This window comes from Patella vulgata, chromosome 4, assembly GCF_932274485.2.
Source record: "Patella vulgata chromosome 4, xgPatVulg1.2, whole genome shotgun sequence".
NCBI lineage: Eukaryota > Metazoa > Mollusca > Gastropoda > Patellidae > Patella > Patella vulgata.
The window spans coordinates 15,922,288-15,984,307 of record NC_065882.2 but is presented as its reverse complement, the minus strand read 5'-3'; the positions used below and the strand labels follow the sequence as shown (position 1 = coordinate 15,984,307).

General features: G+C 39.1%; 1 protein-coding gene across 2 annotated transcripts; it reads left to right on the top strand.

Annotated features, from left to right (window-relative positions):
* The first annotated feature begins 11,205 nt into the window (after positions 1-11,205).
* LOC126818667 (hemicentin-2) lies at positions 11,206-33,261 on the top strand. Of its 2 annotated transcripts, XR_007679300.2 has the most exons (8): positions 11,206-11,408; positions 17,319-18,243; positions 26,632-26,753; positions 27,543-27,759; positions 29,405-29,695; positions 30,244-30,267; positions 31,044-31,415; positions 31,456-33,261. XR_007679300.2 is itself a non-coding variant. In XM_050546203.2 (7 exons), exons 2-7 carry the CDS (start codon positions 18,165-18,167, stop codon positions 31,160-31,162), a joined length of 852 nt encoding a protein of 283 aa, XP_050402160.1. In that variant the 5' UTR covers positions 11,206-11,408; positions 17,319-18,164; the 3' UTR covers positions 31,163-33,261. The 2 variants fall into 2 exon arrangements, 1 of the variants encoding a protein (XP_050402160.1); XM_050546203.2 differs by having other exon boundaries at positions 31,044-33,261.
* Positions 33,262-62,020: the final 28,759 nt, after the last annotated feature.

Genomic DNA, 62,020 nt, shown 5'->3' with positions numbered 1-62,020 from the left:
ATATTTATGGTAAATTGGTTCTCCCTCAATCAAGTCACGTGACAAACATGGCTGCTTAAAATAGATTCTTGCGGCATGGGATAGTTTAAATGCGATTAAAATTTTCTGAGAGGGATTCGAAGCAAGTTTTTGATAGATAAATTTTTAGTTCAAATATTTCATCAAATTGTAAGAAGGCATCTTTAAGAATCGTTTCAGAAATTTATTCCCTACCGGAATTCCTCATAAAGTAATACTGCGTTGAGGCTCTTACGTAATGAAACCCCCAAATCCCATTATAGACTCTAATGCTTTTGTTGAAATTCATTTTAATTTGATCAATTTTCCCAAAAAAGAAACTCTAACTTTATCAGAAAAAACGTCCCTAATTGCATACGCCTTGCATATTGTTGAATTCGCAAATAGCCGACCCCTTCTTGAAGTATACACAATGTTGCCAATGGATCATTTGTAGCAAAATGAACAGGAAGCGACCGAGTAGCCCGATCCAATCTTTTTGATGTTGTCTATTTAGACGAGAAAATTGTCAGTAACATGATTAAGGGTGGAGAGTTTGAGCGAAAAGCTGAAGAAGTTACAGTTTAACACGTCTTAATGGTATTTATGACAACACCGAGCCTATTTGAAATTATTCTGGGGAAATGATAAATCTCTTGTCCGCGTCAAACAGTGAAAATATTTACAGTTTCTACGCTCGTGATCTAATAGGACAGAAATTTAATTAAGAACATTTTCTGTCCACCCCGACCTTCTCAAATCAATAAAAAGCGACAAAAAACTGTTTGGTGTAGTTTTTGATGTCAGTGTTTTATCGCTAGAAAACTCAACTTATCCACTCCCCAAGAAAAAATTATAAATATAAAAGATAGTCTTTTATTACCAGGCGTTCTATGTTTATAGCCTCGATCAATTTTACACCAATAATTTGTCAGTTTGAGTTTTTTGGAAGCTGTCGATTTGGTGAAATTTTCTCTAGATTAGAAAAAAAAGATTATTTTATTTTTGTCGTCTGTGAATCAATGGAGAAATCACAATACCACAAGCGTGACTTACTACTGTTAAAACTTTATACAAATTCAATTTTATCTATTGCTTGTTGATTTTTTCAATGTATGTATCCTTTTTATTTCTAATGCAAATGAAATGAAATTGGACTTAACGTCCTACTTTATGCCACCAATGAACATACGCCATTTAAAGTGCTATGTAGGAAATGTTTCCCAGACAGCCTACTATTCGTCCTATACCAAATGCCAGTGGTTCTTTTATGTGTGTATGTGTGTGTGTGTGTGTGTGTGTGGGGGGGGGGGCGAATGATTAAAGTGCACGCGTTGTATCAGAAGGTTTGTCATTGAGTCAAGTGGCGTGGTTTTGATTCCCCGCTTGTACGTGACAAGGCGTATGATCTTATGTCCAACCTCGTGAGTTTTCTCCGGGTTCTCTGCCCCCCCCCCCCGCACTGCTAAAGACTCCAACCCCAAGCGACTTATTGAAATACAATTGAACCATGTTTGTCACGAAATGACCTAGTTTGTGTCGAGTGGACGTTAAACTCCATTTCTCCCTTTTTCTCTTTTACGTGACCTGGATAAAACGTTAAATCGTTGAATTGTTTTCCCAATGTGAAGCAATTTTAGTGTCACAAGAAAAAATATTCATTCGCAGCGAGTCGCCGAATGAAATTTTGTGGATACGAGTTTTTGACGAATCAGAATCTAAGTAATTTCTTTTTTTGGGCTGTTTATTGTCAGTAGACTGATTGTTGCACTCCACCCAATAGTTGATCGACAGTGCAGTGGAATGCATATATTCATTTCTTTGGTTTCGTGTGCAATTCGAGGACTGCTGCCAAGGATTCCATTACGAGCACCCAAACATTCCTTGTCAGCCGAGCAGGCGCCACGATTGGAAACAGTGATGCAAAGCTGGGACATTGTAATTTATAGGACAGTTTCCAACCGCTCAGCTATAGTATATCCTGCCAAAGTCCGTTATTATATAGTGGATGGACGCCATGGCAATGGTCACGAGCACGCTTAATAGTCAACTTTGGCTAAATTATCGTAAGGAGGATATACTTAGAAGTGAATTTAATATTGACCTTTTGCTTATTGGATGTTTGCGCCACTTGGTATCTATATTAGACACAGCTGGGGGGAGGGCCGAGTGGTTAGCCTGTCATTCGATTCCCCTGTTGTACGTGACAAGGAGTAGGGTCGCCTGTCCAACATCGTGCATTTTCTCCGTGTCCCTCGGTTTCCTCCCACTGCTAAAAACCCGTACGCGAGAGCGAATTATTGAAATAAAAAAAAAATTGAACTATACAATTGAACCATGATCTAGTTTTTGTCGAGTGGACGTTAAACCCCATTTCTCTCTCTCGACACAAAGTCTACTACTACTACTACGATTACGACGTTTGAAGAAAATTCAACACATGGTAATATCGAAGATAATAAATGCAGATGAATGCATTACCTCTTTAAACACCAATTGCCTCGCCCGGATCTCTAGAATACTCTGTAGGAATTTGTGTTTGTCATCGAGTCAATCAGATCTTGGCAGACTTCAGTCGTTTTTCTGCAGGTGACATTGTTTACCTATAAGACAATGTAGTATTGATTTACCTGACGGGAACATCAAAGGAATACCGACAACAGGTGCAAGCAGAGTTTAAATATTCTATCAGTCTGTTGTGTCATTGTAAGGATTAAATAAAATATATAAAATCTTGAGTTGTGTTTGACAAATAATAAAATTGCGTTTTAAATGCAGGTTTTTATAATTTAAACATGGGTTCATGACCAACTGATCATGCGCACAATGGCAGTTTTGTTTTCCGCGTCACCTTTACAGATACAATTTAAGAAAGTATATACAGACCCATTAATTTAGTTCACGACAAATAAAAATGACTGTCTACTGTTTTGCATGAGTATGTAACCATATTCTGTATTCTAATTTATCAAATGAATTTGAGAGCTGCAGCGGCTAAGTTAGTAAGGCAATGGCACACTAACCAGGGGTCTTGTCTACGATATCACCCTTGGTGGAAGTGGAACGCACGAACGTAACCAGGGATTCCCAGATTCGATCCCGATGTTGATCGAGAATCTTTCCCAGGATATTCCAGCCTAGTTTACCCTTGTCAGTGGTACAGGACGGAGGTCTGGCGAGGAAAAACATCCAGTCATTTGTGGAATTCAATGAAGAATATTCAGAAACGCTCCTGTCCTGGTAAAAATACACCCATATCACACTGTATGACATACGCCCTTCTTCCGGTTGACACAGAAAATTATGTCGTTAAAACCCATTTCATTAATTAAAGACTTGTGATTTTATCACTATAGGATTATTGTGAAAGTTGACGCTCGAATAAATAGAAATATCGGTCCAAAGTGGTTGATTTCTGTTCCTTCAATCTACAAAATGTATGCTGTTCCCTGTGTTACAAACCCACCGCCTATGTAAGAAACCAGCCGCCATCTTCATTTGCCGTGAACCAAATTAATGGGTCTGTTGTTAATCTGATTCAATCCAAACCAAGATATTATCTAACTAACGTTAGTATCTTGATTTTGTTTTCTTAATTAAATGTTAAATAATGAATCTGAGTATATATAGTAGCTTGGATTAAGCCGTGACTAGTTTGATATTTGCCGAAAAATGCAAAACACGCATCGAGCCTTTAAATGTATAAAATAGCGGCTAAAGAGAACAATGCCAAAATACATGTCTCCGAAACAAGGTTTGATTCTCAGCCAATTGAATGATTTAGGTTCGTTTTAAGTTAATTCTCGTCAATCTCCGCTAATTCCCGCCTTTGTTTACCGGAGATTTACGTCTGATAGAAAACAGAGTGACATGTGATTTTCTCAGCTCTTTTCTCCAACGACATGTAAAACAATTGTTGTTTTGTTGTTTGTTTTTAATCAAGTGACAAGAAATGAAAAAAATATCTGGGCACCATTTCAACAGAATACCTTTAATACAATGACTGCCATTGGAAATACAGCGAAACCTGGCTATAAAGCGGACAGGGGGGGGGGGGGGGTTGGATGGCTGAATGGTTAGCGTGTGCGCGCTGTATTATAAAGTCTGTCATTGAGTCAACTGGCGTGGTTTCGATTCCTCGGTTGTACGTGACAAGGAGTAGGGTCGCCTGTCCAACCTCGTGGGTTTTCTCCGGGTCCTCCGGTTTCCTCCCACTGCTAAAGACCCCTACGCGCAAGCGAATTATTGAAATAAAATTTAAAAAAAAAACAACCATATGTTAGTCCCGAAATCACCTAGTTTGTGTCGAGTGGACGTTAAACCCCATTTCCCTCTCTATCTCTATAAAGCAGACACTAATAGATTAAATGAAATTATATGGGTTTAACGTCCTACTTCTCTGCACTAACCTGGGTAACACTATATAGTGAAATAAGTGAACTTCGAATTCCAATCGGAACACCTTTTCCTTGTCCAGCCCCCTTGCTGCATCGCTGACAGGCAAAGGGATATTATGCTCTAAAATCCCGTGATAGGTTGTTTGAGATGGTGCCATATTGGCCGGGCCACCGTGGCTCCCATAAACTATACCAATGTAAGGATGACATTACTAGAGTAATAAGCACCAAATAATAGTACCGTCCGATAAAACCTAAAACGCCAAAACATCTTGACTTGACTTGACTTGGAATCAGGCTTAACGTCCTCTACCAACTAGGATGATATTGCAGACACTCCCAAGACATCGCCCACTGACCTACAAATAAACTCAATCGAGTGTGGTGCATAACCCGCTCAAACTTATGCGTCAATCTTATGTAGTTTAGAGAATCAGAACCCTAAACATAAAACGCGAGCTCGCTAACATGGAGGTTCCGTGTTCGATCCTTGTCTTGGCGGAGAAAGTTCATCGGGATTTTCCGGTGTGGTTCCCCCTTGTCTGTGGTGCAAGATAGAGTGCCTGACAAAAGACATCATAAAGTCATTCGGGTGGGACGAAAAAACAAGGTCACATTGGCGTGCTCGTTAAAGAACCATTGACAGTTGGAATTCGATATAAGAGTAGGCGGTAGCGCTGTTGTTCGGGCTAAGTTTACTTCATAGCAAACTGTATGCGTATGTTAGTCTTCATTAGCCCAGTCGGAGTAGGAATATTTGGTGAGCTGTGTCCAGTTATTGGACCTAAATCAAGGCGGTTCTTTCCCCTTTAAAGGGCGTATAACTCTTGTCTTTGGAACCTTAAAATAGACGAAAATAATTCTAAAAGTCTAATGTAATATGAATGTATATTCAATTTTAAAATTATTTATTGTATTTTAAATCAGTTAAGTTCGGTAATATACCTGAACAGTGCAAATTGAATGGCAGTCGTTTAAGCCTGCTTTAGTCCATTCTGCACGTCTTTTTAAACTATAATTTTGTCGTTTGTGAATCAACCATTATTAATTCCTTCTATATTGTCTTGTAGGATATATTTTTCTCTGTTCATTACAAATGGCGCCCGAAACCATAGAATACATGAATCGTGTACTAATTTTAAAATGTCCATTATGTCTTAAATATTGGATATTAGGATTCCATATTTTCAAGGAAAGATACAACATCAATAATGATTGAAATGAACCAATATTGAATTTTAGTTCGTTATTTTAATTTGGAATTACATGTATAAGGAAAATATTGAATTAGAGTTTTAAAGCCCCTTTAAGCTTATCCCATTAGCAAAATAAAAAAAATAACCTGGTAGTTTTATTGTGCCAATACCCACCCCTCTTGTGCATCTGAAACATGGCCTGTTAAAACAAACTACGAGAAATAAGGAAATGCGACTTTGCACTTCAACAAATATACAAACACGGCCTAAAAAGGTTGCCCTTACAATGAGACACCACTGTCTAATTCTTTAAAGATGCACTATGTAAGATTTAGAAAAATTGCTGGCTGTTCTTGTCATAATAGCTTTAAAACGGATAATGAAAAATGAATATATTGAAAATGTCATTCAAATTACTTTATTCGTAGCGAAGTTATGGGTGTTGGAAGATGTAGCGCAGATTGTTTGTTATCGTAGCAACGGTGCAGGACATTCGTGACTTTGTCTCGTTTGACCATTTTATCGTTCAATTTTTAAATGTCGCGAGTACCCTAAACCATTTAGGTCTCTTATATCCGATGGTCTAGAGAGTGGATTATAGGCTTGTTATGTTAATAAATGCCTAAATAATAGTTCTTATAACACTTGCAGCCGAAAGAAAAGCCCGTAATAGGCAGATTTAGCTCCTACATAAAGTATCTTTAAGCAAGTTGTTCTGAAATAGCTGGAGAGATATCTAAAATAGTTTGACTGGGAACCAGATCGATTGCTCTGTACCTCAATAATTCTAATAATTGTTAGAATTTAGGATGCTGTTAGAAACAATCTCCTCTAGTAAACCCCGCACCAACCGCCGGAAATATTGTCAAAGTATGCAGCGCTGTTAAGGCAATATATTGAACACTGTTGTTTGCATAGATTAAAATAAGGTAAGGTATTTCTATAAAGAAAGGTTTGGCAACGTTTCACAGGTCAGTTGTAAGTGATGTTTAATGTTGAAGACTAGAATGTAAAACTGAAAATAAATAGAATATGATACCATCATGTTGTAGAGAGGGAGATCGCCTTTGCGTAGGGGTCTTTAGCACTGGGAGGAAACCGGAGAATCCCCACGTGGTCAGACAGGTATCTCTACACCTTGTCTCCTTATTTGTATTTCAATAATTCACTTGATCTTATGTCTTATCCTTTGGGGGGGGGGGGGTCGACAACCGAATTCCTTGTCACGTACAAGCAGGGAATTGATCCACGTCCCTTCACTCAATGACAGACCGTATAATCTAAAGCCCGCGCCTTCGTCCAACCAGTCACCCAAACGTCCAATAGTGAACTAGGATCAGCTGTATGATTAAACAAGTGTTGAAATCAGTTTGTGTCGGCATACCTTTAATCTTTTTATGTTTACTGTGCAACAAATTAGTGCAGTATTACGGTTGTGTTAATACTTTTCACACTATCTTTTCTCTCACTTTAGAACATATGGTGGCGAGAGTTGCCGTAAAGACAACACGACGAAAAAGGCGACGATCGGTGACTTTTTCGTCGTACTGGCTTAACGGCACATCGGAACTTTCACAACAGGAGATTCGCCGTTAAGATAACACGACGAAGAGGTGGCCTAAAAAGGCGCGATTACGTTACGATATAGGCGCCTGTTTCGTCGCTCTGGCTTAACGGCGACTATCGTCTCGGAAGTTCAAAGATAGTTACATTCGTAATGACTACTTTCATATTAAAACTTCTTGTTATAAAATCAGAAAGCAGGAGATTATGGATGAATTAAAATGTATCGTATTACAGGCACTTGCACTTTCAAACCTTTCAAAACCTGAAAGCAGCCATTGCGCATGTAACTAACATTCAACTTCCAATACGAGTGTTTTGTGAAAGTCGCGGTTCGCCGTTAAGCCAGTACGACGACAAAGTCCCCGATCGTCGCCATTTCCGTCGTACTGGCTCCCCGATCGTCGCCATTTCCGTCGTACTGGCTTAACGGCGACTATCGCGTTGTATCTAAAAACACGACGATCTAAATGGACGCTTTCAGCCGTCATAAAAACACGAGATAATTATCCAAAATATAGGTCTTAGACTAAAACTATATATTTCATCTGTCATAGTCTAAAATCTATATTTTGGATAATTATCTCGTGGTTTGAAGTTAGAGGAAAGATAGGTTGGTTTAACGACAATTTAACGGCATTTTGTCATTTTGTCACATACACGTCACAATATTTGACGAGAGAATGAATGGCTCGAGGAAGCACTCCCAAAAAATCCCCCAAATTTAATAGGCTACCTTACTCCTTCTCTTGTTCAATTGTTGATTCAAAACGGAGCGTATTTTGTGAACTGGTTGGAAAAATTCATCCCTAGAAACCATTACCAATCGTCGATTTAAACTAGGCTTATTTTGAGGGTGGTAATTGGTCGACCAAAATCATCCCAAGAGAGAGAGAGAGAGAGAGAGAGAGGGGGGGTTAACGTCCACTCGACACAAACTAGTTCATTTCGGGACTAACATATTGGTTCAATTTTATGTCAATAATTCGCTTGCGCGTAAGGGTCTTTAGCAGTCGGAGAAAACCGGAGGAACCGGAGAAAACCCACGAGGTTGGACAGGCGATCCTACTCAGTGTCACGAACAACCGAGGAATCGAAACCACGCCAGTTGACTCCATGACAGACGTTATGATGCAGCGCGCACGCGCTAACCTTTCGACCATTCAACCCCTCAAATTCATCTCTAGAAACCATTACCAAATTTCGTAGATTCAAACAGAAGTATAATTAATTGGCACTAGTTGATGAAGGGCTGTATCCCGAAACGCGTCCTGGATTAAACCACTTTACTTTATACAGTCTTGCCAAGTTTGTTGCTAGGGGATTAATTTATTTGGATTAGAGGGCGGTAAGTTTGTTGGGCAAATTCGTCGCAAAATGATGATTGGTCAAGAAAATTCATTTCTACAAGCAGTTACCAATCGATGTCAATGAGAGAAACTCATATCCACCACTACTCAAAACTACAAACCCATAATCCGCGCATGATTTGGTCATTTACATAAAATTAATTGGCAATAAGCAAATGTATTTTTTTATGGTTTTATATCCTTCAAAACAAAGCCATTAATTTGTTCGCTACAGGAGAAATGCCTCATTATTTCAAGGTCTCCGGTAATTATAATATTAATGTATGATAATTTCATCAGGATTTTCCGGAGGGATTTTCTTGATAATTATTTTAATGTACAATATTTGTTATCAATACATCCCTTGGGGAATATAAAAAAACTAATATCCTAAACTCTGTCCATTACTTCAGCACATCTTTTTTGTGGGTAAGTTTTCTCTTTCCTTGTATAGGGGTTGGGTGGCCGAGTTGTTAATGCGTGCGCGTTTCATCATAAGGTGTGTCATTCAGTCAAGTGGCGTGGTTTCGATTCCCCACTTGTACGTGACAAGGAATAGGGTCGCCTGTCCAACCTCGTGGGTTTTTTCCGGGTCCTCCGGTTTCCTCCCACTGCTAAAGACCCCTGTGCTCGGTGAGTATGACGCTTGCTCGTTAACGAGAAGTTCCTCCCTGGTTTGACCCCTGTAATGTCTGAGATAGTTCTTTGGAAGTTTCCAGTCCGGTGTTCTCCCTTTCAGTCTTGCAGGACGGTGGGTCTGGCGCGGAACAGTAATTAGTTGTTCGAATAGGACGAAAAAGTGAGGTCCCGTGCACACGTCAGCAACTCTTGACAGCCAGAATTCACCGAAGAGTAGACGAAACGGCCGCTTCCAGGGGAACATATGCCTCAAAGCACACGTTAAATCACGTCACATTTCATTTTTATCAATTTCGCAAGACCGCTCTCGTGAAACAAATTTGTAAGTTAACAATTTCTTGTGCACATTTGTTTCAAATTTATTAGTGTTGTCCTATATAAACCACTGCTCGTCATTTGCATAAAATGTACTCATTTTGATCATATTTAACAGTAAGAAAACAAAATCAAAACATCAACGGTAGATAATCTTCCGGTTCAATCCGATAGGTGGCGTCGGCTTGTTTTGACCATATCAGGTTTATGTCGTCAGCAGAGAATGCCGAATGTCGACAAATGTTCAATTAATCATATCTGTGTAAATACTGAACGGCATTGAACCATACTTGGATTGACATTCCTTTTAGATATTCTACTTTCACAATATTGTAGTTTGTAAAGGATTCCAAATCCACCATTATGACGATCTGCGGCTTTAAAATGACCTTAACAAAATTCGACCAGAATTTGAAAGCATTTGTTTAAACTCTGAAGCATGCATATTTTTCATCAGTATCCTCTAATCGAGTCCGTTCATGTCGATATCTTGGCAGAATTTTTCTTATTTCTAGCTCTAGCCACAAAACATATTTTGGAGTTGTTTCGTTTAACACAAATCTTTACCCACTATGTATATTATCTGCAGCGATTGATTTCGTCCTTATTTCTGACAATTGTTTTTATATATCTTTATATTAAGCCAAATCTTTACCCACTATGCATATTAATTGCAACGATTGATATTGTTCTTATTTCTGACAAAAAAAACAACATTTTTATATCTTTATTTTAAGAGCAATATTTACCCACTATGCGTATTAACTGCAACAATTAATATCGTCCTTTTTAAATCTTTATATTAACCCAATTTTTTTTACCCACTATGCATATTAATTGCAACGATTGATATTGTTCTTATTTCTGACAAAAAAATAAATTATTATATCTTTATTTTAAGAGAAATCTTTACCCACTTTACCCACTAACTGCAACGATTAATATCGTTCTTATTTCTGACAAAAAAACATTTAAAATCTTTATATTAACCCACAATTTTACCCACTATGCATATTAATTGCAACGATTGATATCGTTCTTATTTCTTACAAAAAAAACCAAACAAACAAAACATTCTTATATCTTTATTTTAAGAGAAATCTTTGCCCGCTATACAGATTATCTGACCCGTTTCTTCTGTAGACAAATAGTTAAACTGAAGCATGCATACTTTTCTTTAATCATTATCCCCAATACGAACACGTTTATATCGATATCTATCTTTTTTCTCCGAAAAATATATTTTTTTTGTTATCTTTGTATTTTAAAAAAATTTATATCCATTATATAGATTATCTGCAACATGTGATATTTTAACAGCATTTTTCTTAATTCTGACAACAAAAAAACCCACCAATCTCTTTTTAAGAGAATACCACTGCAACAGTTAATGATACATTTCTTATTTCTGACAAAAAACACGTTTTTTTGTCTTTTTTGAAAGAGACATTTTTTTCCACTATGCACATTTACCGCAACAACTGACATCTTTACAGTTTTTTGCTTATTTCTGACAAAAAAAGAGAATTCTTCACCCTCTATGCAGATTAACTGCAACAATTGATATCGATGACTTCTCCAGGTAAATAGATAAACTATACCTCACCTGTGATACCTGTCTATAGGTTCGACGATTCAACTCGGCGGGAGGTATGTGGCCCAAAATAAACATACTGGATTAACTATTTACCTTAGAGAAACACACAGCCAATAGGATTAAACGACTTGAAAAAGACAAGAGTTTCAAGCCCGAGAGAAAGGGGGGGAGACAATGTTGACAACATTCTTATATCAAGTAGCTCACCTGTAAATCGGCTCACAATGAATAAATCATTTGTGTAAAAGTGTTTGTTAACCGTTGGTTGTGGACACGATTGTTTGTCCATCTGTCTGGTGACCAGTGTTTCATTTCAACTCAACAAAATAAAACCCATAACTCGTCAAATTCACCGGTAAGCTTATTCTCTTATTCATTTTTGATTGAATCCTACTTTTGTTTATTTGTTATCTACTTCGTTGCTTTTCGCACTTAACTTTTATAAAGTAGTACTCTCCATTTCAATGGAACACTTGATATCACTTCTCAATTTAAAGCCTAATTGTTCCTGTTTGTTCGCATTTATTGTGTGTTGGCTATTTCATATATCCCCATCTTCATTAGCCAAATTGGTTCAGAAAATAGGACGTTAAACCGCATTTCATTTATTTAATATATCGTTTTTAACGGGATATGGTCAAAACAAGCCAACGCCACCTATCTGATTAAGCCGGGAGATAATCTCCATTTGATGTCTTTGTTTTCTTAATTAAATGTTAAAAAATCAAAATGAGTACATTTTAGCGTGGATTAAGTCGTGACAAACTATAAAAATGATCACCAATTGCTGTAGATCATAAACCCGTAGTGCTCAAGGAGAAAGAGGGTCGCCTGTTCAACATCGTGGGTTTTCACCGGGTCCTCCAACTTTCTCAACTGCTTGCACGTAGGGGTCTTTAGCAGGTTAGTCCCGCAAAGACGTAGTTTGTGCCGAGTGGATGCTAACACCCACCCTCTCTCTCTCGATTTCCCGCTTGTACGCGACAAGGAGTGGGGTTGCCTTTCGGACTTCATGGGTGTTCTCCGTGTCCTTTGGTTTCTTCCTACTGCTAAAAATCCTTACGCGCATGCGAATTATTGAAATATAATTGAAATATACGTTATTCCGAAATGACCTAGTCTGCGTCGAGGGAACTTTACGCCCCCCCCCCTCTCTCTCTCTCTCTCGACCACGTTGTTCGCCGAGAAAGTTCCTCGGAGTTTTCAGTTATACAGGACGTAGGTAATGACAAGGGACTGTGTCTAGTTGCTCGGATAGTACAAAAACAGTAAGGACACCTTGTTTGCATAACACAAGTCATTTCCACACCTTTATTGAAGACTTATTTTAGGTGTGAATTTTCTTTTTAGTTTGCATCATGACTAAAATTAAAGGCTTATTCCGACAAACGTCAAGCCCGCACACTTTCAAATGTATTTGTGAGGTCGGTTAAAACAAATATGGAATTAGTCGATATGTACTGAACTGATTTGGTTCGGTGAATTCTTCATTCCGCTGAAACTGATCATTGACAATAATAAATTGAAATAGTCCAGGACAATCGTGATCTTGTAAGAACAAATGAAGAACATGTTTAGTGATATTTTTTAAATATAAAACTAGATGAATACAGACCAATTATTTCTTTATTTCAATAGGGCAAAACATTAAATTGGCCCCCTTTACAAGGGTGCAAAATGTTAAAGCTAATTTCATTTAATTTCTTTGAAAAGCGTAAAACATAAACCCTTTGATTCAGTTGCATTTGAAGAGCCCCGGGAAAGAACGATCTAAGTCACTTTTTCAACGAACCTCAGTTAATGGCGCCATCTGGTAGCAAATTGTATAAGCTTTCTGTGGAACAATCAATTATCAGGTGAAAACGATCGGAGTCACATAGAACCAGGGCCCTTCTGAAATGCCCACCGGACAAACACAAGTCCATCGTATTTATTTAACCTTAATTTGGCTGAAAAGTGGAAGTCTGTTGTTGTACTGGTTATTATGATTCGTATTAAACATCATTTTGAAGATGTAATTAAACCCATTCGTTGTTCTGTTCGCGTCAAGCATTCTCGTCCAAAATTCTGTTTTGCCTTTAATGCAAAATGACAAAAATGTGACTTAGATCGTTTTTCCCCTGGACTCTTCATTTTGTTTTGAGAGATGAAGGTCAATCTTCTTCTAAAATTTGATATCCGTAGATATAGTCAATTTTGAGATATAGCTACATACGTGGTCACCAATAGCACCTTTAAGCTAATAAATAAAAATAAAATTAGTAAACAAACCCTCGTCCCATTAATCTTCCGAAACGAATTTTCAATCGTACAGACTATAAAGAAATAATTAACACGTCTAAACAAGACAATTCAGCATTTTATCTGGATCAAAGAGATTGATTTACATTAAGTTATTAATGGAACCTTCTGGTTAAATGTTTAAATAAATAAAGTATTATGTCAGGGATATGTATTTCTATGGATGTCATGACGGTAAACCCAGACTGTTTAAAGCCCCATAAATACCCAATATAATATTCATTATTTTATCAAATTCTCTGATTTATATCGCGTATATGACCAGACCAGTTTATCAGCCTATATTTATATATTCTAAATATGATCACGGTGGCTCAGACCAATATAACAGCCTGTATACATTCTAATAATGGTCACGGTGGGTAGGGCGCTAATTCACACCAGTGCCGGATTTATCTGTAGGCTTGGCCTCCTGATCTAGGGGACCTCATTTCATCTAAATCTGGCTCTGCTAGTTAAAGATACATTATGGGAGATTTTTTATAGAGAGTTGGCCATTCTTGCTATAACAGTTCAAAAGTAGATGATAAAAGAAGAATATATTGAAAATTTCAGTCAAATTACTTTATTCTGAACATAGTTATTATCATCGTTGTAATATTTGACTAGAAATGGTACTGAAATGTGCCTTCACCTTGGCCGATCGTTTGATTGACAGGCGTTAACTCCACCTACATATCTCGATTATCAAGTAAAGTTTTCAATGGCATGCGGAAACGCTCTACAGCGGCCTCGCTAAGTACTCTCTATCATTTAGCCATCCGTGGGTCTACAGAGTTGATTTTGGGCTTGTTGTTTAAATAAAGATCTAATTTATAATTTCTTTGACATCTGAAGCCTAAATTAAGACTTGCAATAATCAGATTTTGCTCTTGCATAATGTATGTTTAAGTAACCAGGAGTTCATTGGTTCGATCTCCGTGTTGGTCGACAGACTTCCTCGGGATCTGTCAAGTAACGGCGTATTGTCGTCCGGATGAGAAAGTGTCTAGGCAAATTACCCCCCCCCCCCCGCATTGCACGCGTAACCACTGAAATGACAGTAAGTCGCAAAATGACCGATGTATTGCGTTGGAGAGACGCTAAACGCCATTCCATTCATATAATTACATAGAATATCAGCGGATCAAATTCGTATCACCTGTCAAGACACAACATATTACTCTCAACCTTGTCTATTCACGTATTATTACTCCCAACCTTAACTATTCACGACATATTACTCCCGACATAGGCATGTATCTAGTTTGTATATTCACGACATATTACTCTCGACCTATTATGTGTTTATCTAGTTTGTATATTCACGACATATTACTCTCGACCTATTATGTGTGTATGTAGTTTGTATATTCACGACATATTACTCTCGACCTTGTCATGTATCTAGTTTGTATTTTCACGACATATTACTCTCGACCCTGTCATGTATCTAGTTTGTATATTCACGACACATTACCCCCGACATAGGCATGTATCTAGTTTGTATATTCACTACATATTACTCTCGACCTAGGCATGTATCTAGTTTGTATATTCACGACATAGTACTCTCGGCCTAAGCATGTATCTAGTTTGTATATTCAAATATGTCGACCGCCTTCAATTTGATCATAGCGATACCGGTTTTCTTAAAGCGGTAAGAAAGTCTGATTTAAATCCGGAATAAGTCTGAACAAACAAGAATAATTTGAACATATTTTTAAGCTCTGGTATCTTCCATATTCTTGAATAATGCATATTGTTCATTTGTCTATAGAGGAATGCTCACTAGTCCGCGGGTTCATTAATCAACCGATATCTATTATTCGGGTTAGGGTTAGGGTTGAGTTAGGGTTCATTAGTCTACCAATATCTATTATTAGGGTTAGGTTTATTGATACCCATATTTATAGTATTTCTTATAGCGGAGGACTAGTGAACCCTATAACGTCACCTTTTCACTGTAAATAAACGCTGTTCTGGTAGACAACTACATTGGGTTTCTAAGATTCAATACCCCCCCCCCCTCTCCCACCCCCTCTCTCTCTCTCGTTTTGCGATAAGAGAACACATATCGAAATGTCGTGCCGTACGCCTAATACCTGACGGTGTGCCTTTAATGTCATGTTAAACCCGCTAATTAGACAGACACCTGAAGGATTTGAAACATGTCGACATAAATTGATAGTAAATGAAATGAAAACAAATCGGGCTTTAGACAAATAATATAAATTGATATCTATATCGATACAATCTGCACGTGAAGGGTAAATTGGTTCCGTTCATTGAATTTCATGCTGTCGATGATACGTTACACCGTGACCCCCGTGACCTTGTATAATGAACAAAATAACTAAAGAACGGGTCGCCTTTGTTTATGTTCGTGCTTAAATTTACTTTCACGTTTAAAAAAAATCAATTTTTAGAAAAACAGACTAGTCTCTAATAATGAGTCTTTTAAAATATGAAGAAGCGGTAACGCTTGGGAAATGAAATGAATTGGGGTTTAACGTCCTACTGTTCAATGGGATAATGAATTGAAATGGAGTTTAACGTCCTACTGCTCTGCCCCGATCTGGGCTAATGAAGACGGGCATACGCCATACACTGTGCTATGAGGGAAATTTTGCCCGGCCAGCGGCACTCCGGCTTACTCTTATATCGAATTCCAACTGTCAAGGGATCTTTTACGTGCACGCCAATGTGTACACGGGGCATCAGTTTTTCGTACCATCCGAATGACTAGACAATTGTCCTTGTCAGGCCCCCCGTCCTGTATCACCGACAAGGGGGGAACCACTCCGGAAAATCAGGATGCACTTTCCCGGCGAATGCAGGGATCGAACACCCGACCTCCAGGCTAGCGAGCCAGCGTCTTACCCACTTAGTCACTGGGCTAATAAAGACGGGATATCGCTTGTATGATATATTTTGTACGAAATTAAATTGAATGGGGTTTAACGTCCTACTTCTCTGCACCAACCGGGATATGAGAGAAAATTTTATCCTGACAACGATTTCCAGCTTAATTTAACTGTACGACAACGAGACCCCCCGCCCCCCTCTTCTCCCCCCCCCCCCAACAAAAACTGGGAATAAAACAGTGGAATTAGTCTTTTGTCGTTGAGGTAAGCATGTCCGAGAGCCATGGTTACCCGATCTGTATGGCTGTACCTTGCATTGGGCGAGAAAGTTCCTCGAGATTTTCCCGACTGCTTTCTCTTCCTCTGTCAGCGGTGCAGGGCGATTTGGTACCGGTTAATCGTTTAGTCTTTTAGGTGGTACGAGAAACCAGTGCTGTTCACGGTAAAGAAATAATACCGTGCAGTTGGAATTCGATCAAGTGTAGGCAGATAAGCTGCTGTCCGATGAAAAGTAACACACTGCCCGTCTTCATTAGCCCAGTTGGTTCAGAACAGTTAGCTTTTAAACCCCATTTCATTAGAATTTCATGACCATAATTGCATTCTTTTATGTACGTAAATCTGCGCCATTTACATAAAGTCAATGACGTCCACTCGACACAAACTAGGTCATTTCGGGACTAACATATGGTTTATTTTTATTTCAATAATTCGCTTGCGCATAGGGGGCTTTAGCAGTGGGAGGACCCGGAGAAAACCCACGAGGTTGGACAGGCAACCCTACTCCTTGTCACGTACAACCTGAGATTCGAAACCACGCCAGTCGACTCAATGACTTTATGATACAGCGCGCGCACGCTAACCATTCAGCCATCCAACCCCCCTACACTAGACGGGATATTCTAACTCTTTTGAAGTGACATCAGGTGTTCTAGAAAATTATTCTATCTTGAGGCACATAATACATTATAACTACTCAAAATCATAACCCCAAAGATTATTTTGTACCCATTTTCCACACCTTTTTGGCTACGTTAAACACAACAAATTAAAGAAGTCTATTTGATCAAGACTACTGTGACAACGTTTGGTCAGTTTATTTACTTTATGTCTCAAAGGAACAAATTGGAGATTTAACCGAGTCTACAAAGAAAAAGTCAAGTCTAAATAGCCGAGAAAGAGGTTTAAGGCCCATGACAGAGGGGGAAGATATCACCATAGGTGGAGGCGGACTTGAACCTTGGCTAAAAGAGGAGAGGAGAGAAGAAAGGATAAATGAAATGGGCAAATTAAAGGAGTAGAGGAAATACTAGGACAACAATATACCTGTTCAACACAAAGATAATGACGCTGCGTGAAGTTTAGAAATCAACGAGAAGTTGTATCAGATGTTCTAGGTGAAAAAGAATAGTCTGTCTCGTGCACTAGATACGTTCCTTTACTCCGTTACATTGTGAAATGTGTTTTACGACTAACATTGATACGATTGGCTGTTTATCGTACTAATCAAAGAGCAAATTATATTCTTTTTGCTATAATAAATGTGTCCTAGGTAACAAACTATTTCCTGCAGTGGTTTTTTTTTATCTCCCTTACCCTGTTGACTGCGATACGATTATTACAGTGTTTAAACTCCTGTCTTGCTGACCGTGATAGGATGATTACAGTGCCCTGTGTTCTATGTAACAAAAGTTACGATACAGTGTTTATAGTCCTGTCTTGCTGACCGTGAGATTGGTATAGTGTCCTGTGTGGCAAGGTGTTTATCACCTTGTCTTGTGGACTGTGATATGATTTAAGTTCAACAAGTACTGGACCATTCAGTTTTCGGTGGTTTGTGATTAACATGCGAATAATAAAATATGGATCACAGTATAATCAAAGTGTGAATTCTGAATAATAATAAACAAGCAATGTAAAGAAAATGTGACCTAATCTGGAAATCTGAATATTGTGTTCTCATCATGGATCCTGGTTTGACGATGGTGATGTGTGCTGTGTTGTTGACGAAGATGGTGACCATTGCAGAGTTCAATGAAACAGGTAATGCCAATGTCTTTAAACGCAACATCTCTAAAATATAATTATTTATTTCAAGCAACCCCCCCCCCCCTTCCCCATCCCACCCCTCCATTTCAACTAACGAACTACGCTTGAGGCTTGAGAACAGACACGTAGCTAGTTGATCGACATTTTAATTCCTACATTGATGATTTTAGTAATGTCTATTTAGTCTTTTCGGCTATGAAAGATGTAAAACGGATCAGAAACAGAACAGTATAATATATTTGAATATGGCGGCAATTCAGGACACAGATCACTTCTCAAAGTAGATAGTTCTCTGTTTGCCGATTGATCTCCATTCCTGTTAGTCTCGGACACCAAACACGTCCTAGTCTCCAACGTACGGAGTATCTGGACCATTGATCCTCATTTTAAGAAAGTTTACTGGATAATTAACCACATAAAAAAATCGTCTGGTTAAGCAGAGCAATGGAACTTTATAGCTAAAGTCAAGAAAGAGTAGCGCTCCTTCCCGAAATAAATCCCATAATTCATGCATTATTATAAACAAACAACAATCGTGATCCTGGATATTAAACAGGCAATGCAAATATATTTTTCTACAATGACAATAAAATAAAACCCAAGTACGAACAATCCATACCATTAGACAAAATTCAAAGTCCTAAAAAAACAGTATAGGCAAAATAGTGTAATCAGCATATGGACTGTTCACCGTGTACAATTCTTACATTATTTCATTGGCGTTGACCGCTCGTTTTAGGACTATTTACCTCCCTTATTACACTCTCTGACTGAAAAAAGTAGATTTTGTACATGATAACGTAAAAGACCGGATAATCTGGCCAATGAGCTATTTATTCTCAAATGTTGACAACCCAGTCAGTGCAGAAAAGTAGGACCTTAAACCCCATTTCATTTCTGATTAAACATTAATAATGTTAATATATTCTGTCGCAAAAACAAAATATTTATCTACAACAAGTAATTTAAATTTTTCAATTACTAGGAGTTTTAATCACCATATTTTAAGCCAATACCACGTGGCTAAATGATATTATAATTATCATTTATTGGTCTGCGTTCACAAAAATAATGACTCTGTACACGGAATTCTATTCTTTATGAAGGTTTTGTTTTTCATCTTCGAATTCTTTGAATCGGATTCCAATAACTAAGTTGACTGATAGTGGCACGTAATCAACCACTAGACCATCGGATGGTTGTGATTTTGAACGGATTGAAACAAGATCCACATTTAATAATTTAATTTAAAAATGGATAATCTAGACTTTGAGTATTATAGTAACAACGGTAGCAATGACAATGGAGACAATACAATATTCTTCACATATTCACAACTTGTTCTCCACATAAAAGAAATCAACCCATTCCCTATTCTTTCGTTTCCGACGTGGTTTCCCCTTGTCAGTGGTGCAGAACAGAGGGCCTGGCAAGGACAGCTGTCTAGTCCTTCGGATGAGACGAAAAACCGAGGTCCCGTGTATACATTGGAATGCACGTAAAAGATCCCTTGGCAGTTGGAATTCGATATAAGAGTAGGCGATGGTGCCGCTGCCCGGGCAAAATTTCCCTCATAGCACACTGTATGGCGTATGCCCGTCTTCATTAGCCCAGTATAGGAGCAGAACAGTAGGACGTTAAACCCCATTTCATTTCATTTCATTTCATTTCCAATTCTATCGTGCAATAAATGTGATCAATATTTATAAAGTTTGAACTACAATTTAACGAAACGAAATAAGATCTGTGTTTTAATCAGATTATTAGTTCCCTGTAATTATCAATTTTAAAACAAATGATGAAATAATTACTCGTTAAAAATCGATTATGAGTGTATTCTTCCTGTTTTAATACGGTTCCCGTCGGCTTATTTTAATGATATTATTAAATAAAATTATGTACGAGCTAAACCTGCCCATTGCATGTCATTTTTCTGGCTTCAAATGTATACATTATTATTTATTATAAACAACTTTCTGGGCTATCAGATGGCCGGGATATTAAATAAATTAGAACAATCACGCCATTTAATAATTTAACGTTAAAGTGGATAATCGAGAAAATATTGTTCATTATCGTAGCAAGTGTACTAGTCAATCGAGACTATATGCACTACATAATGTCAAAACGTCAAACATTCATAATGTCGCTCAGAATAAAGTAATTTGACTGAAATGTTGAATATATTCCTTTTTCATTATCTACTTTTAAACTCTTATAGAGAGAACTGCCAGCTCTTTATCTAAATCTTACATAAGGTATTTTTAATTAAATGTTAACTAATCAATCTGATTACATTATCGTTTATTAAGCCGTGAGAAATTTGATATTTTCCGAAAAATGCGCATCACGCACAGTCACTTTAAGTAGCTTGACTTCATCCATATCATCATATCATCAGTTCTCCGTCACTGATTTTTAATATCAAAATTCAATTCACCCGTCGTTTCGTTGCTGGTTTTATTGGTTACAGTTTTTAAGTTAATTTTCTTGTGTCCTCTATTATTACATAATGGCATAGTAGAAAACCAATATGGCGGTTAATAACCTGTAGGCGTGACGTCAAGCTGGTCCTTGATGATAACAATGTCATAACTTATTCAGTATTCGTTCGTGATAACCCGAGTACAAGGACACGGGACTGTATGTATATGTCACCACTGCACATCACTTGTCTTGAGGTTATAATTTATAGAAATAACAATTCATACACAAAATCTATTATAGTGAATCAAGGATTATTTTGAGTTTTATTTTGTGGGTGCTTCATGGCAGAAAAATAAGATTGTCTTTTTAATTTGTTTATTTATATAGTGATAAGGTAATGGTAATTAATTACTTTCAATGTAATGGATAATGGTAACTAATTACATTGCTAAAAATAAGAAAGTAATTGTAATGATTACATTTAAAAAGCAATGGTAATGTAATTATTTACATTGACAATGCAATGGGCCTAGTCCTGGTATGTAACTGATTCCCTGTAGATGTCGTTTATAATGGAATGAGGTTAAACGTCTCTTCAAGGCTTTATCAAGGTAATTTATTGGCTTGGTTCCAGGGACAAGGCTGCCCAGAGAGCGACTGTCAAAAGTTTTTTTTATTGTGTAAACCAGCGTGAATACGCGTGGACCTTAGTTCTTCATCGCATCTGGACAACTATGAATGAATGAATGAATGAATGAATTTTATGTCCAACAATTACGCACCAACCGGGCTATGTGGGAAATTTGGCCCCACAGAGGTGTTTCCGCCTACTCTTCATTGAATTCCAACTGTCAAGGCTTATTTTACGTACAAACACGGACCTCGGTTTTTCGTTTCGGACGATTACAATAAAACCAAAATAGCTATGTTAACCCCGGACATGGAAAATAGTATCAGACGGTCTTCGAATAGATGGACTTTAATTTTGTTTTGACAAATATATTACTTTAATCGAGTATCTTAAAGGAGCTAAATCGCTAATATTTTGGACCTAGAAATTGGCACAAATGAGTTGCAACACACATAATAATGTAATATGAATCTATATAAACTGTTTTACATTTAATCGTGTCCGTTTTACTGTGAATTGTCATCAGTTATGTTCGGCGAAATACGCCAGAAGTCTCAACCGCAAGTCAGTTTCTAGCGTCTGGTTATTCCAGTCAACACCTTTTTTGAGCACCTTGTTACAAATGGTGTTGAAACGCATTATGGTACACGATTCGTGTACCAATGGTGAAATGTTTATTTTGTCTTCATTATTGGATATCAGAAGCCCATCTTTTCCAGGTAAGATCACAACACCAATGGTGATTTAAATTGCAAAAAAAAATCGTGTTTTCAATGTCGAAGATTTTGGATGATATTGAGTTACGGACTTAGCTACTTTAAACCCTGTATCACTTAATTTAACGCTGAGTAGTATAATTCATCGGAAACCAGTTCTCCGTAAAAAAAAATCGATCAATTTGCGGTGGCTTAAACAGTTCCACAATAAAGCAAAAAAAAAAAAAAAAAAAAAAGAATGAAATAAAACATTTCATTGGAAATAAAAGTGTAACTTGTTGATCAGGTTGCTGGTGTGTGAAACTTGATGATCATCATACGTATCAGGAAGTAGTCTCGGTTAATTAATTTGCTGTTTATAAAGGACATACAAAGGTAATAATAATTACCCAGCCTGCTAATAACATTACAGTTAATTAAACACCAAATGTTAGGTTTAGATACAACTCAGTGAATCTTCTCGCAGCTTAAAATACTTTCATTGATTCGGGAAGACGAGGAGATGGTATTGAACGGACGACCCCAACAGTGGCCGATCCAGGTCAGGGCCCTAGGTTCCCGCCCTTCTAAATAACAGTAGGATATACTTATTCGATATGATGTTTCTCTGAACGTGTAAATTTGAGTTTTGTGTATAATATATATATATGATATATATATGTTGGGATGGTGTATCTAATGCAAACAGAATGTTATATTAGAACCCAGATATGCGCCACAAATCACCAGTGACACCCCTAGCCGCAAATCCAGCGTACGCCACGGAGTCCCAGATCTCACAGAACGCAGGATATTTTGTATTTTGATATGTACAGAAAAGTCACTCTAAAGTTTGGAGAATCCCACACAAATGACGTCATAAGTTAGGATTTCTCTTTACAGCACGGAGCGGGCCGTACTTCTGACTATTCTACAACTAATTCCAACTGCCCCGGTTCTTCTACATACTAGTATCCGCAAAATCTGATTAAAGATCGATTGTCTAATCCGTCCGCCATATTTGGTCACACGGCGTAGTAATTTTAACAGGCAGTAGGCTTTTATTCCGTTTCAATGAGTTTTTCAATCGCGAGGAAAATGTTCTCTTCATTCACGTGGAAAATTGAACGACTTTTGAGAACCGTCCTCGAACAAAGATCTAAGTGAAATTAATTTCAAGTCAGTCATCACCTACTACGATCGCTCAGTAATGAAAAGTCGTCATAAAGGTGACGAAAGTGTAGAGAAAACTGAATTAATAAATTGTATTTGTCGCGTGATTTGGGACGAAGGGGGTTAAAACGGGTCAGAATCTATCTCTTGGGATTCAAATAGCTACCACCGACAAAAATAATAGGATTTCGCCATCTTTGCTGGTTTTATGATGGCGGCTGATTATTGCCAGGGTGTCATTTCTAACGTTTTACTAATATCCCAGCAACACTAAAAAAAGAAAACTTCTCTCTTTTAACTAAATTGAAATGAGAATATTTGATTTGTCCCAAAGGAGAAATAACTAAATGGAAATCGTTGGTAATTCATAGATACTGATTACACGGAGTAAAGAAATGAAATGAGGTTGACCACCTCGCCAATACACCATTTCAGATGTTATTGTATATAAATGAGAATGAGTGGATTATTTTATGGGAGAGAGAGAGAGGAGAGAAATTGGGTTTAACGTCCATTCGACACAAACTAGGTCATTTCGGGACTAACATATGGTTTAATTTTATTTCAATAATTCGCTTGCGCGTAGGGGTCTTTAGCAGTGGGAGGAAACCCGAGGACCCGGAGAAAACCCACGAGGTTGGACAGGCAACCCTACTCCTTGTCACGTACAACCGGGGATTCGAAACCCCTCCAGTTGGCTCAATGACAGGCCTCATAATACAGCTCGCGCGTGCTAACCATGCGGCCATCCAACCCCCCATGGTAGAATGGATGAAAGAATGTGGTGTGTTAACATCCTACTGCTCTGCACCGAGCGTGCTATGAGGGCAATTTTGACGGGACAGCTATTGAATTCCAAATATCAAGAGTTCTGTTACGAGCACACAGGCGTGTACACGGGACCCCGGTTTTTCGTGCCATCCGAAGGACTATGTGTCGTTCCTTGCCACGCCCTCCGTCATACACTACTGACAATGGAAAAACACAGATGGAAAATCCCCTGGAACAATCTCGGCCAACACCGGGATCGGACCTGGACGTCTTAGTTAGTGTGCCACCGTGGCTTCCCTTTATGGAATCTATACTAATATTTGTGACGTTTGTCTGTCTGTTTGTCTGTCTGTTCGGGGTTGGCGGCTACACTAGGTCTGCCCCGAGTCTGAAATTTGGGGGTATAGGGGTAGCTCGGACCGGGGAGTAACATAGGCCAGGTGGCGTTAGTCTACCACTTCCGGTTTCGGGGTTATGACCCCGAGCGAAGCCGGCCATTCTTCTAGTAATATATAAAAGGAATCGGGGTTAAAGTGTAGTCAGTTGTCAGCGATATCACAATCTGTGGAAGCGGACATAAACACAAGTTTAGTAGTAGTGTCGTTAATGCTTCGGCCATTTGGAGAGTTAGGGATTTTCTTCCCACTATGGTGGAATCATATAAAATCAGAATGGAATCCGGTTTAAATCATTCGGCCATTTTGAGGTAAAGAGGTTTGCAACGTTGAAATGTAGGTCGGACTGTTGCATGTTTAACAGTATATGCTACTTACAGTTTGTGTGTCTCAAGATGTCCATGGTTAGCCTTATGGCCCATGCCTGCTTTTGTTGCTCCATCTGTAGCGAAAGCGATAAACCCCTCGAAAATGTTGGGAAAAGTTAGAACCGACCAAAGTGACGAGAATTACCTTAGACTTAGAGTCAATGGGGAAATTAATGGTGTACTGTGGCCAAATACTTCAAATAATTTGAGAATGGGATGATTCTTTTATCCCGCCTCCTTCCAACTATAATAAGAATCGACCTTGGAGCGCCACGATATGTACCTTTTCACCATGACACAATATTAAAGTCACTGAAATGAAAATGTCATGAGTAGGTTGATATAATATTCCGTCTTCTGTAGTGAAATAATGAATTTGTTTCTAGTGGAAGTTACCCCCCCCCCCTCTCTCTCTCTCTCCAATAATATGGTTGATGGTTCAATATCGTTCATTATTGACAAAGATATAATCGAATTATAAACTAAGCTACATTTTTCAGACGATATAAACAAGCCGGCGTCACATATGTTGGACACATGTTTTTGATGAATCTCTTTTAATCCAATTTGGTCTAAGGAATGAGTTCGTCTACCGCTGTGGCTAAGTGGGTAAGACGCTGGCTCGCTAGCCTGGAGGTCGGGTGTTCGATCCCTGCATTGGCCGAGAAAGTTCATCTAGATTTTCCGGCGTGGTTCCCCCTTGTCAGTGATGCAGGACGGAGGGCCTGACAAGGACAGCGGTTTAGTCCTTCGGATGAGACGAAAAACCTAGGTCCCGTGTATACACTGGAATGCACGTAAAAGATCCCTTGGCAGTTGGAATTCGATATAAGAGTAGGCGATAGTGCCGCTGCCCGGGCCAAAATTTCCCTCATCATACACTGTATGGCGTATGCCCGTCTTCATTAGCCCAGTATAGGAGCAGAACAGTAGGACGTTAAACCACATTTCATTTAATTTCATTTCGTCTACCGTTGATATTAAATAATCAATTAAGATACATTTTAGCATGGATTTAACTGTGTGAAATTATTGTCCGAAAACCACTACTAACGATATACGTTTTTTTAAATAAAAGGTTACGTCTGATGATTCAATTCAAATATAATCCTTTTGATATGCTGATTTATTTTCTAATGGCACCATTTTTCATTTTGTCTGATAGTTTTAATACTAGGACGTGTGATTGTTTTAATTTAATGAGATTTTTTTCTGTTGACCAAAAGTCTAAATACATATAAAAGCAGACATAGACGTGTTGATTGGAGTGTAATTCTCTTACAATCGTGTTTCTAAAGATAATAATTTTCTCTGTTCTCCTGGGTATTATGTAACATAGTTTTATTGTGGTTGTGGAAATGTTGTTAATGGAAACACACTTGTAAATCAGCCAATAAATTGTTTTTCTAGATATAGCAGCATGACCCGGTCATCAAAAGCCAGAGAGAGAGAGAGAGAGAGAGAGAGAGAGAGAGAGAGTGTAGGGGGGGGGGGGGTAACGTCCACTCAACACAAACTATATCAATTCGGGACTAACACAGGGTTCAATTTTATTTCAATAATTGGCTTGCGCGTAGGGTTCTTTAGCTGTGGGGCAAACCGGTGGACCCGGAGAAAACTTACGAGGTCGGACAGGTGACCCTAAACCTTGTCACGTCCGAGTGGGGAATCGAAAGCACATTGACTCAATGACATAGCTTATGATCTAACGCGCACGCGTTAAACCTTTAGGCCACCCAATCACTCCTGCTGGAAATGATATAATGGAATAAGTCTTATTTCTGGTAGGCCCCCACCAACGTAACCCAAACGCTTACAAAGCAGTGGACCTACTTTCACCATCAAAACTAAAAAACTGCGTACAAAAAGTTTCAAATTTTAAAATTAGTCAAACTAATTTTATTTATAATGTAATGTTTCAGATTATGAAGAAGAATTGGATAGTGTTGAACCAGTGTTTCTGAGTTCTGTAGACAATATAACAGTGAGAGAAGGTGGTTTGGCTATTTTACCATGTTCAGTTCAGAACCTCGGCACCAGACAGGTACATGATAGGATATTCTGTGATCTTAAGTATATTGGGTCACGGTGGTTCAGCGAGGTGTTGGTCGAGAAAGTTCCTCGATGCTGTCCAACCTAATAACCCCTTGTCCGTGATGCAGGACGGAGGGCCTGACAGTGAAAGGTATAATAAACGAAATGGCTTCATAACACATTGTGCTGCGGACCCCTGTCTTTAGAATAACCCTATTTTTCTGCACAAATCGGACTATGGAGGAATTATTGCCCGTATAGCGGCGCTACGGCCTACTCTTATTTCGAATTCGAATTTCACGTTTTCTTTTAAGTGCATGCCAACGTCTACAATGTATCTCAGGCCCTACGTCCTGCACCACTGGCAAGGGGAACCACGCTGAAAAATCACGAGGTACGTTCTCCGCCATCACATCGATGGACATGATCCACCATAGCTCCATGTATATGTTAACGCGATCCAATAATTGATCAGGTTATCTCTGATCGTCCTTGATTCTAAACAGAAAGTTGACAGAGAGAGAAATAAGGTTTAAAGTCCACTCGAGACAAACTAAGTCATTTTGGGACTAACGTATGTTTCAGTTTTATTTATTTAATTAATTCGCTCGCATTCGTGTAGGGGTCTTTAGCAGTGGGAGGAAACCAGAGAACCAGGAGTAATCCCACGAGATTGGATAGGCGATCCTACTCTTTGTCACGTACAAGCGGGAAACGAAACCATTTCATTTGACTCAGTGACAGACCTTGTGATCCAACGCCCAAACTAATGCAATTTTTATTTCCATTTTTGAAACAGGTGGCTTGGAGAAGACTGGATAATGATCATTTCTTAACAATTGGAACATTAACATGGGTAAAAGACTTGAACATCCAAGTAGAGCACAGAATACTGGGCGATATATCTATTTGGGACTTGTTAATCAAGCATGTTAGAACCGATCATGAAGGTTTATATGAATGCCAAGTGACATCAGTGAATAGATATGTACGTCACATAGCACTGCACGTGCAAGGTAAGTACATTCAATATCCTTTATGCTATCCATGTCGTTTTACTGTCAGCCCGGACACAACATTATTATGTATAAACTCTCTCAAAATCGAAGCAAGAGTAGCAACGCGGGCAATCAACACCAGCGAGACTTCACCACACGGTCCTGATTAGGTTACTTTAGTTTAGTTGTCATTTGGTCTAGGTAGCATGGAGTGAGAATGGCCCTAATAGACATAGTACCTGTTCCTTTATCTGTGGGAATTTGGGTTGACGAATTTCTTTTCTCGTTTTCCCTTCCCTAAACTATGCTGGACTAGATTATCAAAAGACGACTGGCTATAACCTGTCAAGTTTCTTGAAAAAATCTGTCTGCGAAATGACCTAGTTTGTGTCAAGAGGACGATAACCCTCTCTCTCTCTTTCTCTCTCTCTCTCTCTCTCTCTCTCTGATCGTTTATCAAGCACGCTTTTTTTTCTCGATCGCTAAATGTCACTTAAGCATTATATATGTACATTCCTATACCCACTTTAATCCAGCTATTGTCCATTATCTGAGTAACAAGTTATATAATTTAAATCATAAAAAATTCCGTAATAAAAAATTACGAGTTAAACTGTTTCCGCATCCGGTCTTTTAACACAATACATATAATAAGTTATCTAGTTTTATACATCTATAACTATCATCATATTAAACTTGATATTACTCCCCGCTAATAGGTCAAAATATCTCCAACTTTTTTCTATGTACTTAAAGGTTCAGTTTGTGAAACATATTTCAAATTTCAAAAATTTTCTGCCAACTCTAGTTTAAACAGTTTAGATACCACTTGAACTCTTTGACCCCACGTAGAATTAGCTCCATTAAACATAAACTTTTGCCACGTGTTAGCCAGTTTTCTGACAAAAGTGACTAATTGACAACATAATCGTTTTAAATAATTAACAAAAAACATTTTCAATGTACTTAAAGGGACAGGAGTGTTATACGGTCTGTCATTAAGTCAAGTGCCGTGGTTTCGATTCTGCGCTTGTACGTGACAATGAGTGGGGTTGCCTGTCCAACCTCATGGGTTTTCTTCGCTCCTCCGCCCCCCCCCCCCCCAGGCCCAACTTCTAAGGACGCCTACGCGCAAGAGAATTATTGAAATTAAATGTAACCATGTGTTAGTCCCGAAATGACCTAGCGTGTGTCAAAGTGGACATATACCTTTCTCTCTCTCACTTTAAGCGACGGTACTGTTAGTTTTACTGTCAACTCTGATTAAACGGTTTACATATAAGCATCTGATACCACTTGTTATTTATTTGAAAATTCCTCACATATGTTGTAATTTGCGTCAACGTCTTACTTACTGAACCGAAACAATTTCCAAACTAACAAATTATATGAAAAGGGGTTGGTTATTGGGAGTTTTGCGAACTGGTTTCCGTTAACCTTACCATTGGTTCAGGATAGTTGTTCTGTTGGGACGAAAAGTCTGGGTACCGTGCACGCAGAAGAAGCCTTAGGGATTGGGTCTCGACGAAGAGTAGCGGTTTGTGGCTTGGTCAGTGTTCGCATTTGGAAACTAAATTATTATATTCATCAATCGTACTTACGTTCTAGTCACTTGTGTTTCCGTGTATCATTTTAATTTTCTAAATTAATTATTGTTTTACAGCGATAGTAGTGAAGGGGAGACAACTCGTTGAAAAAGGTGACGAACTGAAACTGGTTTGTAATACCACCGGGAAATTCCGAATGCCTGATGACGTTAACTGGTACAAAGATGGTCAACCAATTAATTCTTCTAGATTTAGTCACGTTGTTGTAACGAACTATCGGTCATTAGGGTCAAGGACGTTAGTGAGTGTTTTAAGTGTGAATAGGTCAAGGACATCTGATAGCGGCGAATACATATGTAGAAGTTCATTGGCTGAAATTGATAGTATAAATGTCACGGTACAAACAGGTACGAACAATCTATCTATTCTTGTCATAAATTATTGTTTTAATGTCTAGCCATGGGGTAGTACTTAGATAACAACATTTTAATAATTCAAAACTTAGAGGAAAAAAAACTGTTTCTTCCCATAATTATTTGTACGGTATAAACACATAGGCATAATGTCATAAATAATGTCACATTTAACAACCACGTTTCAGAAATAGAACGAAATAGGATGTAACGTCCTGTAATGTGTCAGGAGGGAGGTTTTGGCCGAACTGCCGTGTTTTCGTCTACTGTTCATTCATTTCAGTTGGATTTTCCAACCTGTTTATACCATTGGCAGCGCGTTAAAGATTCCCTACGTGTTTGGAATGGAAATAAGATTAGGACCTAGCGCCACTATCATAGCACACTGCATTGCATAGACCCGCCTTTATTAGTCTGATCAATCCAGAAAAGTAGGACGTCAAACCCCATTTGATTTTAGTAAATAGGCCTTTAGTAATAAATATTATCCGATATATCTACACAATAGTTCGAATAATTAAAGTTTTATTTTTATTTTACAGCGGACATGCCTAATGTTAAAAGAGGTAGGTTGTTTTTGTACATGTATTAGGGGGTTTGGATGGCCGAATGGTTAGCACGTGCGCGCTGTATCATAAGGTGTGTCATTGGTCAACTGGCGGGGTTTTGATTCCACGATTGTACGTGACAAGGAGTAGGGTTGCCTGTCCTACCTCGTGGGTTTTCCCCCGGGTCCTCCGGTTTCCTCCCACTGCTAAAGACCCCTACCCGCAAGCGAATTATTGAAATAAAATTGAACCATGTGTTAGTGCCGAAATGACCTAGTTTGTGTCGAGTGGACGTTAAACCCCATCTCTGTCTCTCGCTCTCTACATTCTACAAATCATTGCGGTGTATTTCTAAAACAAAAATACCATCATGATTTAACACGGAACATAACAATTTACATTCCCATTGTACTCAGAAACCATCAGGAAGGGTTAGTCAATAATCAGGCATATCTCCAAACCAAATGACTAATTAATTATTATTAAATCGATATTCATTTCAAAATAAATAAGACGATTGATATTTTGCGACTAGACCTGTCCCTCATGTAGTGATTGTTCATGTTAGGTTTATGGTTGTGGTGCAGCTATCCAACATCTTACATCCTGCACTTATCGGGATAATGAAATACGGAAGTCCTTTCCCTGACAGCCTCCGTCTATGTTTCATCGAATTCCAGCTGTCAAGATACGTACACGCCAACGTGGACTCTGTGTTCTGTATTTCTTACTATCAAAACGGCCAATCAGCAAACTCCTTACTCCACAATAACATCTTACTCTCATTCTTACAGGTATTCAAGGTGTACAGGGTGTATTCAGACCAATCAGCAAACTCTCTAACAGTGTACCCACATCATATTCTCTTCAATATAACATCTGTTTCGTCATAATCAGTTTTGTGGTCAGATGAATTATTCAATTATGAAACAAATTTAAATGTGATTGTGGAAAGTGAATCTTAAAATTACATTTGTGACGTACGAAACTATTCATTTCTTTGCTTTGTGTGGTTGCTACATTATTTTCTGAACTCGGGTGGAAATGGACCTAATCTTTTATAAATAAACCCAAGATCTCCATAGAGAGGAGTGTCAAACAATGATTGTCGTCATATTTGAAAGGATATTGTGTCGAATAATCAATGTTTTGATATTTAAAGGAGTGTCGACATAGTTAAAGGAGTGTCGTCATATTTAAAGGAAGCCATATTGAAAGGAATGTCACATAATCAATGACGTCATATTTAAAAGATTGTTGCGTCAATGGTGTGCTTTAAACTAAAGCAGTGTCGCACAAACGGCACATTGAAAGGTGTGTCACATAATCGATGGGGTCGTAATCAAAGACTTTGACCCATAATCCGTGACGTCACATTGAAAGAAATGTCACATCATCATTGACATCATATTAAAGGGATGTTACGTAATCATTGATATCATAGTTAATGGCGTTAAGTCACATTCGTTTGGCAATGGCTTGATATGTTACTTACTAGTCATTTCCGCGCTTTCCTGTAATCAGGAAATAACCTTTGATGTATTAGGCATTGATGTTTTAACCACCATAACAGCTCTCGTTTATAATGAGAAGTAACGAGACAACGTAATTAACTCGTATGATTGCTTCTTTTATGTTGACCGAAGGGATTTGCTCGAAGTCAAACATTTGACAAATTTAAATAAAAATGTATTTTTTCTGGTATTAGTATGAATTGTCGAGATTTTGGTGATGCAAATCTACAACACAAAAACAATGAAAAAGTTTCTTAAAGGAATGTGAAATGTGTGTGTGTGTGTGTTTGTGCATCGGTCCTCGCATTCATGTGTGTGGGTGAACCTGGTCTCACATTAATTTGTGGGTGTACGAGCTGTCTCGTATTTATATGTGTGTGTGTACCTGATATCGAATTAATGCGTGCGTGTACCTGTCTCGCATTAATGTGTGGCTGTACGTGCGGTCTCGCATTAATATGTGTGTGTACCTGGTCTCGCATTAATAATGAAGCATATTAGTCGGTTATGGTACAATCTTATTGCCTTGTCTAACAAAATATGAGAAGCCTATTTAAATTTCATTTTGTCTTTTATTTTAACGTGGACAGATAGGCTCTTTTAAGATTACTGAACGGAATAGAAATTTCCATTTCTTGTGTTTGGTTCTGTTTATATGTATACGTTCTGATCGTTAAACGTTTACTTTAGTTGGAAAGGTTAGTTCAATCACATGCTTAAAATGACGTCAGAAAGGAAGTGACGTAGGAGTGAATCTGAAATATTACCTTACTGTAAATGACGACAGGCTTTTTTCCTACGTCACTGCGCTATTCTGAATTCAGGAAAGGACTGACGTAGGAGCGATTCTGACGTATTAAATAATATCTTGCTTTAAATGACGTTGTCCCTACGCCGTGCCGCTATTTCGACTTCAGAAAAGGTGTGACGTAAGGCCGAATGTGACGTATTAGAGAATACTATCCAGTGTACGTTTTGAAAGGATGGTAGAGACGGGACAACGTGCTCTAAATGACGTCAAGCTGGTTCTAACGTCACGACGCTATTCTCACATGTATACGTTTTAGCATATTTGTGATTATCGATATTAATCGATGCAGATCCGACAATAATTTGCCAACAGTTATCTGTTAGATATCCATACATTTATTGTATTTTTTATTTTAGTACCTGAGTGATTTAATAAATAAATAAATGTAACACTTAAAACTTTCCTTTTTTTTGCTGTCTCTCAAGACAAAAAGTGAAAGAATTTATCCAGATGATTTACGACTTGCGGGAGTTATGAACTCTAATTTAGCCGTAATCACCGAGCATTGATTTATTCACTAAACTTTCTGTTACGATAAAATAGCCACGTCTGATATTTAGCAGTTTATGCAAAAACAACACGTAAACATCGTGCTTAACAGTTCACGGTTTATTATGTGATAATAGTGTTTATAATCTTGTTCACATTTATATGTAAATATTAATTATCTTGCACTAAAACATAGAAGGCAGCATGACTTTTGTATAAAACATTGATAAAGCTAAAATGGTCTTCTTTGTTTTTGTGTTAAATTTCATAAAAAGGAAATGCAAAGAAATGGGGTTTGGCGCACTAATTTTTTGCACCAACCGTTCTAATGAACACATGTATACATCATGCAGTGTCACTCGTATGTGAGAACTGCTGTCCAGGCAACAGTGCTAAGCCCCCGTCTTATTTCCATTTCCAACTGCCACGGCATCTTTAACGTGCTGCTAATGGTATACACTGAACCCCAGTGGTTCGCCCTCCATATGAACTATATGCCAGACTTCCCTTCCCTTCCTGCTCCATTGACAAGGACGAATTAGGCTAGGAGATATGGTGGAACATTCTCGGCCAAACCTTGACCTTCTCCTGAATTGTCCCCGTTACTATGTTAGCTAATCTTGACCTTTTCCTGTTACTATGTGAGCTACCCTTGGCCTTCTCTTGGATCTTATATGTTGCTCTGTTAGCTACCATTGGCAATCTTTTGATCTTGTTCCGTACTAGGTTACCGCCCTAAGCCTTCTCCTGGATCTCCCCCGTTACTATTGTTAGCTGGAGCCGCGGTGGCTAAGTGGGTAAGACACTGATTGGCATACACGTAAAATATCCTTTGACAGTTGGGATTCGATATTAGATAAATTTCCCCCATAGCGTACTGTATGGCGTATGCCCGTCTTCATTAGCCCAGTCGGAACAGAACAATAGGACGTTCAACCCCATTTCACTATTGTTAGCTACCCTTGACCTTCTCCTGGATCTTCCCTTCTTCTGGATCATCCCCGTTAGGTTGCTATTTACCCTTGGCCTTCTCCTGGATCTTTCCCGTTACTATGTTAGTTACTAACACTCTTCTCATCGATCTGCCCTGTGTTAGCTACCCTCGCTCTTCTCTTGGATGGTCCCCATTACTGTATCAGCTACCAACGACCTTCTCCTAGATCTGTTGGTATGTTAGCTACCGCTGGTCTACTCCTGGATCTATTGCTGTGTCAGCTACCTCTGACATTTTCTTGGATCTTGCTCGATACTATGTTACCGACCTCGACCTTCTCCTAGATGTTCCGCTCTCCTGGAAATGTTGCTATGTTAGTTACCCCAGGTATTCTCTTAGATCTTGCCCGTTACTGTGTTAACGACCTTGGCCTTCTCCTGGATCTTCAGTTACTATGTTAGCTACCCTCGACCTCCTTCTGGATCTTATCTGTTACTATGTTACCGACCGTTGGCTTTCTCTTGGATCTTTCCCGTTACTATTTTACCGACATTAGCTTTCTCATCCTGTCTGCTACTAAGGTAGTAACCCTTAGCTGACTCCTGTAACTTATCTGTTACTCGTTAACTACCCCTGGACTTCTCATGTATTTACTCATAACTGTGTTAGATACCCATGGTAAGAATGAGACTATTGCTGTATGAAGACGTGCCCGACATTAGATTGAAGTATTGAGTAAAATCTTTCTTTTAATCGACATCTTCTTAATCTGATATCCATGTCGGCAGATTATCTACCGTTGATATTGTGGTTTCCTGTACCTAATTAAATGTTAAATTATAATCAATTAAAGTACATTATAGCTTCGGTTAAGCTAGATCATCGCGACGAGCACATATCAAGTGTAACGGAGTTAGTTTAAAAGTCAAACCACAGTGTGGAATGTCGACCATATCACTTCGGTGGATGCAGACCTTAAATAAAGTTATTTAACACACACCTTTAATCTCAAGTGTTTTATGCCCAAATATAACACTTCAGCGCGCAGAGGTGACGTGGCCAATGTATATATAGTCTTAATTTATAACACATTGATGTAATCTGGTTTATGACCCAATGGCATGTAGTAAACCGTGATATTGTCTTTACGAAAGCGTCTACAGCTGTAATTATGTAATCGTACGAATTGTGCTCATGTTCTTTCTGAATCAAATTTAAAATTGTCATACAAGACGTCATCATTTCACTACTACGAACCTCCCACGTGACTATGAGAAAGCGCGTGTGTGTTTGTGTGAGAGAGAGAGAGGGAGAGGGCGTTCAATTCTATTACCCTCATTTCACTAATACGAACCTCCCAAGTGAGAGAGAGAGAGAGAGGAACGTCCACTCGACTTGCATTTCTATCTTTCGCTTGCTCGTAAGGCTCTCTAGCAGTGAGACGAAACCGGAGGTCACGGAGTAACACCACGAGGTTAGGCAGGGGACTCTAGATTCTGTCATGTACAATCTGGGAATCGACACCCTGCTACTTGACAGAACTTATGATCTAAATCGCACGGGTTAGACCATTCGGCCTTCCAATCTCCAATCCCGTTCAATGACAGCCATTATGATTTAAATCGCTCAGGTTAGGTCACGCGACCTCGACCCCGCCCACCCACCATGATGCTAAGAACCAATCTAATGGAGCATGATATTACGTCTAATCTAGTTACGTCTAATAGTGATAGTACAAGATGGAACCAGCGGTCAAGACAGAATACATAGACATGGCAAGAAATATTTTAATCAGCACCGGCATTCTAAAGCTCCAGAAGACCACACATTCTTATTATAGTCAGTGAACCCAGTGAAGTAATGGCCTATATCCGGTCTGGACTGTCTATCCTCTAGCGCTATGTCGACACAGCGCCGCTTACATCCGGGGCCTAGATCAATACCGGAAGGAAGTACGTCATCAGATACCAGACGATAATTAAAGGGAGGACGGGTAATAATTGACCGAGGGGTTAATTTGTAACAATTGGCCACCTACTGCAGACATGCACCCATCTTTCTTATTGACCTTGTTAAGGTAATATTTCTCATTAACTGTATTATATAAATGTCACTGATTTAATGTAAAGAATTATATTCTGCGGGACATTCCATGTTGAAGTATGAACAACGTCCTCAAGGCCTCACTTCCTTTAGATTGGGTTCATAAATGAAATGAAATGAAATGGAGGTATAACGTCCTACTTTTCTTCAGAGCCGGGCTAATTAAGTTAGCATCCGCCATGCAGGAAACTTGTGTCTAATTCCTACTGCCAAGAGTGAATGAAAATATATACACTGGACATTAGTTTTCGTCCCCTGAGACAGATCAGACACTGTACTTTAGCATCGATCCCACACCACTGAATCCCGAGGCAATCTGATTAAAATACAGATCTATATTTCGTTTCGTTTTTTTATACTTTCGACGGCCTACACTGCATGAAGATCTGACAAGTTGTACTCGAAGGTCGTGTCAGGGTCGTACGAGCGGCTTTTGACCCTATGACGTCAAACATTGATTATTCAATCAGCGCTGATGTTTCTAGTGGTTCACCCACAGTTCCGTGCATGTCACGCCAAGAAGTCGCCGTAACAGACCGTTTCATTAGCTTATGCCTCATTTCAACCAAAATGCCGGTAATATAACAACTCTTTCAGATATTAGAGGAGTAAAGACAAGTAAAAGGATATTTTGAACTATAAAAAACGAAACGAAATAGGATTTTTGTTTTAATCAGATTGATCCCGAGGTAGCTTCTCGAAGAATACCGGGATCTAGCCGGTGAACCCCTTACACACCGAGCTACCGTGGTTCCACAACAATATACTATTATAAATGTAGGTCATCATATGCCACGCAGGGCGTTATGGGGGAAAGCTTTATCAGGACAGCGTCATTTCTTTCTATTCTTCATAAAATACCAACTATCAACGGGAGGTTTTGCATGCACTCCAGCGAGCTCTCGATTGGACCTTATTGATGCCCCCCTCCGCCATCTTCCTCCCGTACTGTACCACTGTCAAGAGGAACACTCCCTGGAAAATCCCTAGAAACTTTTTCGGCCAACACTTCGGCTCCATATATAACCAAACATACGAGAAAGCCTCAGTAGTCAATTCTTTTTTTTTTCCAGACTGGACATGATAAACCCGAAAAGTTTACGAAGAGACAAACCGTCCACAATTTGATGCCTCATATTATACAGCCCCATATCTATAGTAATAACATAAAGCTTAGGGGAATTTTCTTTGATGTCGATTCATAAAAGATATTTTAAAGCGCAATTTGTCACCAACACCAATGATTTATGTCATTCTGGTTTCTGAAGAGATTTAGCAAACCATTTGAGTTAGTATTCATCTGTGCGATTGCCAATAATTTGGGATTTACCAACTTCATTTTGATACAACTAGACGTATTAAATAAATCGGCAAGTCTGATTAATTTGACAAAATGAAATATTCTATGAAGCCACAGGAGTCGTAATTCAACTGCTGAAAACGTTGGCGTTAAAATTTGCAGACAATAATTAACAATGATTCCACTTTTGTTTTATCTGATCTATCTCGCAACTGGTTAAAAATGGTGCCTCGTGAGAAACCAGATTAAGTAAGACCATTAATGCCCTCTCGCCATTGACTTCTATGTTAAATCCATGACATTTCATGACCTATAACATTCGAATGATATTGAATCTGTATAACAACATACAGCCCAACAAGTCACAATCGAGTGATAAAAGAAATATTGAAATGGGGTCGACTAGCTCGATTGTTTTGTCTACGACTAGTCAAAGGAATGGATAGGCTGTGATGTCATTTTCGTAGGTGATTTCCCTAATTCACGTCGGCGTACTTCGTGATCCTATCAATTACAAATTATGTATATTAAAACCCGCTTCTCGATTTTAGATACGGAAGTCAACAAAAGTGTCGTTTTCGCCTACGCTTCTCCGAATTTTATCTCCCAAAAGTTCTTTAACGTCTTCAGTGACTTTGCTTGGAGATGATAATTGTAATATTTAGGGTTTAGTGAAAACGGCGTCATTTGAAGATACCAATCTAATATATCTCTATTTATATTATATATATCCATGCAAGTTCACGTGCAGTATTTAATTAATGCGTCTTCTATCAGACATCTACTGTGATTTATTTGAATTTGAATGTTTAATGAATTTTGGGAAGACTGACGAACCAACAGCTTCCGGAATGTATGAACGTGCCTCGGGATTTTCCAGGGTGGGATCTCCTTTTCAGTGGTGCAGGATGGAGAGCAAGGCAATTAACATTATCTAGTCGATCGGATGAGAAAAAAACCGAAATCCATTGTATGCAATGGCATGCTCGGAAAAGAGCGCTTAATGAAAGTGTGAATTCGACAATTCCGCTATCCGGGCAAAATTTTATCTCACAGCACACTAATGGCATATGGTGAATACAAGTGAAATATGGGGATTGATGGCAAAACTATTATTTCGTTGAATAAGCATTCGAAAGTTTCAGATAGTTGCACGGGGCTTGGTTGAAGGTTTTCAAGAGTTTTGTATGCCCAATTAACCAGTTTTATTTAACTTGTACTGTATATCAAACTTTCTTTTCGGCCAACGCACGTCTTTGGCCAGTTCCTCCGGGGCAGTGCGCCAGAGCCGATGCAAAGTCAACCTTAGTAACCTCTAACCTTCGAATTTGTCGAATACACCAAACTTTCTCCAGGGCCCACACTTGCTGCGTAGTGTTCATCTCATCGAATACAACAAACTTTTTTCTCGGCCAGGGTAGTGCGGCAGCACCGTTCAAGATCACAGAGTCACCCCAAGTAACCCCTTAGCTTTGACCTTAACAAGTGCACCAAACTGCCTCTCCTCTTATTATCGAGACAAGGCGCAGTTACTTGTAAGTAAAAATCTTAAATTAAAAGGATCAGGCTAGTCTCCCGTTTTTAATATAATTTAAATAGATATGATCAGGCCAAACAGTAATAACAAGTCCTATTGTCGGGGTTCACGTGAACGTGTTTAATGCAGTCGATCACATCAAGTGCTACTTTATATCGAGTTTATTGATTGTACTGGAAGGAGATAGAGAACGATAAGGGGAATTTAATCACGATACTAATTTAAATATACATGTGGTTTATATTTATCAGCACGCGCACCTTGTAAAGGCTATGAAGCAATCGACAATAATCTTTCTTGCACGGCATTTTTTGTAATCAAAAGTACACAGACTTGGGTGAAATATAAAAATGTATCTTTTGGGACCAGGAACTGGAACCCAAAGCTATTCTCACCTTGTTCTTGGGGGCGACGTTCTTTCAAAAAGGCCCAAGACTCCGACAATTTCTCTGCGATCGTCTTAAAACTTGACATGCTTATTGTTTGGACTGGCAACTTTTACTTGGAACGATTAGATGCCCCTCTCTGCCAAACACTGAACAACTGAAAAGCGGAAACCACGCTGGAAAATTCTGAAAGAACTTTCTTGGCCAACACCCAGATCTATCCCATTACATGTTGGCCAGTGAGTCATCAGGGTCACCACGAATTTTCGTGAAGTAATAAAATAATTTGTATCACTTTGAGAATAATGAATGACAATTTTACAATGAGTAATTTAGTATAACGTTTAATTTTAAATCCATTTTGGAAGACAGTTTCCTTTAAGGAAGCATACTGTAAGTTTTAGATAAAGAGTTGGCCGTTCTTGCTTTAATAGTTTATAAAACATGAAGAGATTGAAAATTTCAGTCAAATTACTTAATCATGAGAGACATTATGAGTGATTGAAGTTTTGACAAGATGTAGCGTAGATAGTTTCGATTGTCAAGTACAGTTGCTACGATAATAAACAATGTCTGGATTATCCATTTTAACGTTAAAATTAATGATGCGATTGTTCTAATTTATTTAATAGCTCGATCATCTGATAGCCCAGAAAGTTGTTTATTACACTTGCTTGAATAAAAATGTATACATTTGAAGCCCAACCTGCTATTTTAATTTTAGCGAGAAATTATTTCATCATAATTTGTTTTAATATTGATAATTAAAGCGAACGAATAATCGTTTCGTTCAATTTTAGTTCAAAATTTATAAAAATTTGATCAGAAAAGGTGAACGAAATAATAGGGAATGGTTTGATATTAATAATATCTTATGGATCAGTAAATGAAATATATTTTTATGTGGGGAATAAATTTGGCTTAAAAATGCGTTGTCAAGCAATTAGGGTAGATTTTTCGAATAACAGTGTGGCAAATTTGGTATATGTGGAAAGTAGAGACACCCAATCTTACTGGGTTCCCTGAAAGACACTCATGCGGTGCACACTGAACAAAAATGCAAGGGTGCCACTATTTGTTTATCTAATATACTATTCAAAAAAAGTAGGGGATATTTGATTTTGAGGGCATAATACTAAAATATGCAAATGACTACGAAAAAAGCCACTATAGAACCTAACAGAAGAAACATTTCCAGTTACATGTGACGCCCAAACGCACCAATAGCTACCGCATGGAATGCAGGTGATGCTTGGGATCATCATGGGGGTCCAACCCAAGATTTGCACGACTCTGACTTTGAATGTTACAGTCATTGTGGCATTGAATTCCAGGGTGGAAACATCAGTTTAATTGTTTTAGTGACCAGAAAACAAATTTTGATATGCGTCGGCTTACCCAAAATGAAAGGTTACGTGCCCTTGGCATGCTACAGATCGGCACAACACAGGCGGTTGTGGCGCGGACGATGAATGTTTCTCAGTCTGTCATAAGCAGGCTATGGTCCAGATACCGTGATACACAATCTGTACAGGACAGACCACGCTCAGGGCGACAACTCAAGCCCAGGATCGATTTATCCGTACCTTGGCCTTGAGAAATCGTGTCATCACAGCAAATCAGATCAGCGCTCGTCTTCAAACAGACACTGGTGTGAGAGTGAGTGGCCAGACGATTCGGAATCGACTGCATAGGGGTCACCTTCGCGCCCGACGTCCTCGCGTGATGCCTTGTTTGAGAGATCATCACATTCAGGCAAGACGTCGTTGGTGTAGGGATCGTCAACACTGGGATAATCGACGCTGGAGCAATGTGATGTTTTCAGATGAGTCAAGGTTCACTGTTGATTTTTTGGACAGACGTAGGAGGGTGCGGCGTCGTCGAAACGAGCGCTTCCAAGACGTTAACGTCATCAGACATGATCGATTTGGGGGTGGTTCTGTTATGGTGTGGGGAGGCATCACTGTTGCTGGAAGAACGGCTTTACATGTTGTTGCAGGGCGTGTTACAGGCCAGTACTACCGGGACAACATCTTGGCAGTCCATGTTGTGCCGTTCGCACGACGTCATGGCCGCCGTTTCATCTTCCAGGATGACAACGCAAGATGTCACAGGGCCAGGATCGTTACAGGTTACCTCCAACAACAGAACATCACCACATTACCTTGGCCAGCACTGAGTCCCGACCTCTCCCCCATCGAGCATGTCTGGGACATGCTTGGACAGAGGTTACGTCAACGTCAACAACGTCCTGCCAATGTCCAAGAACTTGCTGCTGCGTTGCAACAGGAATGGGACAATCTGGACCAAAATGACCTTAGACGTCTCATTAGGAGTATGCCACGTCGGATCAATGCTTGTTTGGCAAACAGAGGAGGATTTACCCGTTACTGACTTGGTTGTGATGCTGTGGTAACTTTGCTGTTTGACCCCGGGTATCATTTTACCCTTATAATGGTCAGTCTGTGCCTTACTTAGTCTAACGATCATTTGGAATAAATCGATGAATGTGAACTTCATTTCATTTTGTCATTTGTTTCTTCGTCAGTTTCATTAGGTGACTTTAATAACACTTAAAAATCAAATATCCCCTACTTTTTTTGAATAGTATAGTTAACGGTTGTGTGAACATTGAGAGTCATAAATGTCCATTAGACCTTGTGATTAAGCAAAGGATTCTCCCTCAATCAAGTCACGTGACAAACATAGCGGCTTAAAATTGATTCTTGCGGCATGGGGTACTTTTCTCGTGATTAAACTGTTTTGAGAAGGATTTGTAGCAAACGTTTGGTAGACAAATTAGTATGAATTATGTTTTAATCCCAATATATCATCAAATCACAGAGTTTGTACCCGCGAAGGCATCTTTAACGTTCTAGCTTTTTACACAAACTGAAGAAGATATTTATATAGGATCTATGCCAGGTATTCTTCTCCGTCTTCATTTACCCAGTCGGGGCAGAGCAGTACGACGTTAAACCCCATTTCATTTATTTATTAAAAGTCCTCTCTGTTTCACTATCTCTCGTTTGCTTGGTGATTTTCTGGTCTGAAATCGAAGATTTTGTTGAACATTCATGATTCGGACGCTGAGAGATAAAATAGTTCCAATAATGTTCACGCTCATACAATATTATTTTAGCAAGACATTACAACGTGTTTCACCAGTTGCATCATCTGTAGTAGAAAGCGTTTAACCAATGCATTTAACTCGATTTATAACTGTAAGGGGAACTTTAACGTGATATCAATGGTACACACGGAACCATGGGCGTCCCATCCAACCAATCCGACTACGGCCAATGGGGTCAAAAGACAATTATCACCCTCTGCGGACTTGCGGCCGACCTCAATTCTTCAAACAACTTAACAAAACCCTCTTAAAGTTCGGTCACGGTCTAATTTTCCATAACATAAAATCTAAATATGGAACCTACACAAATTAGACATAAGCGGAAAAATTTCAATATTTAATTAAGGCGCGGATCAATTTATAGAAGGTCGTTTAAATGAAGTGGAAATTTTGTATCTATGAACTGTCAGTCAAGAAGAAGAAATTTTAAAGGCATTTTCTAGCTCAATGATTTATAAATTTATCATAGATTGGAAAACTGTCATCTTTGTAAGTTAAGAAGAAAATAATTAATACGTGGACACTAATTAATTACTTGTCCGTTAATGAGTTTTAGATATTAGGGGAAATGAATGGAAGCCATTTTCATGGTTATTTCATATACAGGAATTATTTATATCGGCTTTATTCTATGTAAAAGAAATAAAGTAAGGTGGGATTTAACGTCCTAATTTCTGCACAACCAACCGAGGAAATAAAGGTATTTCATATACGGGGGCGATTCCACCCCACCCCCCTTCATCTCGAATGCACCTGGAACATTTAGCAGTGGGGGGGGGGGGGTGCGGAGGACCCGGAGAAAACCCACCAGGTTGGACAGTGGACAGGCGACCCTACTCCCTGTCACGTACAGAGGGGAATCAAACGTGCACGCGCTAAACCATTTAGCCAACCAACGCCCACGCCTTGGCACATGTGAAGTTATTTAAATCTATACTTTTATTAAGTATTCGGAAATGAATTTAAATTGCTGCCCTTGCCATTTGAGCAGACATCGTGTTTAAAATTGATCATAGCAAACCCAATTAAATTGTCAATAAAACCAGGAAGTGACGTATACAGATGATTTAGAGAGCAAGTAGAGTTATCGATAATAGTGTCTGAAGTCACTTCCGGCTTCCATGTTATTAATTCAATAACCGATGAATCAGTTACTAAATATAGAGCTACAGTCTTATATTTTAATAACGCAGTCTTTCATAGGTTGGAGGCGGGAGATATACATTCCTAGAACAATTTAATGAAAAGGTCCCATTCGTAGAAAGAAATGTGACGACAATTACTTTGTGACTATTTTACATAAATGTTTTACATTGTGGTAGAATTTCTGCTGTATCTGACATCATATGTTTTGTAATGCGTTTAGCGCTTATTTGAAAGATAAACACATTGATAAACATTTATCCCACTGTTAATGTTGATTTGATTCAAGCACAAATCTAAATTTTCCTTGAAATTCATCATCTATTGGACAATAACACGCCTTTAATTTGACGGCGATTCATGGCGAACTGATATAATTCGTGAGCATCCATGTTAACATACAGCAAGTTCTTATCGACATAGTAGCACTAACTTATAATTTGACACTACTTAAAATTACGTGAGTCGCCTACTCGCGCTCTGGTAATAAATTCTCATATATATTTTCATATACTTCTAAATAAATTATACTTCCGTTAAGTTTATGGATATTGGGAATTCGTGTTCTTACTTAGTTTTTTTCGTTAGTAACGAAAATATTTGTGATAAATCTCAAAATAGAGAGAATTCCAGGAATTTTTTATATTATTTTTGTTGTATGTGTGTTTCAATATGTCGATAGTAGAAATTCGCCGTGGGGTTACATGCAAGCAACAGGTTGTTGTTTTCAAACTTATCGTCCGCTTCAACCTTGGGTGATATCGCAGGCTAACGACTAGCATCAGCCCCCCCCCCCCGCACTCTCCTGCTTTCTCACCTAGGATGATATCGCAGACAAGGTAACAATTCGTGCACACTCGGCAAACCTCGGCAGATTCCGGTACCCTACAACTAGCCTCGGCTGTATGATAGTAATTGATATGTACCTACGCCTAAAAATTTGCGATGCGGCACCGGTTTACTTATAAGTGAAACTTGCCCGCGTTTAGAAAGAAGTTCTCAAAATTGCGTCGTTCGAAGAGTGTGTAGAATTTTCAGTGCAAATTTGTCCTTGTCTAAAGAAAATCGGATAAACTTGAAAGAAAAACAGCTTTAAACTTTGAAAATTTTGTAAGATAAAACATTCTTCAAATACGTCGTCATCAATGACGTCATAGACAACGCCATTGTAATCCGGGAACTTGAAAGTAGTTCTAATGGCGGACTTTGTCATACAGCCGAGATTAGATGTAGGGTACTGGAATCTGTTGAGGTTTGCGGAGTGAATTCGTGCAGTGTAGCATTTTTATATTCAACCTGCATCACTTATTCAACCAATCAGAATTCAAGTAAATGTCTATTTAGGGCCGCAATATAAAATGGATTACCATGTTTATGTGTTCATAACTTCACCAATAAAATAACCCCACCCCACCGTACTATGGACCAGGAAATGAGTACGACGACATCGCAGCGACGGCATATCACAATCAGACGTCCGTCCATCCCTGCGCAGATGTCCAAGGAACAAGCATGCTAAGTTTAATGACGATCGTGCATTAATTCTTCAAGGAGAGTCGCCCCCAAGAACAACCACAATATGAGAAGTGCTGGGGAAGAAAAGAAGAAAAATTGACATTATATGATTTTATCATTGCAAAATTGTAAATTATGATGTCTTTGTCGTGTTTAGGAGACACACAATGATTAAACAATTTCTGCTTTTCATCATCAAAATTAAAATAGTTCGGAGATGGAAGTTTTAGTACTGCTGAAACAAAACTATAGAACAATTTACTCCGAAATATTCGCTACAGCCCAACTCTTACAAATTCAAACAATTTCATGAAGACTAAATTTAATAGACATGTATGTAGACTATTGGTTTTAAAAACAATTTAAATATTTAGCATGTTTGTGGATGTATTTGGTGCTCACGAAATTTACATTATTAGCATTATTTTTAAAGTTTACGTCATGCATCCACAATGACATCTAGTGTGGCTATAAATAGTAATTCTGGATTATTTTGTCTGCGATATCACTTCGGTGGAATCGGACTAAAATTTTCTTTTAACAAATATTTTGCACCGCGCATTACTATTTTTCACAGTGTATTTGATCCTTCATTATATTATTGTCAGGCTAATAAATCTATTACAGACTGGTGATATAAAGAGGTTAATAAACATTGACCCCACGTCTCTGCCTCTAATCAGTGAATATTGTCGTGATGCGTCGTATTGAATGGTTTATAACAGTGATGCACCGCGGGCCACCTACTAATTTTATAACCCACTGTTTCTATAAATAAAAGCTCGAGTTTAAAAGATTAACAAGTCGTGGGTTTGATGTTGGAAGTAAATTGTGTTTTTATCTACATGTAGCTACTCATCCCATTTTTATTATCACCCCCATCTTTTAATTAAACCACACCTGATCACGCAAACGTCTCATTTCTAATAAATAAATCTTTACATTTACATTATTGCATGCTGAAGAAACCATGTCGCTCTCATCTGACGTTCTATCCTAATGACATTAGATGCAGGTTAAAGGACCTAGACCACTATCTCAATATTTTCCATAATATTCGAAATTCAAAACACGATTTAGAATTCAATATTAGTTCATTTCAATCAATATTAATGCTGTTATCTCGCCCCGAAAATATAGGATCCTAATATCCAATAATTAATACACAATGAACAGTTTGAAATCAATAGCCTACAAGAGTCGTGTATTCTATGGTTTCTAGCGCCATTTGTAGCGAGTAAAGAAAAAAACATATTCTAGAAGACAATGCAGAAATAATTAGTAATGTATAATTCATAAACGACGAAATAATAATATAAAAATGTGTAGCGTGGACTAAACAGGCGTAAACAACTGCCGTTAAATTTGCAAAATTTACGTATTTTATCAAACATTATTGATTGGAAATTGCAACAACATTTGTTTTAAAAACTTTATATACTGATATTTCTACATTCATATATACTTTTAGAACCAGTTTCCTCTATTCTAAGGTTGCAAAGAATTCGCCCTTTAACGCTCTATTTGCCTGCACCAATTGGACTAAGGAAAATGGGTAAACGCCATGCAGTGTGCTAAAGGGAGGGGGAGGGGCAATTTGTCCTGTGGAGTTTACGCTTAGCATTCACCGAACTTCAACTTCTGCCAACTTGTACACCGCACCATTGATAAGAGGAAACCACAAATCCAGGCGAACATCGGTTACTGGACCAGCGCCTTACTCATTGGTCCATTTAATATCTATAAGACACGTACCATTCCCCCAGGCACCTGCATTCCTTGTCGTTGAATGAATGCACTAAGGTGTTCCATTATTATAGTCACACTATTACATGTAAGTGTACACACACATCCCGTACCGTGCATGTGCCTGTTTATGCCTATAAAACATTCTCGATTTATTGTTGATGTAAATGTACTTCAAGACAACAGTTCTGGAATGTACTTTGGTCCTTTAGTTCACGCACCCTCTTCTCTTATGTCAGTCAGTATGTCATATAAACACAATCTTTACTAAATCTAACTGATATTCTTCCTCCTAATGATGTATATTTATCACAGTTCACATGTCCCTGTTGTATTAATCTGTCATCTGGATTCTTGTATGACATAACTGTTTCTAAATCTAACCAGAGTCTTCGGTAATCTTGCCCTTATCTTAGTTCATGTATCCCTTCTGTATCAAACTTGTCTTAGTGTTAAGCGCATTCCATTTTTAGTTCATGTGCCCTTTTGTGTATCAATAATGGGGAAATAAATGGCTGGACAGTGTAGATCATCGGGTATGGTATTAAATATAACACTGTGTAGACACACGCCTATCCTCATGGGTTTTCACCGGGTCCTCCCCACTGCTAAAGACCCTTACGCGCAAGCGAATTATTGAAATAAAGATGACAATATGGTAGTCCTGAAATTACCTACTTATGTCGATTGCACTTTACCCACTAATAATTGAATGTGTGTCCTTTTAGGGTCATTTGTTTGTGGACAGTCTAGATGTCACAATTTTTATCAGATTTTGATAAAACGTAGGGAACTATATTGTTTAAAGACAATGCAAATCAACCAGTGGACATTGGGTACTTTTTGCTGATTTTCATCGATTATCCTTATAAAGCAGGTCATGTTTTTGATTTTCTTTTCATCGTCATAAATATATGTTTCTTAGAGAATAATAAATGAAATGAAATGAAATGGGGTTTAACGTCCTACTGTTCTGCTCCGAACTGGGCTAATGAAGACGGACATACGCCATACAGTGTGCTATGAGGGAAATTTTGCCCGGACAGCGGCACTATGGCCTACTCTTATATCGAATTCCAACTGTCAAGGGATCTTTTACGTACACGCCAATGTGTACCCGGGACCTCGGTTTTTCGTCCCATCCGAACGACTAGACAGCTGTCCTTGTCAGGCCCTCCGTCCTGCATCACTGACAAGGGGAAACCACGCCGGAAAATCTGGATGAACTTTCTCGGCCAATGCAGGGATCGAACACCCGACCTCCAGGCTAGAGAGCCAGCAGAGAATAATAAAATAAATAAAATAAATAAATCAATCAAAATACAGGGCAACTTCATAACACGGACAATACACAATGTAATGCAAAGTATCAACAAAATGTCAACACAATATAATGCAAAGTATCAACAAAATGTCAACACAAAATAATGCAAAGTATCAACAAAATGTCTACACAATATGATGTAAAGTATTAACAAAATGTCAACATCGAACCGAATAAGTTAGTTTCATCTATGTTATTTTTTTCCAATCAATATGGGCTATATACATAGCTTTTCGTGCACATATGAAGGGTCTAACGTTCAGCATAGTCTTCACGGACTGTTGGCCTAACTTTAACTAGGGTTGGGTGGGGCAATAACGACTCTTTTTTTCGAGATTTTTAAATGACAATGCACCAACGTAAAAAGTGACTTTTCGACAACAATTTCACCAGATTCTTTTGTTTCAGTCTATTTGGTCTTTGAAAACACCCTGTGTTCAAAATTTTCGAAAAAAGTCATTATTGCCCGAACCCTAATTTAACCATGAATATTTTGTTATTTTCTTTTTATATTATTTTCATTTTTGTAATGAGTATGCTGCTTATTAATAGGCGTATTGGTATAATACTGGACTATAGAATTATTCACCCACGTCGCAGAAAAGACCTTTTGCATCCTTCCTTTTAATTCAATTTTCTACTTGTTTCCAGCTCTCGATTGCCAGGCACGACTTCCAGCTTGTCAAGGCAAATACAGTAATTTAAAATCCGAGTAGGACTTGTTGACAAAAAATGGTCAAAAAGACGAAGTTATTTACTGGCTAATTTCTTTTCTCTTCATTAAATTAACAGGAGATAGAAGAGGAAATTGCTTAAAATGGCGCTTGAGAGTTGCTGAAGATTTAAAGCAACTGTCACTGTAAATGGATTGAATTTAAATGAAATGGCGTTTAACGTCCTACTGTTATGCCCCGACTGGGCTAATGAAGATGAACATGCCATGAGGGAAATTTTGCCCGGACAGCGGCGCGACGACCTACTCTGAGTACTAAATGTCAAGCATTCTTTTACGTGCAAGCCAATAGGTACATGGGACCTCGGTTCTTCGTCCCATCCGAACGACTATACGTTGTACTTTGACAGGCCCTCCGCCCTGCCAGTGGCGGCGCCAGCCGTCGGTGATTGGAGGGGCAAAGCTGGGGCAAAGTCCAAGGTTAAAGGGGCAAAGGCACGAGTTTCAACTAGGGGTAGGGGGCCTCCCTCAGAAAATTTTGAAAAATAGACTGCCGGAAATGCTGTCTTACAGTATTCTGTCAGGCACCGATCGTCCAGATAAATAGATCTGCCCAGATACCGTTAGTCGCCTGATCACTAGTTTATCCGACTAGAGAACAAAATGTCAAACAACGGACTTGCGAACCTCAACGCATTTCCCTTGTGAGCGCCAAAGTAGCGAGTCCATTGGGGACCTCGCCAAGAAAATTTTGAAAAATAGACTGTCGGAAATGCTCTACAACATGCAAGTTTATGACTGAGTGGGACTGTGGGATTTATTCACCGTAGAAGGTATTGATTACCGAAACGTATCACAAATACTTTTTTTCATTTTCTAAAATTATTGGGGGGGGGGGGGGCGCAAACAGAGGGCAGACCAGATTAATGGGGGCCCCCCATGGCGCCGCCACTGCGCCCTGCACAACCGACTCTTATCTGAATTCTAACTGTCAATGTTTCGTTTTCGCGCACGTTACTGTGTACACGGGTGGATCTCGGTTTTTCGTCCGATCCGAACTACTAGGCACACTTTCCTTGCCAGTTCCTCAGGCGCAACCCTTGACTGGAGAGATTGTAGATCTTAATATTTGTACAATACGAACTACTAGGCACATATCCTTGCCAGCTCCACAGGCGCCACCCCTGACTAAGGAGAGCGCTGCTTAAAAAGTCAAAGGTTTTGTAAGATCAATACCGATATTCGAAAATAAATCAGTCGAAAGATCAGTGCACTATTCTGGGGATCCGCGGTGGCTCAGTGAGTAAGGCTATAGGTCGCAAACCCGGATCGATCCCGGTGTTGGCCGCGAAAATTCCTTGATATTTCTCTGAGTGGTTCCGGTTTGTAAGTGATGCAGAGCGGAGAGCCAAGGTCTCGTGTACACGTTGGGGTGCACGTAAACGAATTACTGACAATTGCTTATGTCCGTCTTCGTTAGCTCGGTAAGTGCAGAAAAGTAGGCCGTTAAACTCTAGGCGAGTGAGAATGTTTCCGGTAAGCGGAGTTGGCCCCAAATCTTCTTCAGAATCCAAACCGTTATGTGGTAGGAGCACACCAGCCGTGATAACAGTTGACAAAAGGTGCCGTAGGGAGCTACAATGCCTCGGTTGGTATTGCCCTGGCCCACTACCCAGAAGGTCTCGTTCAAAATCAACAAATGTCTTTCTCGTTATATCGCCATTCACCGACTAGAGAACTATGTACTTTAAGAACAGAAATGAAATGAAATGAAATGGGGTTTAACGTCCTACTGTTCTGCTCCTATACTGGGCTAATGAAGACGGGCATACGCCATACAGTGTGCTATCAGGGAAATTTTGCCCGGGCAGCGGCACTATCGCCTACTCTTATATCGAATTCCAACTGCCAAGGGATCTTTTACGTGCATTCCAATGTATACACGGGGCCTCGGTTTTTCGTCTCATCCGAAGGACTAGACAGCTGTCCTTGTCAGGCCCCCCGTCCTGCATCACTGACAAGGGGGAACCACGCCGGAAAATCTGGATGAACTTTCTCGGCCAATGCAGGGATCGAACACCCGACCTCCAGGCTAGCGAGCCAGCGTCTTACCCACTTAGCCACGTCATCCCTTTTAAGAATAGATCTTTGTCCTGAATGGCTGCCATATTGAACAATATGGTGGACTATTTGGTTATGCAGTTTTCATCCGTTCCGTACACACACAGACTAAATTATAAGCATTCTCAATTTCATTACGTATCGAAATGGAATAAATAATTTTCAAAATTCTCGAAGCATACTTAATGTTTTCAATTACATGTACAATCGTCAAAATGGAGATTCAAATGTCGGTCAAATAGCTTCGTGCCTGTTCTCAAGCGGAACTAATGATAGACAATCAGTGTAAGTTTCGTATGGCACCACGAGTAATTGTATGTACTTGGAACCTATACTAATGAAATATATGCACGACTAAGAGACGCTGAGTTTGCACAAGGAGACAGAACTATATAAAACTATATTAACCTCATGAGCATTGTTGGGTTAGAGAAAGTGGCACTTTAACCATGGAAATCGTTTCCTGGAGTTAATCGCTACATTTCCACAAGATGACCGTATGACAGCGTTGATAACGGGTTAGTGTTCTACACTAGAGGACGAGAAGTTCGAATTATCTACTTATACTAGTCAAATTATACTCTTTACTTGCTAAAAAAGTGGGGCATCATTTTCCACAACATATCTTGAAATGACATTGGTGGCGATAATAGTAATTTTACGATAGCTGTTGAAGATAATGATTTTCAAGTTCTGTTATGTGTCATGGTCATTTCGTCGGTTGTAAACTGTGATGATAATGATATCTGCACAGATGGTCTTCGATCGTGATCATGTAATACTTGTGTACCTGAGAGGGCCAATTAAATGAAATGGGGTGTAAACGCCCTACGGTTCTGCACCGACCAGATAAAGACGACGCGAGCCACGGCGGCGCAGTACGAAGGATATGGGCTCGCTAACCTGCTTTGGCCAAGACAGTTTATTCGGATAATTCGGCGTGGTTCCCTCTTGTCTGTGGTGTAGGGCGTAGAGCCTGGCAAGCGACAACGTATAGTCGTTCGGATGACACCAAAAACCGAGGTCTCGTTTACATATTGGCGTGCACGTAAAAGAACCCCTGACAGTTGGAATCCGAAATAAAAGTAGGCCCTCATAGTATGCCCGTCTTCATTAGCCCACTGGGAGCAGAACAGTAGGACGTTAAATCCCATTTTATTTCATATTTGCTAATGAAGACGGCTGTGTACACAAAACTCCAAAAGACATGAAATGGAATAGGCTGTAATTCCCAGACTTGATAATCCCAAACAACCAGGGCAAAGCGGGGTCTGGGCGGTAGTCTCGGCATACCTTAGGGAAGGTTAGGAATGTAGACGCCCTGTGCTTTGTGTTACAATGCTACATGTGTGATATTTACCTAAATATTATACTTTTCCTCTATCACATAGTATCAAAAGGACATGATGTCCACTTGACATCATCGGTAGTGCCCCACTATCAGTAGAATATGAATCCTACTGGCAGAGTCACTTTAAAATGAAATATAGAGAGTACGAATCCTACAGATAGCGTCTCTTTAAAATGCAATATAGATAATATGACTCCTACTGATAGACTCTCTTTAAAATGGAAAAGAGGAGACCCGATGAAGACGAATCCTACATATAGTCACTTTAAAATGAAATAGAGAGAATATGAACCGTAGGATCCTTTTAGAATGAACTATAGAGTATATGAATCCTGATGAAATATAGAGCATATAAATCCTACTTTTGTCACTTTAAAATGAAATAGAGAGAATATGAACCGCCCTGATAGTCCCTTTAAAATCAATATAGAGAATATGGACCCTCCTGACAGTCCCTTTAAAATGAAATAGAGAGAATATGAATCCTCCTGGGAGACCCTTTACAATGAAATAGATGGAATATGAATCCTCCTGGTAGAGTCTCTTTAAAATAAAATATAGAAAATATGAATCCTCCTGGTGGAGTCCTTTTAAATTGGAAAAGAGATAATCTGATAAATGACACAGAGAGAATTTGAACCCTACCAATATGAGTCATTCTAAATGAAATAGGGATAACCTAGAAAACAGAGATAACCCAATAGACTTCCTTTAAAAAGAACAAAAGAGAAACCGAATCCTTATGACAGGGTCGCTTTAAAATGAACTAGATACAATATGAATCCTATTTAATAGAGTCACTTTAAAATGACCTAGAGAGAGAGACATGAATCCCTTCTCAATGAATATGGGAATTCTGTTGATAGTTTCTTTAAAATGGAATAGAGAGAATATGAATCCTCATGATCAAAGAGAATTAGTATTGGATAATTCCAAGATTCTCTCATTTCTTATCATTTGGAGAAGAGCCAGGACTGTGTTGACCTTTGACACGCCTTCAGGATAAACTATTCCATTCATGCGACTGAGTATGAACAATGGAAGCCATCTCCACTTCCAATAATCTGCGTTAACATCGCTGATATTAACTGATACTAATGTTCTGTAATTTACAGAATTTTTACTATTTTAACCACTTGCCGCCGGTGAATTATTTCTACAGTACTAATATTCAATATATTTCTTACGGCAGTATTCTGATCGTGGATAATATTTATATAATAATCCAGGTACCAACCCCAAACAGCTTAAGGCGCAGTGCGACAGAAATCCAATTTTTCTTCTTCTATTAAAGAGCCCAGCCCGATAATAATGTTGGAGAGTAAAACTGCTTAATTTTGTGTTAAAATCCCTTAAAATCCTAAACCTAAGGGCCGAGCAACTAACTCAATATTGGTGATACGTTTTCAAAGAACTAAAACCCGTCCCAAGCTGTACTATACGGTGTCTGGATAAAACCAGTCTTTTATTTTATAAAAAAATATTGCATTTGAAATTTACCTTTCGTTATCAAGTATAGCACATGGGTCATTCTCTGTAAAAACCTCAAACAGGAATGGGAATCGATTATCAGGTCACCCAACGAAAAAATTGACCCGAAATCTTGCGTGTCCGGATTGCAAGGGTTGCGTGTCCGGATAAGCATTTTTGACGTTCACGTCCAAACGACTCAATATTTTGAGCTGAAATACATTTCAGAGGCAATGTAAATACAGCATCCATCTATATTTTAAATTGGCGCTTAAATTTCATACGTACTCGGACTTTCATTTTTGGTTAAGGTTTAACATCCGCTTTCGAAAATCACGCACAATTTGTATTATTTCTTTTATCTTAGCACACGCGCAAGGGTATTTCCCGTGGAATTAAACCGGAGTACCCGGAGTAAAACCACGAGGTTGAGAAGGTGTCCCTTATCTCCAAGCATATCCGCTCACACCAGGTATCGTTACCACCAGCCAGAGCGCGAAGTGCGACACTCTAGACCACTAGGCCATTCCAACCCCCTACAGAAAGTCAAGAATTATTTGAAATTTTAAAGCATGTACACCATTTGCATTTTTGGAGGGCCTGGCAAGGACAGCTGTCTAGTCGTTCGGATGGTACGAAAAACCGAGGTGCCGTGTACATATTGGCGTGCACGTAAAAGATCCCTTGGCAGTTGGAATTCGATATAAGAGAAAGGGTAGCGCCGCTGCCCGGGCAAAATTTCCCTCGTAGCACACTGTATGCACGGAACCTCGAGTTTTCGTCGTATCCGAATGACTAGACAGTTGTCGTTTTCAGGTCCTCCATTCTGCACCATTGACCAGGGGAAACCACGTCGGAAAATCCTGATGAACTTTCTCGATCGAATACGCGACCTCCAGGCTATCGAGCTAGCGCCTTACCCACTTAGACAAGCGAAACTAAAAGGTGACGTTGGCTTGTGTTGACTGTATCTGCATTGGATGTCGATTGTCATCCCTTCGCACGTGAATCTAAAGGGGGACGATGAGGCCGACGGGTTCACCCTAAAAGAGTCAAACCTGGCAGTGCCAAGTGTCGAAATCCCTTATGGCATGATCGAATTTAAAAGTGTGGCCGGGTTCTGCATCAGCTCTGAATGGGAAAACTCCCATCGTGGAACTCAACACTTACATATTTAGATCCGATGAATCCTTAAAAGCTAAGTTAATAGCAAATCATCCCAGTAGAAAATATTTGCCGCTTAATAACAAAGTTGAAGGTGAAAGAGCCGATTACAAATAATAAATTCCAAGCCTATAAGATGTAGCAGCGGCACGGACGTATCTCAAGCGCATATCCTAGTAGACTGTGATCGCCTCTCAGACGACAAGGAAATCTCTCTCAGATAAATTGAGTATCATTACCATGGTCCTCAATGTTCCCAACCTACTCTAGCTTGGGAAAACAAACACGCGATCTATGAGCTAATCTACGATTTCGTGTGTGGGATTGGTATCAAAGACCTTATGTTCTGACCCCAAGGGGCAAAAGAGTGTTCTATTCTTTGACATTAGGTTTTCGCCAAGATCTAACGGATAAGATCCATAAGTGATCATCCAGAGGGCTAACGCTAGTCGGACATACCTACGCGAAGGGATGTGGGTGGTCTGAGGTTCTTTTTCTTGGGATAGCCAATGACAAGACAACGTCTGGCCTGATGAATGTTTTCTATTAACGGCAAGGGCCTAAGTAAGGCAGGCGGTGCCCCCCCCCCCCCCCACTAGGTACAGCTGCCAGCCAGATCTACACTGCATTACCAACCCAGCCTTAGCAAGATCATATCCTTGATGGCAACGTGGGCCATCTTTACCCAAAGGAAACGGTTCGAATAGGCCTCCTCCTACCTATGATCCCGTCTTCATTAAATCCCATTTCATTTCATTTCCTACCTATGCTAGACTAAGTCTATTATTTGACTACTCTGGTAGGTGTCTCGTGAAACACTTGTCTGCGATATCCCCCAAAGTGGAAGCGAACCTTAAGCCTTAAGGGACGAATGAACAAACGATGTTGATTGTTGACACATTTTCAATTAATCATATTTTTGTAAATACTGAACGCGATTAAACGTCCACAATATAGTTTTCAAGGGATTATTAATCAGAGACTTTCAGTTTGATACCATCGTGAATGGAGATGGGGTATAGTTAAGAAGTCGACAGGCGAATACAGAGTAATAAAGATACCATCTTGACCCCGATGTTCATCGTTAGAAACAAGTTAAGACAGCAAATTACGACGCTATGGAATCAATAAACAGTAGTGGGTATGTATGGCCGTAATTTACAGTATAAGTGATCAATTTAAAATATGTTTGGACCAAAATAATTATATTTTTGTGTGCACGGCCTTTTTCCTGGCAGACCCCATCAGGCACCACTGACAAGAGGGCTCAAACTGGGAAATCCCGAGAAACTAGGACCTCCTCGTTAGTGAGCCAACGACTTCCACACTGAGCCACCGATCGCTAGCAGATATGGGGGTTGGATGGCGTGGTTTCGATTCCCCGGTTGTACGTGACAAGGTGTAGGGTCGCCTGTCCCATCTCGTGGGTTTTCTCCGGGTTCCTCCCACTGCTAAAGACCCCTACGCGCAAGCTAATTATTGAGATAAAATTGAACGATATGTTAGTCCCGAAATGTCTAGTTTGTGTCGAGTGGACGTTACCCCCCCCCCCCCCCACTATCTAGCTAGCAGATATTCTTTGACATTTCATTGCCACTGGTGCAGGGTCAGGGCCTTGCAAGGAAAAGCGTCTAGTTGCTTGGATAATATAGAAAACTAAGGGTCCGTGCATAATAAACGGTAGCGCGTTAACAATCGGCTGGAAATCGGAAATCGAAGTTATAGTAGGCAGAAGCGCTGCTGCCCGGGCAATATTCCACCATTACACGTTTCATTAGGCATGCCGTTCTTTTTTAGCCTCGTTTGTACAGAAAAGTTATTTTCATTCATTTTATAAGCCAGTAGTTTTTAGAATCGTGAATCGTTGATATCTCTCATGAACAGAGATGATGAAAGGTGGTATCACAAGAGTAAATCTTACACAGCTGTCAGATCAGATATGAACAACTCGTCTTTTTTCTAGCCGTGGACGTCAAAGAAACCACCAAGCCTCTACTGTAGAGCACAAGTCACCAAAAAGTCATATTAGAGGCTTTTTGTGGTGTTTGCGATATCACCCTAAGTAGAAGCGGACTTAAATCACTATTAGCAGTAATTAGCAATTGATTCACAATGATTGGTAGCGATACAATACATTGCAAAGAACTTTGTTTGAAAAATCCCGATGATTCTTCCCGGCCACGTTGAGATTCGAAGTCGGAACAATCTAGTTCTGGGGCCAATGCTCTTACCGCAGGACCCGTCTACATTGCAGCCTAAATGGGGAAGGACAGAGTGATGTTAAACTCCATTTCATTTCTTAGTGCAGGAGGTACTAGTCTCGATAGTCGGTAGGTTAAATATTTTGTGTAGATCGCATTATGAAAATGCATATGGAGAAAGGTGGAAGTGTCGATGGATTATAGTTGATAGGGGAAGATGCTTAGTGACGGACCCATATAGAAATAACTATCAATTCCAGAATAACCATCGCCCTATCGAAGATAGCTGATGTAGAATATCTGCTCGAGTTGATGTAAAGGTTCTACATATTCCAGTACTATCGTGAATAGTCTAGTACTAGCCGGTCGTATAAGTAGATATCATGACATCAAGTAGTGGGCCGTTAAGAAAGGTTTATACTCACAACCCGTCCAGATGTCAAGTAAAGATTTGACTAATACCAACTCCTGTCGTGTTCTCATCTCGCATCTAGATCACTTCAACATCGATTGGTTTATCTATCCGTACAAGTAATCAATGCAAGCCCCGAGCTTCACTCGAATAGCGCAATAAATTGATTCTCTAACTTCTATTGGCTGAACCGAGAGAGAATTTTCAGACAAATTAAAGAGGTTTGATATTTGTCAAAGTTAAAAGAATAAACCTTTGCTGGCTCGTCTGAAGTAGTAAATGTTTAGAGTAAAGTTGAATTAACTTGTGTCGATTTGTTGCCAATGGTAGGAGGAAGTGAAGATATATGTATAGCTGATTGTCTAGAGCTGATTTATTGCCTCTACCCAAGACGACATCTTCAGACATTATACACAGACCTAATAAAACATTTCATAGTCTCGCAGAAATTTTTATTCCAAATAAACTAACAAACGTAGTACCACATAAAACGAATCGAACCTTTAATAAGTTAAGTAATTTGACTTTGGTATTTCATAGACTTACAGAAAGTTTTACTTCAAATAAAGTAACAAATGTTGTAGCACATCGAACGAATTGAATCTTTAATAAGTTAAGTAAGAAATTCTAATTTGACTTTGGCATTTCACAGAAAGTTTTATTTCAAATAAACTAACACGAATCGAACCTTTAATTCAGTTATTCTTTTCATACACTTACATAAAATAAATCGAACTTTTAATATCCAATATAGATTTAATAAAGTTAAGAAAGAAATGAATAACTGAAATGAAATGAAATGGGTTTTATTATGACGTCCTACTTAAAATTAATAATTGACATTTTGTAAAATATTCATATTTTACGTAAAATCCTTTTCCGTTACAGTCAAATTGTAAAATGTTTAGATTTGACATAGAACCACAAAAAATTTACTTCAAATAAATGTGCACACATAAAGATCGTAGTTCCGGGTAAATAGACATACACATTTACACATAACTGATAAGCTGCCTTGAAGACAATCTTGAAATGGTTATTAAATTACAAATGTATTAACCCCACTTCATCCTCCATCCGAACCATATTCCTCGCAAGAATCCTTTGCTTTATTTTTTTCACCAGGAATGACGTTGGGCATCGAAGAGAGAAGGTTTTTTTTCGAAATTCTAAAGTACCAATTAAACCCCTCGCCAGGTATTGCTTTAAAAAGTAGGTTATATATTTCAAGGGTACATCTTCGTGAGCCCACTCATAGTTGGTTTTGCTTGACCGATGCTTTCACTATAAAGGAACCTATGGATTGAAGTGATAATTTATCGCGTAGGCATTCCGCATTTTTCTTGAAGTATCAATTTAAAAAAAAACAACCGCTGCTACTTGTTATTGTTATACGAAGTAGGTCACCTACATTTCAAGAGTACATCGACCCCCGCCCCCTCCCTCCCTTGTCAATTAGTTAATTATTCGATAAAGTATTCCAACAATACAGAGATCTTGTCACGTCACTCATTAACACCAACAATATCCCGAATATTCATGTCAGACATTTTTATGACGAGTCTTTGAATGGCCGACTTGTTTTTATGTCCGTCAATTTCACCACGTTGACGTACTATACGTCAGTTCGGGTAACAGAACTGGGTATATGGACAACGCAATCTGTCTAGAAAGTCATTTTCTTGGAAAATTAAACGCATGAAGTTTGACGCTACGTCGACACAATGAATCGATCAACACGAGGGAGGGGGGTATAATGAAGAGAGTACACAACTCTTGAAAGTATTTATTCCTTCCCTTTTGGAAGTGAAATCAACCAAAATAAAATAGGGTTAACTTACGGCTACTTCGACACAATGGGTCCGTCAACTCGGAGGTTAGAAGTAGAAAGAAATGGGGGTTTAACATCCTACTTTGCTACGCGGAATGGACTAATGAAGAATGAAGGGGGGTACACAACTTCTGAACTCGTCAACTTATCTCTGTCTTCTGTTATGTAATGAAATGAACTCAAATGAAATCGAGTTATCGTCATAAATTTCTGCATCAACGGGGCGAGGGAATTCTGACAGACGTCATGATATGTTGCGCTGCGGTATACTCATATTAGATTACCAACTGTCAGGGGATAGTTAAAGTGATGCCAATAGTCTATATGACACTTCTGATTTTCGTCCCATGGTGCAAGGAACATCATATGAATGCTCAAATGAGTCGAAAAACCGAGGTCCCGCGTACACGTTGGTGTGAACGCAAGAGAGCCTTTAACAGACGGAATTCGATGAAGAGAAGGCGGGAACGCCACTTGCCGGGCAACCGTTTCCTCATAAACATGGCATGATGTTTGTTTGTGCAGGGGGTGGGGGGTGGATGGCCGAATGGTTAGCACGTGCATGCTGTATCATAAGGCCTGTCATTGAGTCAACTGGCGTGGTTTCGAATCCCCGGTTGTACGTGACAAGGAGTAGTGTCGCCTGTCCAACCTCGTGGGTTTTCTCCGGGTCCACCGGTTTCCTCCCACTGCTAAAGACCCCTACGCGCAAGCGGATTATTGAAATAAAATTGAACCATGTGTTAGTCCCGAAGTGACCTAGTTTGTGTCGAGTGGACGTTAAACCCCATTTCTCTCTCTCTCTCTCTTGTTTGTGCAGAACAGTAGGACGTAACCTTCGTTTCTTTTCGTTTCGATTCCTGACACATAATCGTTAAAACGACCATGAGAGTCAGGCAGTTCGGACTAGCATTTTACATTGATACCCATCTTATGCTTTAAGGAGTAGGTGGTTTCCCTTTGGTGATTCTGTCACAAAGGACAACAACGAGAGGGATGATAACTGGTCTCTTGTGGCTGTCGTTGTCGGACGGTGTAATCATATTGCAGTATTATTATTATAGAGAGTCTTGCCACAGTATGTTGGAAGAATAAAATCTGGATGTAATTTGTGCTATCGGTACTTTTGAATGTATGGTAGCTATCACGACCGTGGGTTCTGTACTCAATCCCAGAGGACAAACTCGTTATTCGCAATTGGACAAAATAGCGTGCCAAAAGTTGGTTAATTAAGTGCTCTTCAGGAACCGAACCAAATTGTCACGTGACGATAAACTGCTCACCTACCACAGCGCTAGATAAGATGGGTTATTGGGGACCACGGTGGATCGGTGATTAAGGCAATGGCTTACTGATAGGTCATGGGATCGATCCCGATGTTGGTGGAGAAAATACCTCGGGATATCTCTACGCTGCTGCCTCTTGTCAGTGTTGCAGGACAGAGAGCCTGTCAAGAATTTATTCGGGTGGGACGACAGATCGGTGTCTCGTGTACACATTGGCGTGTACGCAAAAACATCTCTTGACAGTTGGAATTCGACGAAGAGTAGCAGAACGGCGCTGTCCAGTGAAAATGGCCCTCAGTTCTTGCTTAAACGTAAGACGTCATTTCGCGATGAGTTGCTAAAACGATTGGTAAGTCATTAAGAGATTCGCATGGTCCGTTTGTATTTACCAATACATTTTGATTAGGTACGTGGATGTGTTTACACTTTCATCATATATTATGATACTTGTCTTCATTAGCCTGGTAGGTGCAGAAAAGTAGGACGTTAAACCCCATTTATTCATCCATTACATTATAATATTTAAAGTGTAATTATTATAGTGATGACCTTTGTGGGTCAAAGGGGGACGACCCTGTCAAGATTTAAACCAGATGTAGTGAATATGACAGATGGTAAGTTTGACAGATAATCTTAGGCTTGGTAACAGCTGATTTAAGACAAGTTATTCCTCAAAAACATCTTAATTAAAGAACTAAAGTAGTTTAAGGTTGGCTTATACATCTAGATGTGGACAGGGTTGCATTTAACATGGATATATTACTAGACCCCAACCATAAATAATGTGAACGATATCACTTAAAGCCGCTGATTGCCGGAAAATGTCTAATTCTTTTCACGGCTTTTTATGGTCACAGCTTAGAAGTTTTAAAGGAGCTAAATCGCTAACATTTGGGACCTAGAAATTGGCAAAATTGGGTCGCAACGCATATAATACTGTAATATGAAGGCATATAAACTGATTTACATTCAATGGTTTCCGTTTTACTCTAATTTCAAATCAGTTATGTTCGGCGAAATAAGCCAGCAGTCTCAACCGAATGTAAATTTCTAGCGTCTGGTTATTCCAGTCTCCATAGTATTTATTGCGCACGGTCTCCAGATAAGAATATGGCGACGCCGTTTGATTTGGTGCAATGTGTCTAGCCTCGTTCATCGAGTCTCTTGTTACACAGAGAGAGAGAGAAATGGGTTTAACGTCCACTCGACACAAACTAGGTCATTTCGGGACTAACATATCGTTTAATTTTATTTCAATAATTTGCTTGCGCGTAGGGGTCTTTAGCAGTGGGAGGAAACCGGAGGACCCGGAGAAAACCCACGAGGT

Excerpts from the sequence above, each read along its gene's own strand:
- LOC126818667 (XM_050546203.2), top strand. The coding sequence starts at position 18,165 with ATGGATCCTGGTTTGACGATGGTGATGTGTGCTGTGTTGTTGACGAAG. Across the intron at positions 18,244-26,631 it reads TGCAGAGTTCAATGAAACAG|ATTATGAAGAAGAATTGGAT; the intron begins GTAATGCCAATG and ends GTAATGTTTCAG. Across the intron at positions 30,268-31,043 it reads CATGCCTAATGTTAAAAGAG|GTATTCAAGGTGTACAGGGT; the intron begins GTAGGTTGTTTT and ends TCATTCTTACAG.